At 38.7% G+C, this 68,780-nt stretch overlaps 8 protein-coding genes and 1 non-coding gene across 12 annotated transcripts in view; 4 read left to right on the top strand and 5 right to left on the bottom strand.

The window, feature by feature from the left end:
- LOC135937898 (piRNA biogenesis protein EXD1-like) overlaps positions 1-2,937 on the bottom strand; it is a 4,093-nt gene extending 1,156 nt beyond the window's left edge. Inside the window, exons 1-5 of one of the 2 annotated variants that reach the window (XM_065481237.1) lie at positions 2,825-2,937; positions 835-1,038; positions 630-764; positions 480-577; positions 1-42 (exon numbers count right to left, since the gene is read on the bottom strand). The exon at positions 1-42 is cut by the window's left edge and continues 222 nt beyond it. In XM_065481237.1, coding sequence (XP_065337309.1) covers positions 1-42; positions 480-577; positions 630-764; positions 835-1,030 — 471 coding nt within the window. In that variant the 5' untranslated portion in view covers positions 1,031-1,038; positions 2,825-2,937. Of the gene's footprint in view, positions 43-479; positions 578-629; positions 765-834; positions 1,039-1,094; positions 1,220-2,824 lie in introns of those variants that run through there. The other variant, XM_065481235.1, reaches the window with a different exon arrangement.
- On the bottom strand, positions 1,207-1,799 carry LOC135937899 (vacuolar ATPase assembly integral membrane protein VMA21 homolog). The gene is made up of 2 exons (XM_065481238.1): positions 1,662-1,799; positions 1,207-1,606 (listed from the first exon to the last, which is right to left on the bottom strand). Exons 1-2 carry the CDS (start codon positions 1,674-1,676, stop codon positions 1,355-1,357), a joined length of 267 nt encoding a protein of 88 aa, XP_065337310.1. The 5' UTR covers positions 1,677-1,799; the 3' UTR covers positions 1,207-1,354.
- Positions 2,938-2,997: 60 nt separating the features above from the next.
- On the top strand, positions 2,998-3,069 carry TRNAE-UUC (transfer RNA glutamic acid (anticodon UUC)). The gene has a single exon. It is a non-coding gene; the product is annotated as a tRNA-Glu (tRNA).
- Positions 3,070-5,805: 2,736 nt separating this feature from the next.
- On the top strand, positions 5,806-18,452 carry Nrt (Neurotactin). Its single transcript, XM_065478015.1, has 12 exons — positions 5,806-6,029; positions 10,811-11,110; positions 11,421-11,645; positions 11,718-11,933; positions 12,784-12,894; positions 13,037-13,130; positions 13,193-13,331; positions 13,987-14,349; positions 14,746-14,896; positions 14,960-15,365; positions 15,693-15,944; positions 16,824-18,452. Exons 2-12 carry the CDS (start codon positions 10,811-10,813, stop codon positions 17,180-17,182), a joined length of 2,616 nt encoding a protein of 871 aa, XP_065334087.1. The 5' UTR covers positions 5,806-6,029; the 3' UTR covers positions 17,183-18,452.
- Positions 18,453-18,542: 90 nt separating this feature from the next.
- Positions 18,543-22,138, bottom strand: PolI (DNA polymerase iota). The gene is made up of 4 exons (XM_065478016.1): positions 21,746-22,138; positions 21,217-21,672; positions 19,738-20,247; positions 18,543-18,872 (listed from the first exon to the last, which is right to left on the bottom strand). The coding sequence occupies exons 1-4, from the start codon at positions 21,966-21,968 to the stop codon at positions 18,565-18,567; spliced, it is 1,497 nt and encodes a 498-aa protein (XP_065334088.1). The 5' UTR covers positions 21,969-22,138; the 3' UTR covers positions 18,543-18,564.
- A 1,070-nt stretch (positions 22,139-23,208) lies between these two features.
- On the top strand, positions 23,209-25,878 carry LOC135935531 (poly(ADP-ribose) glycohydrolase-like). Its single transcript, XM_065477941.1, has 8 exons — positions 23,209-23,338; positions 23,446-23,581; positions 23,676-23,875; positions 23,933-24,036; positions 24,098-24,242; positions 24,448-24,817; positions 25,005-25,146; positions 25,202-25,878. The coding sequence occupies exons 2-8, from the start codon at positions 23,468-23,470 to the stop codon at positions 25,309-25,311; spliced, it is 1,185 nt and encodes a 394-aa protein (XP_065334013.1). The 5' UTR covers positions 23,209-23,338; positions 23,446-23,467; the 3' UTR covers positions 25,312-25,878.
- IntS3 (integrator complex subunit 3) lies at positions 25,454-34,450 on the bottom strand. Of its 2 annotated transcripts, XM_065477940.1 has the most exons (16): positions 34,253-34,272; positions 34,119-34,182; positions 33,895-34,062; positions 33,447-33,712; positions 33,020-33,300; positions 32,293-32,438; positions 31,272-31,583; positions 29,862-30,054; positions 29,694-29,804; positions 29,521-29,641; positions 29,320-29,463; positions 29,086-29,256; positions 28,607-28,712; positions 28,394-28,552; positions 27,289-28,008; positions 25,454-26,412 (listed from the first exon to the last, which is right to left on the bottom strand). In XM_065477940.1, the coding sequence occupies exons 1-16, from the start codon at positions 34,255-34,257 to the stop codon at positions 26,347-26,349; spliced, it is 3,033 nt and encodes a 1,010-aa protein (XP_065334012.1). In that variant the 5' UTR covers positions 34,258-34,272; the 3' UTR covers positions 25,454-26,346. The 2 variants fall into 2 exon arrangements, with proteins under 2 accessions (XP_065334012.1, XP_065334011.1); XM_065477939.1 differs by lacking the exon at positions 34,119-34,182 and having other exon boundaries at positions 34,235-34,450.
- Positions 34,451-34,587: 137 nt separating this feature from the next.
- LOC135935532 (rhomboid-related protein 4-like) lies at positions 34,588-37,346 on the bottom strand. 2 transcript variants are annotated; one of them, XM_065477943.1, is made up of 5 exons: positions 37,007-37,346; positions 36,757-36,925; positions 36,369-36,527; positions 36,155-36,295; positions 34,588-35,543 (listed from the first exon to the last, which is right to left on the bottom strand). In XM_065477943.1, the coding sequence occupies exons 1-5, from the start codon at positions 37,124-37,126 to the stop codon at positions 35,368-35,370; spliced, it is 765 nt and encodes a 254-aa protein (XP_065334015.1). In that variant the 5' UTR covers positions 37,127-37,346; the 3' UTR covers positions 34,588-35,367. The 2 variants fall into 2 exon arrangements, with proteins under 2 accessions (XP_065334015.1, XP_065334014.1); XM_065477942.1 differs by having other exon boundaries at positions 36,092-36,295; positions 37,007-37,343.
- Positions 37,347-61,577: 24,231 nt separating this feature from the next.
- LOC135937529 (putative ankyrin repeat protein RF_0381) lies at positions 61,578-66,244 on the top strand. The gene is made up of 2 exons (XM_065480682.1): positions 61,578-63,026; positions 66,203-66,244. The coding sequence occupies exons 1-2, from the start codon at positions 61,578-61,580 to the stop codon at positions 66,242-66,244; spliced, it is 1,491 nt and encodes a 496-aa protein (XP_065336754.1).
- The last annotated feature ends 2,536 nt before the right edge of the window (positions 66,245-68,780 follow it).

Genomic DNA, 68,780 nt, shown 5'->3' with positions numbered 1-68,780 from the left:
AAAGGCCACACCAACTTCCTGACATCCTTCAAGCGTCTTCATCTGCAATTGAGGGAAACAGAAAAATATTACAAAATGCATGTCTTGTCATGTAAATGGCCAGATGGGCCAGATCATTCCTAAGAGCAGCTTCAAATAGAACGGTTTGAAGTCTCAACCAGCAGCGCCAGACCGCTAATTTTGAGTTATGTGGGAAGCAGCCAGCCACCGTAAATTTGACAAAGCTGCGCTAGCCGCTAGACAAAAAGTTAAATATCGAAAAGTGCCGAAGGAAAAATCAAAATTCACTTTTAAAAATTTGTTAGCCGCCACCGGCCCAAAAGCTTTGACTGCAGCTGGTACATTTCCGGACTCACTTCTTTTCGGAACTCACTTATTCAGGGAAAGAGGAATTATAGCAATACTGACAAATTTGGAATTTAAAACCACCAATATAATATTAATGGCAACTAAGATTGACACTATATCAGTATACTCACAGCCTGCTCAAACTGCTCATCTTTCTCTGCAATGACCTGGAATGTCTCATATTTTTGACTAAACTTCTCATAGTCTGGTCGAAGCTTTCTGTCAGGATCTACATTAAGCGAGTATGAGCTTAATGATGTAATGATGGAATAATACTTTACGAGGCAGTCCACGCTCTGGCTGATTGTACATGTATGAAAGATGAGGATGACTAGGACCTTTGCAGAAGGCCAAGCTCCGCCCCACCTCAGGGTCGATGAAAGCTTTCATTCCGTTCTTTGGCTTCTCAGCAGTTACTACCAAAGTAAAATATCGATTATTCCAAAAATATATTAGTAAAATTTGAATGCTCTCATTAGACATTACTTGATTTTACTTCGCTGGAGAAGAAGTGCGACTGCTTAGGGTGACGCTCTCCAGAGGGGTAGTAGACAACGTCGGTCAGAGTGATCCTGGTCTTGTCTGTGTTGAATGAATGAAAGAAGCCGGTTTTGTGGTGCGTCAAAGGAGTGTTAAAACACGTAAGGGTTAACTTCTGGCCGATGGCAAAATTGTAGTTCATGCTTCACACTGTAAATTTTTTGTTTTAAAACTCTTGTAAAAAACATTGTGCAGTAGGCAATTACTTGTCTTCAATATTAGTTGCTCCACGCATTTGTTGTTGATAATATTGAAAAAATATTTAGAAAACAGGAAATTGGTCATAGGACTGAATTGCGTTCACAAAATAGGCAAAAATGTTACAAAATTTATAATTTATTCAACCACACGAATGAATGATTCACAGTGACAGAACATTAACACAATAGATAATAACATATAATTATAATACAGGGGTCAGAAGTGAAGGGACTAGTCTGCATTGCAAATGGAGGAATAGTCTCTTTTAGTCCTCTTTAGTGGTGGGTTTTGTTATCGTCGCCTCTGAGTACGCGCGGTATATGAAGAGGCCGAGTGCGACGTGAAGCACCACCACTGAACTGAGCGCCGACCAAACATTGCTGGGAACACCGTCACCAAACATCAGGTCAAAGAAGTAGTACTTTGCCAGGAAGAAGGTGAGCACAGGCGCCGCAATGATCAGCACACAATATGAAAACACCGTCTTGAACATCTGTCTCTCAGGCAGAATCGGCTCCTACGAGTAAAAGAAATTGTATCTATCGGGATTTCGAGCTGAGGTTGTTTCTTACCTGATCTTTCATCATTTTGTGCGAGATCTGTCAGTAAATTTGTCGAAAATGGCATGCAACGAGAGCGTACACGCCGAGTTAGCAGGTTTGTTATCGTCGGTCAGGTGGTCGACTGCGGCGCCGGTCTATCTTATTCGCTCACGTGACCACAACAGCGCCTTTTGATTGGCTACCGACCGACTTGTCACTTCAGCGCTCGTTTCAACACAATGGTTATTATTGCCAATGTGAAAGCCCACGTTGATACATAATTATGTATATGAATAATATGATAGTAATAATATGAATAATATTATTAATACATATCATTGACCATTATTTTATTTTCATGTGGGCGTGGGCAGGACTAAAATGAATAAAGGTATCAGACACTCAGACAGTTTTCCGTCTCGTTGTAGGATTGACGAGAATTATATATAATTATTGATGTTTATAGACTATAACATAATAATATTCATAATATTGAAATAAAATTTTTATACAGAAACGCACTCCCTTATTCTTAGGGCGGACCTAGAAATTTTAAAGTCAATGATATTTGTGATTTTAGCTTATTAATAAAAAACCCCCTATAAAATTGAAAATTAATGCATAACATATTATATACATACATACATTAAAATTGCTCTCAGTTCACCTTTCATATTAAAAATATGTACATACATGCACATTTTAGCCATGCATGTGTAAGTGCAAAGTGTACTAAACTACTTATTTTCCTGGGCAATGATGAAGATTCAAAATTACATGTAAATTTAATAAAAAAAATTAATAAAACATCTATGAGGGCCATTAATGCAGGTACATACAGCTTCGGTCGGGTGCATCAACAATGTGTGATTTGTATGTATACATATGTACATGTAATGCTTGATCATTTTATCATTTATTATGTATATCAACTTCCTCAAATCAATTCTTCTATATTTTATGAATCGTAAAAAACAAATGAACAATCTCTTCGGATAGAAATGTCCACATTTATGCATGTTTGTGTACGGCATGATCACTCACACTTCTCGCTCTGCTGGGAAGAATCAATGAATGTTAATGCCCTATCCTAGCGAGGAGTGTGAGTTGGGCGAAAATGGCGAGTCTGCCATAATATAATGATATACACACGTAAAAAAATTCAATATAGATACAAGCATAATATTATCTACCTTTTTTGCCTCTAATTGAAGTCAGCAGTGCAGCGTGGTGCCATGAAAGAATTAAAACTTCTCGCTTCTCGCTCCACGAATACACATAGCAAAGTGAGCGCTGATTTTCAGAATTAACTTGTATGAACATGTTTGGAAAACACTTGGTCACTAACATATTACACCCTCAACAGTCCCATATGGTCTAGCGGTTAGGATTCCTGGCTTTCACCCAGGCGGCCCGGGTTCGACTCCCGGTATGGGAACTTTTTTATTACATTATTTATATTCGAAAGTATTAGAATTGTTGTGCTCTTTTTATTATTCTGTTATCCTAACTTTTATGATTGCATTACTTGAATCCCAGAATACATACATAATATAATTGCGTATGTACAGAGCCGTATAAAATCTTGAACAGAGGCCACAAAAAATTGTATAAATCCGCGATTTTCTCGCTGAATATTAAACTAATTATGGGTCATGCGGTTTTATTCAATAGCGCAGCGCACTACTTGGCTTCCTTGCAATTAATTGGCGCACGTAGACCATTATTTTCCTGTTACTCAACGAAAAGCAGCTTTCCCAAAGCTTTCACTTTGAAACCCTTCAATTGCGCGTTTGGTCACCAATGTCACGCACACCCAACATTAGCGTGCCGGATTTGCTCTTTGATTGATTCAGCTTTTTTCTCCAGAACTCAAACTTCCGTGGAAAAACAAATTTTACAACAACTGCAGGGCTTGGATACACGCGATTTCCGTGTTCTCTTTTGTGCCTTCTGTTGCGTTTGAGATTCTTATCTCAAATCCATTTATACCCTATAATATATTATTTTTCGTGTAATGTCAACTGCCCCTGCGGCCCTTTTCATTCAGAATTCGAAACGAATTTACATCCACCTGGTGGAGTGGATTATTCTATTCACAATTGGAGTAGAAAATCAGCAGATAGTATTCAGTAGTTTCTTTGATTTACCACTCGTCAGCTCGTCAGCTCTGAATTGTGATTTCAAATATTCTATAAATCTCAGCTATATTATATTTATGATCATTTTTTTTGTCTTGTCAAATTTTTGACAGGCACATCCTTTCAGTTAACAGTTATTGTTTGCCCCTTTAATGTTATTTGCTATGATAAATTAATGACTTTCAAGTCATAATTTTCTAACAATATCAATACATCTACAGACTCCGATAATTTTGTTTGCAAATGCGTTGTTCAAAATTTGAATTAATGCTCTTATTCTTATGCTGTGTCTAAAGATTAATTAAATAGATTAATCCTCAACCAAAACGATTCAGTCATGCCAGCCCAATTTAAATTAAAAAATGTTTAAAATCTCTTAATTTCTTTTATTTCTGCTTCAATCCATTAAGATTTTATTTTCTACTCTAAAATTCACAAAAAAAATGTGGCACCTGATTTCGATTTTTATCTGCGAGTGGGTATAGCAGTTTCGTCAGTGTCATGGAGGTATGTAAACGTTCCTTTGCATGTTCGCCGACTTGGAAGCATGAATTTTTCAAAAGCGACTCATTAGCGAGAGAGCGACCGACAGCCGTCGTCGCGTTTTGTGTTCCCAGGAGGTGAAACTGGTAAAATTCAAAGTAAAGCCCCACACTCAGTTGGGTTCGTGGTTTCAAAACGTAGTAGTGAAGGCACCCAAAAGTTCCAAATTTTATTTTTGACGTTGGTGACACACAAAAACACGCTTCTTGCAGTTGATAGAAAAACATCAAATTTTAAGACTCATTTTCTTTATTGAGCTACGTGATCAGAATCAAATTTATTTTTGGGAGCTATAAATTTATCATAATGTGACTTTATAGATATTTACTTTTGATTACGACAAGAACAAATATCACAAATATTATTTAGCTTTCTAACTGATATTTTTAATATATTTTAATTGCTTCCATGGTTTCTAAATTTTTTGTATCTGCTTATCTAAAAAGGAATGAAATGCATATTGTGCTTGCTCTTCTTCCGTCTAGCTCCTGCTCAATAAAAATCATAAAAATTATCCTGTACGCGCCTTCCGGCCCGCGATCACAAACCGTGAAGTGATGAGAACACGAAACAAACGAAATCGGAATTGTAAATTATGGGGGAAAATCACAGTGGTGGCAAAAGGAAGTCTCGTAAAAGCAACGTGCACATCCACTACTTGACTCCGGGAGCAAATCGGAGAGTGCATTATTTCAAGTTTAAAGGGCTAATTGAGAATGCTGCGTTCCGATATCGCGGGAAGGAAAAGGATAAACCGGTCCACAGGAGAGGTACATTTGGCGGTAAAAGCAAACATTTGCTATCAGGAGCAGCGGGAGAGCAATAAAATTGCAGTAGCGGCCGAATTATGAGGAGCTAGTGGGACGCACACACACAAACACGTTTCGGGAGGGGTGGAAGAGCGGCAGCAACCCTCTGTTTCGCAGAAAGGGAGGCATAGGAGGGCTGCTGTTCCCTTTCGTACTGAAGGCGCGCAGGCGAGACAAACGGGCGGCTGCAATCGATGTTGATATCTCGATTCGCACAAAACACAGTAGCGAAGTATTATGGAAAAATTTCAAGTGTGTAAATATGGTTATCATGGCTCGAGGTCCTTGTTTAAATATGTTCAATATTTCAAGGTTTTTTTCCGATAATCCTTAAAAATTAAACGTCAAAAAATTTTCTTCGGCACAAAAAGGTTGAAATTTTGGCATGGGCTTGTAATTGCCTATTTTTTAGTTATCGGAATTTATTTTTAGCAGAAATATAATCTAAAAATCCTCTTCCTTGTGCTCGCAGAAACTTAAGTTTTGAATTTGAAAGTTAAAATCAACCTGATCAATGTTATTTATTTTATGTGCCAAAAGGAACTAACTGAAGTATTGTTAAGTATATTTGTAACGAATTTCAAGAGGTGCTCGATTAGTAAAATGTGTTTCATAATATTTTGCAGGCCACCGTGTCCACCCTTGCGTGCATCGATGTTCGATTGCAGAAGAACCCAGTGGCGGCGCAGTGCGAGCGAAGCCAGCGGAGCAGGGAGAGGAAAATAATCAGCGCGCGGCGTCCCTTGCTGGCTGGCTCTTTCGGCAGTGGAGAGCCGGTTTGTTGTTGCTGCAGTCGGCGTTTGCAGTCAGAAGCAGAGACACCCCGTGCGCGTCTAGCAGCTCGTCAAGTGGTGCGAATTTCGGCCCGCCAGCAGTGTCACCCAGGCTGAAGCAGGCCCAGCAAGGTACGACTCGACGCCCCTTTTGTCTCCAGGGTCGCTCACCCGGTCGGAAAAACGGCTGACGCTTTTCCGGAAAAGCCTGTCGGCGGCCGAAAGTGCCTGACCCCTGGTTTGGCGCGCTTTTCCACCCTTGAGGGCTGGGGGTGGGAGGGGTGGCGCAAACAAGTGCCCCGTTTGCCTCGTCAGCGCCCAATTGAGAGGGAAAAGTGAAATGTTAGCTCAGCGACAAGCGAATGTGCTAAAATTAGACCACCTTTATCACCAAAGGGGTAGTTTGGAGGTTGCACCAAGCGGATATCACAGTGATTTAGTCAGCGGAAATTTTAACGCAACCACCTTCAGGCCACGACATAATGCAATTTTCGAAAGGTTCAGATTCGGATTTTATCTCTTGAAAATATAAATATTCATTCATTACCTCATTGAAAAGATTTTAAAATATTTAATAATGCAAAAATATCGTAGTTTGGAATACTTTGTGTGTTTGGTTTCGTGAAAGTGTTAAAATATATATGATATTTATTTATTATTATCGCTTAAGAAACAAGTGGTTTGAATAAATATTTTTTTAATGCGACTTCATTCAACAACTGTCTATAGTTTGGCGCCTGTTGACTTTCTATGGCACTCTTTGTGCTTATCATCGGATTTTCTCTTAATGGGAATTTATTTTCCGCTCTCGTGGCACGCACTCCCCCGCACCTTGAACCTGATTATCACTTTCCTCGTTTTCCATATTTTTTGCGCTCTCTCGTCTCTCGCTGGCCGCTTCACGCGTATCGATCGCTTTCGCTCTCTCACGCGCCGCGCAAGAGAAAGAGACGACGACGCCCCTGTGCCTTTCGGAGGGGTGGATAGGGTGCGCACGCTCGTACCAGGCAAAACACGCGCCGGGTGCGACGAGACGCGCCTTTTCCACCCTTTGCGCTGCTTTTATTTATTCACGCGGACTCCATATGTGAAATGAATGCACGCGCGCCGCCAAAACTCTTTGCCAAATTGAAAGAAAGTTTGAGGCCCGGATATTATAATGGAAAATTTAGAATACGTGTGAATTTTGCTAAGTTCAAAATTTGTTGGAAATATTTTGCCATTTTGATGATGTTGATGAAACTGTTTTGTGAGCTCTTGAAACTGTGACATAATTGGTTGCTGTGCGGCGAGTTGCAGCACAAAACCATATCAGTTCAGTAAAGATATATTTATTAAAATTATCTCTTAACTATTAGTCCCACTAATAAAAAGCATTACTTTTTCAGCTGAAAGACATGGAATTCTAAATCATTTAAATATGTTTGACATTTTATGGCTGTGCTAGAGCATTTAATAAAAAACCTTTGCTCACAAGACAAACTCAGATAAAGCTTTTTGAAATAAAATCTTGCTGGATCTGATTGATTAAATATTATTTCCGCATGGGGATTTAAATGGAATATTTGAGGCATTTTTTAGGATATATCCGTAGCCTTTCTATAAATAAAAACATGCACTGTTTGCTAGCAAATAAAAATATAACTCATCGCTTGATTTCCCAGCCATACAATTGTTTCCATTTTTGTTTAAGTTTCCCAAGCCCCGGGAGTTTTATTTAGTCTAGCAACGAAAAGAGATCACGCGGCAGCCTGCATCTTCTTGGTGCACTCCCCTAGCTTTCGCTGGTGCATCATTCTCCACGCTATGTGCCTGCACTCTGCCACACCCAAGCATGTGTACTACAACGCGTGCCCCGGTGCGCTCGATGTTCAGAAACGAGAGTGAAAATAAATCCAGAACAATATTATTTCACCTGACTTGCAGATCTGCAAACAGTCGAAACCCGTCAATAACTTTTATGGGCTTCTGTTTATTTTCGACTCAAGGCGAAAGCAAAAGTTGCGCAGAAATTGATTTGTTTCTCTTGCTGTCTGCATGGTTTCTAATCGGATTGTGTCTATAAAGCGAATTTTAAATCGAGTTACTGCCATATTTATTCCCAATAGTGCCCCAGGCAAAGCGCAGAAGGAACTGCAGGAGGCTCCAGTCTCTATTTTTAATAGGCGAACACGTCATTGCTTTGAGAGGAGCACATTGTGCGTGCGACAGACCGCGACATTGCCAAGCAGACGCGTGCGGATCCAGTTTCTGATTCCCTAGCGACTCAATTATGTCATCAGCACAAAACGGGAACAATTCCGAAAACTAATCTTTTGAATTGATTACGCGAGCAAACACAGAGTTGCACAATAATATTTGAATAATTATAATGGTTCGGTATATAGCTTTCATATATATATATAATCGCATATTTGTAAAATTGTATAATATCAAATTTGTTTCTTATTTCTTAATTTTATACGTCTCACAATTATTATTTTCCAGTAAAATGATGAACCAAAATTTACATAGAAATCAACTTCCATTGCTCTCTGCTTGTGATTGAAACGTCAATAATTGGCAATGGAATGTCAGCCCTCATATGAACAAGCGCATGAGTTTCGAGTGGAATTTTAAGTGTCACATTTGTCACGGGGTGTATGACCTTTTGCTTGCTCAGCTGATTTGTATATTGAATCGGACTAATATATATCCCATGTGACGAGAGTTGAGCACGTCAAATTAATCCTACGGCGCGACTCCCTTTTTGTATTTCAAGAGTGAAAAGATGATGGCTTCTTGAGCGGGACCCCCTTCTTGCTCTCGCGTTTCTTTTTCAAAGTCACGATCCGTATAATAGTCTTGAAGCATGGCTCAATTGATACACGAATCAAGAACTCGATAAGACGCTCCTCCTTAATTAAGAAAACTGTTTTCGTGGAAAGCGAAGTATCGACCCTTTAATTTTCCGCGTGTAAGGTTTTGTAGTCCGCTCTGTTTATTGTTTTTTCTTTCGAATTTCTCGCAATATCAAACAAAGCTCATTATTAGTTTTCAAACCCGGTTTACGTCAAAAAAATTCCTCGTAACAAGTCGGAAGTGGTAAAATATGGAAGACTTCCTCGGCGTGAGCGTCCCAGGTGGATTGCCATAAAAAGATTGTCGCGCCTCTGCAAAGTAAAGCATGTATTTTCTCGGCTGCTTTGCGAGCAAGAAGAGCGGCCGTGAAAAAGCGAGGGCGTATCGCGTTCAGAGTAATTCAAGTCGAAATTTGAGCAGCAGCAAAAAGTTAGTACTCGTAAGCGTGACGAGAGCTGCAATCAAATGGGTATGAAAAGCTGGAGAAGCTTTAAAAGGGCGCGGTTTCAGCGCGCAAACACCTCGCACTACCCCGGCCAAAATTTCAGCCAGAGGCACGAGCGGAAAATCGGATCAGAGGTTATTTCCTGCGTAATACATGCGGCCCACCTGCATAAGACCTGAGATACCATTTAATCGTTCCTATATAGCTTTACGATCTATGCAATACATGCAATAGGATAGATTGAAATACTCGACCGTGAATTACTCAAAAGGAACAACCGTGGTTGAGGTAATTTGAAAGGAATTATTTAATAGTAATTTGTATGATATATCCTTTCTCAGGCACCTTTTTAATTTGTAGAAACTGGAACAAACGTGAAGCAAGAAGTTTTATTATTAATTTATCTTAATCCATTGTAATATATGTATTTTATTGATTTTCTTAATATATAATAGGTTATTTACATTTGAACCCTGATAATTGGGCTTACATTTTCTTTCTTCGAAATATTTTGATTCAAGCACAGTAGCAACATCAAATCTTCCTATTAATTTTGATTTGAGGTTGGAATTTCAACAGAAAATTGAAACAGTTCAAGTCCTTTTGAACAATATGCAAATTAAAAGCAGTGCCGACAAAGTTTTGTTGAATAGAATGGGCGTGTGTACCACCTGTGGCTCTTTTCGTTCTCATCCGGCCTGCCGACTTTGGCACACGCGAAATCGTTTTCTTTGCCAAAGGCACACGCACGTGCAACCGCTCGGCCCTTTGTGCGCCGTTTTCTTTGAGCAGACACAGTCCGGTTCACACTCGCGGCGATTGTGATCATTAAGAGCCAAAGCTGAAGAGGAGAGAACTGAAACATTGTTGCGGTCAAACGTCACTTCCAATGTTGCTAGAACCACTTAAAAAATTAAATTGTGCGGTTGCTTTAATTCGATGCGGCATTCGCTGAAGTCGGTTTGAACGAATATGTGATCACTGTTCCATCGGGCGTTTTTGCAGGCAGCGTAAATTATTATTCTGTTGTGCCGGCGCATTTGATGCCATTGTCGGCCGCAGCGGCAGCGTTGGCCTGCGGCCAGCGAGGCATGACCCTTACGCCGCTTGTATGTGCAACCATTTTTGCAATTTTGTTGCTTATTGCACTGCGCCACGAGCTCCTTTGTGCGGACCAAAATATGAAACATGCCCACAAAAAACAGATCTAATTATAAGAAGAGGAATTCCGTATGAGTATTGATTGTGACGAGGTCCAATCCAATTTTGGTCAAATTACGGGTAATTTTCTCTTTGTGAGGAGAGCGAGGAGTAAAAAATTATCAATTTTTTCCATTTTCTTTCTCATCGGATCAAATAGAAAGTTGCTCTGATCTGACCCTGAACCCGACGCTGGAATCTTGATTGTAATATAGTTATATTACGGTTACACAATTTAAGAGGGTACGTGTTGACTCAACGTTGAAAGCAAATGGGTATATGGCAGACAGAGACGATAATTGCCCTTTTACACGCAACGCAATCCATTCATGAACTCAATCATATCTTCCATACAACTTTTACATGGCTATAAATCCCCAGTAAAAAATATTTTAAAATAAAATTTGATTTTTTTACATTTCTGCAGATGAGCGAAATAGCGAAAAATGTGAGCAAGAGCCAGGACAAGCTGGACATCCAGGAGGAGGAAAAACAACGGCTAGCCGAGGACATGGACGTACCTCCAGCTGACCCACCAGATCCACCACCCTCTGATGAGGCGGCCGGTGAGGCAGCCAAGGATGCCGGCGAAGAGTCCAAGCAGGAGGACGAGGCCGCTGGTGAAACCAAGACCAAAGAGAAGGGAGGCAGCCTTAAGAAGGGGCTCTCCAACATTAAAAGCAAAATACCACCTCTTTTCAGTAGGAGCAAATCAAAGGATAGAAAAGTAAGTACAAAAATTATTTGAAGCATTTATTTCTAAAATTTCACCAAGTGAATTAATAAAACAATTTAAAGAAAATACTATTACCTACTAGAAAAATGTACTTTTTGCAATATTCTGGCGATTGAGGTAGAAAATTAAAATCTAATGGGTTTCACAGAAGAGAATTTTTAGTTCGGTTAAGAGTTTTTGCTTTAAAATAAGAATGAAACAATTTTCTGTTTCTTTTAAAAAAAATGTAGCTAAGATCTGAAGCCAAATGTTTTGACAGTGTAGTAGCTTATCCTTTATATATTTGCTCCCTTCAAAAAAGGATAAGAAAACCGACGAAGGTGGTGAAAATGAGGAGGACAAGAAGCTCCTCCAGGGTGAAGAGGTGCCACCAATGTCTCCCACAAAGACTGAGGAGGGAGAACCCGAGGGCGAGGATGGCGAAGAGAAGGGCGAAAAGCCCACCGCCATTTCCTGGTCCAAAGAGGTGCTCTCAAAGATTCCAAAGGTCAAGATGCCCAGTATGCCATTCAAAAAGTCCAATAAGGTTAGTTAATGTCTTGCGCAAAAGCCATCGTCGCTCCTGCTAACATAAACTCTCTGCTCTCCTGGTCAAAAGGGCTGCGAGCCGGTGGAGCTGAAAGAGACTGGTGACCACGATGTTGAGGGCGGCGTGGAGACTGCCGACGAGGAGAAGAAAGAGGGAGACGGGGTTGAAGGAGTAGAGGAGAACAAGGAAGAGCAGGAGCCAAAGCCGGCTCCTATTTCCAAGACTACCCAGCTGCTCAAGGCTATCAGGGCGCCCCTGGAAGCCGTCTGGCCAAAGAGAAGCAAGGTAAACCTTTAAGGAATAATTTTCGTGCCGCCCTCGGCATTTTGACAATGCTGAGCCATTTGGTTGAATTTTAAAAAAAAGCATTCGTATCCCTCTGTCCATTCAATCGCACTTGAGACAGCTGAGTTCAAAATTTTTTGCCACTGGGGTGACAAAACAAAAGCGCCTCTCCTCTCACTCACTCAAATTTGCTGATGTAAACAGGGGCGCCCGCATGAATATTTTCGCGCTCCAAGTTTGAGGGCGTGGAAAATCGATTTTACACGCCGGTGTGCAGCAGACTTTGCCAAACGATGGATTACCGTGCAGTCATGCACTCTGCCGAGCAATCCAATTAGCATTGTGGCAACTCGCAGGCGATGCTTCATCTTTTGCCCTTTTTTACTCGATTTATTATTCAATTTTTTATACCGATCATAGGTACTACAATGATGTTTCGATTTATCTGTCCCATACCATTAAGATATAGGTTCAAATGTCAAGAAAATTAATATTTATGACCTTCCGTGCTGAAATATGACAGTTTTATCCAGAATAAATTGTTTTCCTTTAACATCGACTAGTTGCACCAAATCATTCCGTTTGAAGAGCCTAAATTACTAGCCCATTGAATACAAGACGCCCTTTTTGAGTTGACAGAGAGGTGAGTCAAATACTAATGTCAAAAGCGTCAACCTTCAGCGTGCATGCGAGAGTGAGATCGCGCGCTCAGATGCTTTGTTGTGAAGTCGGTGGCGCGCGCTCGCCCGATCGATAAAAATGCTACATTGAGTCAGTCAGTCAGTTGAGGGCCGAGAGTGCTCAGATTCGGTCAAAAGGAAAATTTTCAATGGTGATCGGACGTTCGCAGGACAAGGACACGGAGGCTGGAGAAACAGACCCAGAGAAGCAGAAGCTGGGGGAAGAAGACGTTGAAGATGGTCTTGAAAAGGTTGAGCTCAACGACGTCGAAGAAGAGCAGGTCAGCTCTATTTCATTATTTTTCTAAATTTAAATTGCCTCGAATTGATCTGAATTCATGATTCTCCGTAAATAAATTCATTTTTTTTAAATTATCAGGAACACGTGTCCAATTACGCTCACTATATCTATGGCTTTTGTAGAAAAATGAAAAAGCTATTGAAGAGGGCAAAGGCGATGAAGAATCTTTGGTAGGCAACCTGAGGGACACCTTTCAGCAGCACCGCTTCCTCATCAGTGAGTCAAACCGGAATCCTCAATCCGTCCAGATTTTACTCGAACGTTCGGTTTTGTTGCAGTTGGTTTGATCGTGTTCCTATCACTGCTGCTGTTGCTGATCATCCTGGCCATTACCGGACCTCGTCGGCCGCGCTTCAACGGCATGCTGGTCAGCGGCACCTACGTCACCACCATCACCTCTTGTGGTCCTGTGCAAGGGCAAGTGCCTTCTTTCACCATATTCTATTCTCTCGCTAATTGGCTCCAGCCCAAGGCGTTCTTGCTCCTTTGCCTCTCTATTCAGACCTCAATTAAAACCTAAGCATACGGCTCTTTGCTTGGCGCACTCAATTTGGAATCGTGTTCTGAATTCAAATTCCTCTGCACGTATTAACAATGCTCAATGCTGCCACACTGATTTATAAATAATAATTAATTTCAATTTCAATTCGTTTTTAATAAGTTACGGAATAACCTATTCAATCATAGTCAGGTCTTAGCTGGATTTATTTTAATAAGTGTCCAAACGGGGTTAATCATTCAGTTTTCGTTAAGTTGCACTAACGAAGTTCTAATAATTATTGAGCTATTGTCTTCTCGCGTTACTATTATCAAAAAAACAAACAATAAAGTCAGTTAAGCAAGTTATTAACGAAGCGATTCAAATGTTCATCTCGATAATTCTTCATGAAAATCAATCTCATATGCGCCTGTTTTTAAGAAAGAACTTCGTCAAAAATAGCTTAGTGAGTTTTTTAGCGTAACGCAAAAGTTTAAAAACGTTAACATTGCATTTTAACTATATTTTCAATTTAGTGTATTTATTTCAACGCAGAAACAGTTTAAATGATTTTTCTTTTTCTTTGGAATGCAGAAAGCTGGACGAAGGCGAGTACACGTTCAAGGGCATCCCATATGCGGCGCCTCCAGTGGGTGAGCTGCGTTTCGCACCAGCCAAGTCGCTGCGAAGTCTGGAGCTGTGCTGGAACGACACATTCAGGGCTTGGCAGAACGAGTCTGAGTCACCGCCAAACCAGTGCTGGCAGCTGCATCGAAACGGCTCGCGCTTTGGCTCTGAAGACTGCCTCACCCTGGACGTGTACACGCGCAGGGCCAGTCATGACGCGCCACTACCCGTCGTCGTCCTCGTGTCCTCAGAGACGCTGGTCGGAGGAAACTCATGGCGACCGGCCAGAGGAATGGCTCGGCAGCGGGACGTCGTCTTTGTTCAGCCAAGGTTTGTCATCTATATTTTGTCTAATAAGGTCTTGCTGAAGTGTATTTTTCTGGTATAAATTATAAATTACATTGAACCTCAGCTTTCATTTTTAAAAAATTAAAATAGGATTTTAGATCAACAATATCTGCAGTGATGAGATAAATATCTGTTGTATTCTTTGTTGGCACAATTTTTAAGTTTTAATGGTTTCAGTAGCTGAACCATGCAATAATTGGAGATACATATTTGATTGCATATAATATTCATTATATTTTTCTGTTAATTATTTATTTTGGGTGGAAAAAAGTTTTGAAATGACAAATAAATTATTTCCTATATTTAACATGAAAACAACCTCGAGTGGTCGCATTTTTCAAATATTTCCTATACTTCAATTTGCTTTCTCGTTCTCAGGTTCCGATTTGGCCCATTTGGTTTCCTGGCTTCCAACTTGATCTCCAGTACGACCTACCCACACCACTCAGGCAACTATGCCCTCTCTGACTTGATCGCCGCCCTGGAGTGGGTACAAATCAACATTGAGCACTTTGGCGGGAACCCTGATGTAACTATTCGCCACCCTCAAACAAAACCCTTTCATTAAAACTGATGTTTTCTCTCTTTCCAGACTGTTACGGTTGTGGGACACAGGGCGGGTGCCTCATTGGTCATCGCTCTGACCGCTCTGAGCAAGCGGCGCGAGGCTCCAGTGCAGCGACTGTTCAACCAGGTGTGGCTGAGTAGCGGCTCAGGTGTGCTGCCCAACCAGACCTTGAAGGACGCTGAGGTGTCCGGCCGCGAGTTCTTTGAGAAAACTGGCTGCACCACGGCTGCCTGCATCCGTCGGCTTGACCCTGAAGGAATCCTTGGCGCTGTGCCTGATGACTGGGTCAAGAACATTTGGAAGTCAGAACTTCCGCTCGGCCCACCACCCATTGATCAGCACCACTGGATCATCCAGGATGGCGTCATCGTCAGGCAGAACTTGATGAACGCCTGGAGGGAGAATGGACTACCCTACCGGGTCGTCATTGGTCAGTTATCATCTTTATTTTCCACTTACAGTTTGATTTGAAAAGCCTTTCAATATTATCATTTAAAACAATGCAATATAATTGCACTCAAATTCAAGATTTTCTTGATGTTTTGTTTAGAGTGGGAAACAATATTATGTTCATTTTGCGAATTTATTTATAAAAGTTTTGATTGAAATATATTTATACAAATCTGAAAAATAATAGGTTTCATAGGAATATTGATTTTTGCTCAATTTATTGTTTGAACGCACTATAAAGGTAAAAGATGTGCAGCCTTTTCTCAATTATGGAACTTTTAAAAATGAAAATTTTCACTGTTATCAGGTACAACCGCACACGTGGAGGCGAGCAATGAGCTGCGATTCAAGAAGGACTGGAGCCAAAGAGTCAACTTTGAGAACTACCTGCGCGGCTCAGTGCTTGGCTCAAACAACGTGCCCGTCGGCATCCTGGACGAAGTGCTGAAGCGCTACCAGCCCCCGTCTTGGGTGCAGCTCGCCGCCATGATCAGCGACCTCAGGACCATCTGCCCCCTTTATCAGACCGCCAAGGAACTTGCGACCGTCAAAGCAACAAGTAAGAAATCTATTAACATTTGTATTAATTTGATAGTTGTCTCGTCAAAGAAATTGTCCACTTGATCTTATTTTAATTGGATAGGTGTGAGCAAAATTTTTAAAAAATGTGGCACCCTTCCATGAAAATAATTTTTAGAGCTTTTATCCGTATTTGATAAATTCTTTGGAGATTAGTTGGAAAATGGTCTACTTAATTAGCTGTCGACAAATTTAAAATTGAAATAATTTAACAATTTTTTGTAATATTTTTAAATTTAATAATTTTACTGTGGATCAGCAGATGAGTAACTATGCTCCATACATCCCCACATTTCAAACAACAACAAATATCATCTTATATCAAATTATCTTATTTTATTGGATTTTTTTAAGCCAAAACAAGGACAGTTTTTGCAATATGAATTTTACTTTGTCCACTCTGGTCGGCTGTTAATTCAAATATCTGCTGGTATCAAACAGAGAACAGTAAAATAACAATCACGTGACATAAATGGGACTCCTAAAGCTGCCAAAAGACAATAATTGAGTTGAAAATTATTTTGTTTCCTGGCCAGGGGCTATAGGGATGAACTAAAACATTTCTTGATGTGTGATCATTTTGAAGTATTTTAGCTCTATATCTAACGTTATATTCAGCGTTTTATGGTCACAAATAAAGAAAATATCGCCTCTATTTTATTGTAATTATTTTTTCAATTGTTTCTTGGATGTAGTCTGGCAACAACTAATTAATTTTTTCATGATTGTCAGCTTTCAAATTCTTTGTTCGAGTTTAAAAATATTTGTATTTAGATTATTGCTCTTTAAAACATACTTTTCTCCTTTCGTTTTCCCCCCTCAAAATTAATTGATTGAACCATTTTTTTGCGTCTGTCAGGTTTGAAGTCGGGCAACCGATACCCCTCGTCGGTGCACTTCTATGTGGTGACGCAGCCACGCAACACGAGCTACTTCGGCGGAGTGGCTGACGTGGGCACCGATATGGACGCCATCCTGGGCCTGTATGAGGCGCACAGCCCCGAGGAGAAACGCTACCTCTCCGCCATGCAGAACACGTTCTACCGATTTGTGTGGCACCAGGAGCTGCCGCCAGGCGCCTCGGGCACCGACCGCTCCTCCGCCCTACCGCACAACATCATGCTGGTGGACCAGGACGTGGCTATCAAGAGCTCGTACGACAACTGCAACTTCTGGATCCAGCGGCAGCTCGCTAGCAAGTACGCGCGCCACGAGTAAACCTTTGCTTATCATCATGTGCCAAAATTTGGGTGGAAAGATGCCTTTACTTCGTTAACTGATTTCGTGAAGAACAAAGAGGGATCTACCACAGATCAGATCTTCCTAAACTCATTAGCTTTCCGTTTTAGAGTAGTGTATTTCCTGCCGTAAAACGTGCTGGAAATAATTCAAGAGTTGGTAGATCTAGATTTGACCTTTTCTGAAACCTTTTTGGTTGGTTCTACCATTTTGGTTTTCAGCACGGAAATGATGAATTTAAAAATCCCGTGAAGTAATAGTTTTTTAGTCGTTTCGTGGCCATTAATTTCAGCCTTGATGAGCTCCACCCACGCAATTCAGTTAATCAGTGAAATTGATTCGCACAACGGTATGTACTAGATGTAAATTAATTGAATCAATTAAAAATTGTTGTAAGGACCATAAACACAATTAAGAAAAAACCTGAATGTTGCCAAAAGAAAACGTGAAATGCTCTCATTTTGAAGGGATTTTTCCGAGCATTTTCCAAACAAACTACAAAACGCGTGTTCTCATTCAAGAAGGAGGCCAAATTGAATTTTTGTAAATAAATAAAGCTAAGCCAAAATTCCAACTGATATGTATAAAAAACCAAACCATTGTTTGTGTTAGAATTACAATTAATTATTGTGCACATGCTGAGTGAGAGAAGTGCAGTGTTTTACCAGTCGTTTTTCCTGTGTTTTTTAACGTTTGCGGAGACCAGTTAAGGTAACATGTGATTGCTTTTCAGATCACCATTTATGAATGAGACTGACCCGAAAGTAAAAGTCACAATTGTAGAGCAGTTATAGTTTCATAGAGCGCTAACGAGTCCTTTTAACGCTGCTTTATCACTCACACACATTACTCGCCTTTATTCACAGTGTAATCAAACGCGGGGCGATTTTTATCCTTGTCCAAGCCTTGGCACTCAGCCTGATTGTCTCACACTTTGACGGACGATGCACCTCGCAAACTAATTGTTCTCTACTCTTCAAAAAAGCATTCGCTGCACATTTAACTGCATCAACAGAATTTTTCATTGTGTACTATTTATTTTGCAACTTTTAAATGTGCGGAAAAGAGTCAAATGCTTTTCACGTTGTACTCTCTGTACATATATAGCTAAACTGACCACATCACAAACGGTAGCGTAAAAAGAAACAAGATGTATCACAGGTTTAAATTTGTATATCAAACAAGCTAGGTAAGTGTAATGCAGTGTGTATGTATCAAGTGCTCTCTAATAAAACTCAATTTAAATTAACTACACTCGTTTGAAATATAATATCCTATTTTGCAAAGTAAAATCAATTGTCAAACACCTGGTTATGGGGGTTTTGAAACAAAAGATGAATTTAAAGAACAAAAAAATCAGTCTATTTCTTCTTACCGAAATAATCATTAATAGTACATTTCTTTTTGGCCTTGGTTGGACTAGGCAAAGTCTGCTGTCTGTTTTTCCAGTCAGCTAGTATTTCCTCCTGCATTTCAGCAGGAAGCGCATTGAAGACGTCACGGTCCACCTCGGGAGGGAGCAAAACATGACTGGTTGACGCCTCAACTCCAGTCGCATCCAACCTAGCCTTCTTCGCCACGGGCTGCAGAAAAGAGCTGATGGATCCTTTCCCCGACTTTCGGTCGCAGAAGTTGGTGAAGGCGACGCCAAGAAGAGTCAGGTGGAATTCTAAAATACACACATATTCAAGAGTGAAATTAAGAATTGCTTTTTCAAATGTGTGAGTCGAAACCTTGAAACTGGTTGGTTAGGATAGGAACACAAGGGCTAGAGGAGGTAAATTGCTGTAAATTTTATGAGGGTAGTGGGACGTTAGAATTTTAATATTAATAAAAATGAATCAAGCCATTGGCTCGCATATTTGACGGCATGCTTTGCGTGCACTTGCTATGTGAGAATCCAAGCGATGTTTGGGGTCGAATGTGGGCTGATTTGCGCTCTTGAATTGAATCCTCCCATTTGGCTTTGGGAGGTTTGCTTTCGGCAGTCCAACTCGCTACCTTTACAGCATGCGTGAAATGATAATTTCAAGTGACGAATGTCTAGCTTTTCAATAAAAAAAGACCCCGTTGCGTGGGCAGTAACACGAGCTGATCCTTTTTTGGACTGGGCTTCCTCCAATGAGAGAGGCCAATACGCCCATGCGATTCGTTTGTGATGTTGTTCGGACACAGAGTTTTCGCGCTATCAGGAGGTTGCCCATATCAAAAGAGGGGAACAAATTTAACAAAAACTTGAGCTTTCCTACGTTTTATTGTCCAATTTTAATTTCTAGACTGGTTTCAGCAACCATATTACCAGTTCAGAAATTAATATTTTTGCTTCAAAGTTGATACAAAAATCTCCAGTGATGCTTTATTATTTAAATAATTACTTTTTTCGTATTAAGAAGAATAATCACCTTTATAATCATGCTAGTGATTAATTTGTTGCATTTTAACAAAAGCTTAGAGCTTTTGTTAGCATAATTAATAATGCAATTATAAAATTGATATTCACGCTGATGCACAATATTTTAAAATTTCTTACTTACCATTCTTGTCTGGCACCATCTTGGCAAATAGCTCTTTCAGCAAGGGCATCATCTTCGCCAGGGAACTCGCTCTGAAGGTCTCGCTGTGGAGTGGAGGCAGAGCAGGCATGGCAGCTTGTCTGCTCTCACGTCTGGCCTCCTTGGTCGCTTTGTCCCACTTGCGCACGGTCAGACGCACCGTGCCGGGCAGCCGGCCGTCTTGCTGTGCTGTCAGCAGGTCTAGAAGCCGTCCGGACAGGGCCTCTATCTTTGCCTCCGCGTCCTGAGCGCAGTTCACACCCTTGACTGCGTCCTCGATGCCCAGGCTTTTCGGCCGTCCACTCGGCTTCACGGGTGTGTCATCCACGCCAAAGGCCAGCTTCTGTACCACTGAGGCGCGATCGCGGTTGCCAAAGATGGTCGTCAGGGTGTCCAGACCAGCCTGCTGAAGGTCGCAGAGAGACGAGATTCCCCCAGACTTTAACAAGTCTGACATTTGCCTGCCGATGCCTGGAATCGCCCTCACTCCGCCTAACAACATTAATGCACATGTTATGATTTTTTTTCAGTCTGTTAGGAACGTTTGCAATACATTTAATTATTTTCATTCTAAATTGTAATTGATGAACCACTATGCATTTATGTATTTAATATTTTTATTCTTCAATATAAAACAATCTGCAAATATTAATTTGGCGATTCATCTTATTGCATTAAATTGATTTAACCTACAAATTAAGAGACAAAAATAGCGATCCTTCATATTATATTATATTTAAAAATATACGTTAGAAAGTTATGTGTGAATTGCTATTTTCAATTTGAAAAATCAAATCATACACTTTTAGTCTAGTTGAAATCTCGCTAACTGGCAACAAACATGAATTTGAAATTTGAAAATAATTTTATTGAAAAAAATATTCCTGCGAATTTATTAATTTTAAATTAAAATAATCAAACGATAGTTTAGGAAAATATCACTTCACTGGCATTTGTTAAAATATACATTTTTCAGATTTCTACATTACTCAAATTTGTTAGGGTATCTTTTAAATGCCTTTCCTATTTCTTAGCAAGTGCGAGTAACTTCAGTGTAATTTATTCACTTTATTTTCTTTAATTTAAAATACTACGAATTGAGCTATATAATTTTTTAGAACAAATATTTGATTTCATATATATGTAATTTCATTGCAAGAAATTAATAGCATACAAATTTTGTGATAATATTAAAAAATCATAACTGCATAATATCGAGATCCAAGAATATCGCGTTCTTCATGTTTCAAGTTTGCTATAATAAGTAAATTAATGCTTTTTATAGAAATTAACTAATAAACATAAAGAAAAAATGTCAATCGTCTAAATGATTATGTTTTGGTCCTATTGTACAAAAAATGGCAAAATGAAAACAAAAATACTAAACTTTTTTTTCATATTATTAGATAATGACTGAAAGAACATGAGGTATATATTTGTGTTTTTACTCAATAAACTAGCCTGGAAGACTACTGAGAAGCTTCTGGGCTTGCCAGCTGAATAGGGTGGTTTGCTGGTTTGGCTTGTGCTGACTGCCGACCAGCTTGGCCAACATCTTGTTGAAGGAGACGCCTGCGCAGGTGGTAAGCCCAACTTCTTCGCGGATGGCCTCTCTCATCACCTGGGCGACCTGAGAGCCGATCTTTACCCTCTGGTCGCAGCCACAGTGGCACTCGAGGCCCTGCTCCTCCTCTTCTCGAACTAAGTCGCCGTAGACGTGACCTGCGACCTGGGCGGTGGGTGTTCTGGCCTTGACCATCTCGCTAACGTCGACAAAGTTTTCGTCCAGGCCAAGGCGCTCCACCAGCGAGCTAAACCTGGACTGCAAGAGGTCGGTCACCCTGTCGGACACGACGCGGTACCGAGCTAAGTCCTCGCCGTTCACCAGCACCAGGCCAGGACAAAGTTTACGCGCCTCTGAAAGCAATATACAAAATCTTGATTTATAAGTAGGTCGAGTAGAATGAAATGTGTGTGTATATATACATACCTGCAACAAGCATCAGCTTCGAAACACCCTTTTCCCTAGCAACGTAGTTGCAAGTTACTACAATGTTTTTTTGCTGCACTCCTAAGGGTTTGCCCCTGAGCTCAGGGTTTTCGAGCATCTCAACCTGTGCGTAGAAGCAGTCGGCGTCGATGTGGACTATCGTCCTTGAGTGTCCAAGGGAAGACACACAATCCGGCGGGATCATAACCTGATCCTCGTCCATAATGTAGATAATTTTGCGGAGTTTTAAATAAAAGTCATAAAAATAACTATACACATATACATAATATTAGAATGAAAACTACTAAGGAAATGGATTTATATAATATAATGCAAATCAGATCATTTTTCGCTATCTACAATCCGATTACAGCTGAGAGGGTTAAAAGTAAACAAACACTGCCAAAATACATAGTCCTCTGATCTGCGCCCGCGCAAGACATGACCTTCGTTTTAGTCAAGCGCGGGAAGAGGACCGATTTCTCCTTTTATTTCTTGCTTATTTTGTTAATATATTACAGCCTTTTGAACGCAAACAGAGAAGCTGTCAAAAATTAAAACACAAAAAAATACGAGAAACTAGAACTGAAATTGTCCGAGAAGAGCTATAGCGTGTGTAATTAACACCATTACAGTAATAACAAATTTACGAAATTTGCAGATGATTTTTTTAAAGGCATAAAATAAATCTAATTTAATCAAACTCTTTTTGGCATGAAATAAGTGTTATATCCCAAGTTTTCACTCAGGTATTTAATGTATGTTGTGCATGCACGCATAGAGGAGTGCGAATAAGTGTGAAATAAAGTAGTCAGTCTCTATTGCAGCCAAACTGAGCAGTTTATTCCTTTTTCCCTTTTTTCCTACCCGGCTACCCCGCAACACCTACATTTCAATAAGTGCTGGTCCATTTATTTTCACAAATTAATTTCCATTACGCGCAGCTTTGAAAATAATTAACGGATTACACCGAATTAACCTACCTTAACCTTTTATAGCAAAAGAGTGTTTGAGCTGTTTAATTATTGCGATGAACTTGGAAGAACACGTGCAGAATAAGCTGGTTAGAAAAACAAAATTCAATATTAATTTATGGTGTTTGTTCAGTTTTTAGTGTTTCTAGGACAATAAAACCGTTTAGATTTAAAATTTTCAAAATAATTAAACTGGAAATAATAATTATGGTGTTAACAATATTACGCGTAAAATTAGGTAAAATTAAGGATACGCGCGCATAATAGTTAATATTATATTTGCCAGGAATAAAATAAATTCTGGTATTTGTCCTGATGATGCTTATCATGTGTATATATATAATATAATATATTATATCAACATTTAAATGACCAAAAATCGTAAAAGACTGGAGGACATCGATAGCAAAATTCGCTGATAAGAATTTAATCGAATAACGAATAATGTTTTAGTAGACTTTTTTAAGTCTCAGTAGTTCGTGTTGCCTACTGCGATGTAATATGAGTTGCATAAAGTCTATGAACTCTTAGAAGCTTAACGCATATTTAAGGGCAGATACGAACATTAAGGAAGATATAACAAGAGAGGGAGGCACAACAGAAAGAGCGCTTAAATAGGGTAAGAAGTGCAACATATTATATAATAATTCTAATGTACATATTATAATTTTCAAAGCAGATTCAAGTGCTAATTTTATTTAACAATTTCATATACTGCTTTTCAAGATCTCTTGCGAGCAACTAAACCATGTCGAAATATAAAACTCCAAAGAGCGTGGAGTCGTATATCCGAGAAAAAAGCACTTCAGATTTGAAAAATTACAACTTCAATAACTTCCACACTGCATACGAGGAGTTAATGGTATATAGTATAGTTTTGATTCTCTCTTGGTATTCAACAAATTTAATAAATTGTATTACATAAAATTATATTTTCTCTAATGCGGTTCCCGCAGGGTCTTGATGAGGAAAAGCAGGCGTTTCTTGCTCAATTAGTGTCGCATGTTGAGCAGCGGGCCCAAAATTACACCGCCATCCAGGGGAAACTAACCGCTGGTGCTACATACAGCTTGACCCTGACAAAGGAGACCATTTCGCAGATTCTGGCCAAAGGATTTCTTTGCTCTTTTGGCAACAGCTCGATTGATTTCAAGGAGTAACAAAAATGATTAGAACTCTTAATTCGCCAATTAATTAATTAACTATATACAAGGCTTTACCATTCAAATCGCGACGCGACCTCTGACAGGATCAAAGTTGAAAAGCTGAAATGCCTGTTTGAATACTGGCGAAAGTCCCTGAACGTTACATCTCAAGGTACGACTTTTCATTAATGTATAGGATAATAATTGCACCTACTAAAAATGCTTCCATGCAGAAAGGGTCACATTTGATAGAGTGTGCGTAGAAGAGTCTCCCAAATGGGAGGAAAGCTTTAATCGCATGACAACCCTGCAGAAGGTCTGTAAAGACTCCATGTTCGACAGCCCGCAGGAATGGGCTCAGGTCGTCTTTGCTAACCCGTAAGAAATTTCAAACTGAAACATTTCATTAGTAGTGTTATTTAATTGTAGGCTTTTTCAAGCATCATAAAAATAATCCATCCTCTATATCAAACAAAAGTGACATTAATTATATTGGTTATTCAATAAATTTAGGCCCACTTTCCATAATATCCCTTGAATTCAAGATTCAAACATAAAACATGATTATTCGATTTTTTTTAAGATCCGTCGGTACTGCAGTCTTGGAGGGAATAGCTGCCCAAGAGCACTGCAAGTTCATCAGCACTCCTGAGCTGCTTGCCTGCAGCATCATCAGCGATCAATTGCGCGACAACGAAGCCCTGGTTATCTCTGGGGCACACCCATACGCCAGGGTCAAAGGTTACGCCGGAACATTCGCTTATGTTGATGCTTCGCCCAAGAACTGCTGCGACACGGTTATTGCCATCGACGCGCAGAATTTCTCCAGCAACAAGAGTGAGCAGTATACAAAGAAAAGCATTGACAAGGAACTGCTCAAGGCCTATGCTGGCTTCAAAAACTGTCCTCGGGACACCATCGTCACTGGCAACTGGGGTGGGGGACGATTTGAGGTATAAAATCTTATCAACGTGGAATAATTATTAGATATAGCCAGCAAAATATTTAACCATCTTAAATCGTGACTACTTGTATCCCATCGTTGTTTCCGAGTATAGTTTCTTTTTAAAGTTTTGCTGCCCAGCATGACAATCCAACTCCCCCGTCTGGAACTGGGTTTATTGAATGTATTGTTTACAGGGAGACCCCGAGTTGAAATTGGAGATCCAATGGCTGGCCGCCTCGCTTGCAGGCAAAAATCTGGTTTATTATGCTTTTGACGATACAAAATTGGATAAAATATTCCACGATGTGCTAGAGAAGCATTCTGGAAACGCCGTTGGTTTGTTCACTTGCTTCGTATTATTTAAGTAACTGATTTACCATTGATAATGCAGGCGTAGTCTACCAGAACGTCATGCTACAACGAAACGGCTACAGGGTTCCGCAGAGCCAAAATGCCTTGGCAAGTGTGACTCGAAATACGGCAATGGTTGCTGTTAATTAAATATCTGACATGTGTTTGGCAATTTTTGTTCCTATTATAAAGTTAGCGTCAGAGTTTCTGCATTGCAGTATGTGAATTTACTGGATTGTGTGTAGTTTATTTTATAAATTTTGTGAGGTTGTTAAGAATGAATACAAAACAATAATTACAAAATCTGCATATATTAAACAAATGTACACGATTTAATTTAAACCACAAAACTGCTCGATTGCAAGTGTTACAAGTTGCATCCTCTAGGCATCTAAAACGTTCAATTCCCTCATTTGGTTAAAAATTATCGGTGTTTTCATCATGTGGCTTCAAACAGTAAGAGTCGGTGGAAAAATGCAATTCGGTATCATCACATGAATGGACACGAGAGTTTGTGTGGTCTTCGTGAGCCTTTCTGAGTCTTTAAAGATATATTTCAAGAAGGTTCAGCACAGGTAAGGCAGCATCACAGTTCGCGCAAGCAATGGTTGACACCATTGTTTCGTCACGCAATTAAGAATCAGCTGTTGCATTGCTACTGGCCAGAGCATTTAAAATGCGGGCGGTGATGATGGTGGAACAACCGAATGTGGATGTTTCTCTCCTCCAAAAATTGAAATTTTTCCCAGAATTGATTATCAATTTTAGCCCCATTTTTAAGTCAAAACAGAAACAACAAAGTGCAAAATCTACCTTTTTCCCTTAAATTTCATTTTTTTTAAATTTCATGTACTTTTCCCGACAACAGTTCCAGTAACTGACAAAAAAGAAAAATGTAAAAACATGATAAGAAATTGAAACGACTTTAAAAGTGAATTGTATAGAAAGGAAAAATGTATTTAGAATTCCAGCTCTCTCTCTCTCTCTCTCTCTCTCTCTCTCTCTCTCTCTCTGCCTGCTGCTGGATCTTCAAATAAAATTAAGCACAGTATAGTATCCCCGCTTCCCTCGATGTTTAGGCCAGTATGAGCAACAGCTCTCATCTACGACTCCTGGGCGACGTCAAACTACCCGACACTGCGCTACGAAACAGATATTGTAATCGCCTTTACTAACATGTGCTTGTTAGTCGCTCTCCACAACGTTCGCCTTTTTGCGCTTCTTGGCTGGCTTAGGCTTGACCTCCTCTTCCTAAAAACACATTTAGGAAGAAAAGTCAAATTTAAATTTAAAATCAAAATTAAAAATGGAATAATTTACTAAAGGGCATTATATATACACTACTTGTTTCTAAATGCCATTAAAAATCAGTTTCAAAAATTTTATGAGACATAAAACTCGCTAATACTAGTTACTGGTAATGCTCTATTTTAGCGAGTTGTAAATTATATGAGAATGGAAATAAATAAAGTAAATAATATCATTATAAAGGTTTTGCTTTTCCTTTAATACCAGGTAGGCAAAGAAAGGTTAAAAAATCATAGGAAAAATTGGACAATTTTTAACAATGATGTGGTTCAAATAATTTATTATGAGCTAAAATTTTTAATTAGTATGAAGCATTTTAGCGCAAAGATTGTTGAACCAACAATAAAAATGAAAATATTGAACTTGGATTAAATAGTATACGGCATTCACTAAACCCAAATATGATAAAAATGGGAGGAAAATGTGGAATGGGATAAGTTAATTTGAAGTGAGAATGGAAAGAAGACAAAAACATTTTAAGTGAAGCGTTAAAGTGGCAGTTCTGCACATAGACAAATTAAAGTAAATCAGTCCTGAATGTTGAGTACTGCCATACCAATTTGTTGCCAGTTAAGCCTAATTATTTTTTTTTGTAGATCAGCTACAGACCTATATTTCGGCTAACTTTAAGCATCGCTTCATCCTTACAATGTGTATTTTGTCTCCCGTTGCTTTATTCTAGGCTTAATTTTTTCAAATATCCCCTTATAGAAAAATTTCAATGAAAAAATTCAGCCTTCACATAACTTAAAACAATTTCTTTAGGAATTTCCCTCATCAATCAATCGCGAAGTAGAGAATAAACTGAATTTTACAAACCTCGCTGGTGTTGTCTGCAGAGTCAGAAACAACAGGAACAGCACGAGAGGTCCTGGAGTTCTGGCTCTTGGCCGTCGAGGCGGCCTTTCTAGTCCCACGGCCGCCGGTGCCGGAACCACGCGGCTGCAGTTCCTCAGCCAGCGCAAGCAGGTCGTGATACTTCTTCTTCAGAGGGTCTAAGTTTGAGCCTAGCACGAGCTGCAAAGCTCGCTGCATGTTATCCAGAAGGAAGAACTTGGGGTTGTGCTTGCTGACGATACGCAATTGGTCAAGGTGCGCCAAGACGTGCTCAATCGATGGTGGAGTAGGACCCTTGGCGGAAACAGCGGCCTGGCTGCCACGCTTTCGCTTGGTGGGTGAGTTTGGAACCAACTTAGTCAGCAGGTTGGCCACAATATCGGCCAGTTTATCCTCGTATTCCAGAACCCAATACTGTAAAATGGACACAACAAACAGGTCCGATGGCTTGGCCGTGCGTAACATGATATTCTTCAGCAGCTCAGCTGAGGGACGCTCCTGCTTCATAAACAGCATCAAACTAGACAGCGCCTCGTGGTGCTTGCTGAAGTCCAATTCGGGCAGGATCGCAATCAGGTCGTCCAATGGGATATTGTGTGCCTCAATCAGATGCCAGAAGCAGCACTGTTCGAACGTCTCCCAGTTAAGTGACTCTTGCAGCACGGGCAACAGTGTTGCATTGTCAAATATCACAAGTTTACTCTGCAAAGCATTGAGTTCATAAAATCTGGTCATAAATAATCAAGTTTAAGAGTTATGCTATTTTCACAGGAGACGCATTACTCAACACCCAAGGAATGCAAATTTTAGCTTGATTCTGGAATCAAGTAAGAAATGAAGTCTTTCTTTTGATTGCAATTTGCTGGATATGATTGTGACAGATAATTATTTATTTGATTAAATATTTTGCACAATTATGTTTTTGCCAATTATTCAAATAAACAATTCATTATCACATGAAAATCCCAATATTCCCGCAATATGCGCTACTCGAAGTGGTTTTGAACAGGAAAATGATGCACATATCTAGTTGACTTATAAAATAACCCTTATCTCCAATGGTTCGAGAATTGAGAAAAATACTCACTTGCAGAACTAAGCATATAAGTAGTTGCATTTGATTTGCGTCAACAACTTCGAGAAGGAGATGCAGCAGTTGCGTGTTGTTCTGAGTCAAATCTGGGAAGAGCTGATATACCTCAGGTACAAGCCACACAAACATAAATCTGTCATCATCTTGGCAAAGCTAAGAGGAGGGAACGATTAACATATTGTTTCCCATTGTGGATTGTGTTCCTACCGTCATATCTCTTAACAGGTTGTCGATAATCGACGTTTCAGACTCTTTGTAGAATTTTTTGTACACTGCAGCGACAGATGACATAGGCTTGTAACCATCCAAGTTGCTGTGAAGGAAAAAACAAATTGAGTTACCAATTACAAGGTTGGAAACATTGATAATCTACTAAAAATTATCTTTTGTGGTATGTGCTAATCTCTCCTACCAGTGAAACTATTAATTGGTATTTAATACACTATCTTTTATAAGTTATCAAATGTATACTGTTCCCAACATTTTAACAGGAACAACAAAATTTAAGAAGCAAAACATCCATTTTTGACTATTAAATATATCAGATATGTGTTGGGACTTTTATAATAGAACAGTAGAAATATTAAGATTAGCCAATAAATACTCATTTTATTTCATCTGAGCTTCTTTCACTTACCTATGAAGATGAGAATATTTATTGCTCTATTAAAAAAAAGGTCACTCACTTAGCCTTGAGATAGTAGAGTAGGAGATAGCCCATCTTTTGCTCCTTCTCTCGCATCTTGTGAAGTAAACTTATCAGGGTGTTGGTGCCGGTGTTTTCACTACTGTCCAAGGCGTTTGTCAGAGCCCGAAACATAGCAAACAGAGGTTTCTCGATGCTTGCCTTGATCAGACTGTAAAAGACAACAAAATTAGCAATTTCATGATTAAATTTTTTCAGCAGTTTCCACTCTTACTCATCAGTTAAGTCTTCAGGAATAAGTTGGCCTTTGAAGTGATCCTTTAAAATGGACAGGATGTATGTGGCAACAGCGTGAGTGTCTTCTTGGTCTGCTCCCTTATTGACAATTTCATTCATCAACTTCTCCATTGTCTCACGTCTAGTATACAAATCAGTATTGATATTATAAAGGAACCACAAGTATGGATACACATACTGTTTATCCAAGTCATCCATTTTTAGTTTTTCCAGATGGGCTCGCAAAGTATCATCAACGTTAGAGAGAACATCTTCAATATTCTCCTTCTTGTTGTCCTTCAGAAAATTAACCTTTGAAGCTACAAATGAGACAAAATGAAATTCTGACAGCGAAAAAAATTAATAACAAACCAAGAGGAACTTCTTCTTCGTCATCGCTGAATGTGGGTTCATCACCCACATGATTGTTGATGGGCAGTGGCGCCAGGTCTATCATGACTAAGTCCTCGACTCTTGCAGAGCCTGCAAAACCCTTTTCGTGAACAACCATAGCTGGTTTGCGTTGCGGTAATGACTTGCCGTCAGTGCCTGGATGAGTACAGAAGTCTCTGAACTTTTCACGCACAGCAACTCGCAAATCTTTGTCTAGCTTGTGGTTGTCGAATATTGGGTCTAATGATTGCAGCACTCTTTTATCAAGGATAGTCTTCAGAGACGCAAAGACGCCCGCCTGCACTTTGTCAACTAATGCCGGGTAGAAGTTTGGTATGATCTGCAAACACAATTTTATATCTAGCATGTAACAAAGATTTATAAAAATTCGTAAGTCTTTTTAATGGAAATATGAAAACATAATTAAGCTATTTACCCTGTTAAGGATATATCACTTCAATAGAACTAAATCCGCAGAAAATGTCACGATTTTCACAGATTTTAACCAGAAATATCAAAAGGATCAAATGTGGGGGATAATTAGGGAGTAAGCGTCCTGGATTCAGGGAGTTTAGTGAGTACCAACCTCAGCGCGAAATTTGAATTAGAGTTATTATCATGCAAAATGAATTTAAGTGCCTTTTTTAACCTTCAAGAAGTAGCAGAGTAAACTAATTTTTGCGATTTTACGAAAAAATTGATATTATGAAAATGTCTCAAATGTTTAAGTTGTTAAGTTGGTGAAACATGAAAAGATAAAATGCCAGTTTCGCGCGTCACTCAAGTATGGCGTTGGCATGAAAATTTGTACCTGGTATATGAGTTGAAGAAGAGAGTTTCTCACAGAATCGTGATATAATTTGCATTACGTGAACTTTTTAAAAATTCGTAATAACACACTTGCACAGAAAGTATTATGAATGCACAAAGTTTTGCACATAATAATGCTATCATGAATATGACCGGTGTTAACCAACTTTCAATAGTTGATTTGATGATCTTGTTTCTTGATCATACTTGCTTGATATTGTTTTATATTTTAGCTCTCCTGTAACCTCCTCAGGCATTGAATCAATTTGATATCATCTTTAAATAAATAAAAGTGATCGCCTATTTCAATATTTGATTTAAATATACTGTCTTAAAACTGCTAAAATAAGATTTATTGAAAAAGCTTGGGAGTTTAGATAACACAATAAAATCAAGATTAATCTTCGAGTTAGTTGATATTCTCTTCCTGAAAATCCTGTGTCCAGAACATATCACGTTCATGTCAAGCAGAAACAGACTTCGATTTGAGCAAATCGATGCTTTTTCTTATATGAATTCATCAGCCATTTAAGCAATTTGTTCATCTAATGCGATTATTTCACTAAAACGTCATGAAATTTACGTCAATGGGTGTTGAAAGTTCGATGTATTTTTATAGCACCTACATCGACATTGGGCTCACTTTCAATAAAAAATGATAAAAATTCTGAAGGGGATATAATTATAATTTCTTGCCTGTCCCAATTCGGCAAGAGGGTACTCAAGGTGGCAACATTGTAAGTTTACCTTAACTAGGAAATCAAGCAGGGTTGAGGTGACTGCGCTGTGTGAGCGCAATGAGTGGTGCATGACCAGGATGGCAGGCTCTATGTTCATAATGCTGTCCTTCTCAGGGTCAAAGAATAGCCAGTCGTAAAATAGCGCCAGTTTGGCATTGGCGGCCGCCACGGTGGAACTGCAGGAGGTCAGCAGCCAGCCAATGACTGCCCACCTGGGAATGATGTCCGAGCCAAGCACCTCATTGGTAGGATGTATCACGCCAACTATGAATCTGATCAGATCGCATCGCAGCGACTGAGACTCTCCTGTATTCAGATACTAGACAAAAGATTTTTAAATAGTTAGTTAGACTCTGATCTCTGTTTGAAAAAGCTCAGAAAAACACTTTGACAGTCTAACATTTTGCTAAATCGCATTGAGTTCAATGGAAAACCATTTAAGACTGTAGAGGGATGATCCCAAATTAGGAATGGTAGATAACCGTAGCTAAAAAGCGGAATAAGCCCATGTTAAATATTGGGACCAGAGATCCCTATACCTCCCCTATTAAATTTTCAAAAAACAGACCGGGCCACTCCAGTTCAAGTAGTCCAAAACCCGGAGGAATCCGAAGGTTGGCAGCCCTATCACAAATATTACCTTTTTATGTGCACTTTGTGAGTATTGGCCTTCAACTGTGGCATTTTCATTAGGTACAAATGTTTGGTAGTTTTTTAAAAACCATTAAATAATAGTTACATAATAAATATATGATTGAACATTAAATATTCCATAGAATGTTTGATCTTAAACAAATCTTTTGACTCTGAGTGACATTGTTACTAGTGCTGATGTCTCTATTAAGTTAGCTAGTGTTTTGAACAAGGGCGATGAAATTTAATTTAATTGCACTGAATTAAGAAGGTAATTGCCAACATAACTTGTTCTTTCACATAAATGTACTAATACTCTATTACTTCAAATTCAGTCATATGTTTAATATTGCATTAAAACTTTCTTGAGCTATTAAACACGCAGAAAATGTTACCTGTTTATGGAACCAGTCTTGGTATCTTTTGTGGTTTCCAAAGCGCACATGTGAGGTGAGGAAAATAATCTTTTTCTCCATGTCTGGAGTTACTCTGCTCGTCAAACACCTTCTTGAGGTTCTCATTTGCAGCAGCTGTTGTATGCCTGAGAAAATTTTGGTTCGGGCAAAAATTGATTGAAATGAGAAATCTCAACATTTACAAAAACAAATTGGAAATGACCAACTGACAATGAATAGTAACAAAAGAGAACAAAAACCAACACAGGAACTGCTTAGCACAAAGTATTTAAGTTATCCTGGCAAAATAAATAACGCTGTAGAATTTTTTTACTCAGCAGTTGTTCCCGTTTCCACTCAGATCAAGCTTCCCCAAACCATTCCCTTTCAAAGTTTGCGAGAAACCATCAATTACTAGTTACGAAAGCAATTATTGACCCAGTTTTATTGATATCTGAATGTAAAATAAATAAATCTGAGATTTTTTAGACGCGAATCACCCTTATTCAATAACTTGAAACATAGCATTATAAAGTGTCGAAGAAAATGAAACGCAATCACAGGTCAGTGTAAGTGCTATCACGTGCTTTCAAAGCATAGGAGTGCACTTAACATAACATTTACTAGTTGCATTATCATTACTTCATTAATATTATAACTACACTTATTGCGATACTAAAACAAATATTTAAAATAGCTTAAAAATGAATCCTTTCAACGTGTATACCTGTGAAGGTTGGGCTGAACACGCTTGGATTATCAAACAAGTCTCTCCACAAACGTTCAAACTCAGGAATTCGAGCAACATGTTGAAGTAAGCGTACAAGGTCCCTTCCTATCGTTATGCAGTCATTGAACCTCTCTCTCAAAAGTTTTACGCAGAGTGCAACTTCTTTTTGCCGCAAATGAGTTAAATTTTGTGAGTGAATTCCACCATGGTCATCAATCAGCCTTAAGTATGTGTAGACAACAGATGCGATCAAAAAAGGAATTGTATCTAGCCAGTTTCTGCAAACAAAATTATTAGAATTGCATTAATCTAAAGCATACAGGCAATAGTTAATATTAAAAGTTGTAACTTTGCAAATTAATTTATATTAAGCAACAAATTCAAGAGTTGTCCGGATTATTTTGAGGACACCCAAAATAATTACCTATTCTGGTTGAATACATCAATCATGAAATCTGCAACTTGCAGATTGCGTGGAGAAATATCACCTCCAGGAATACATCTCAAAATAATCAAGCACAGATGTTCCACCCCTGTCACAGTGTTTTTAATCAACTCTTTTGTAAGCCATAGTAACTGTTGTAAGGCAGATTCGGATAACTTTGTGAATTTCTCTGCCGCAATATGAATTAAGCAATTGACAACACCCTGCATTCCATCTCTTGAAATTAAGGTCAGGTCTCTGTAATGCTGGAGACAACAGAAACCATTATTTTATTAGGGATTAAAAGGTGCTAAAGCTACAAATTGTGAAGACATTAAGGTTTTGATTGATAGTCACTATCCTGGACAGACTTTATTGCAAGGTCAGCGTCCATCATCAAATCCTAGTCTCCTTCGTTTGCACTTAAAACATTATGAATGAAATTTACCTTGTCAGCCAACTGTGGTTCAAGAAGTGTGGCCACCATAAGGCCAAGACAAATATCGTCGTGACAACGGGGATCTCTACTGATGCTGGAGGCTAACGCTTCATGTGCATCATTCTCCGACAAATTGCGTGTTGTTTGGTTCACCAATGAATAACTTCTTTCGAGTTTCTGCAATATACGATCAGAAATTAAAGTCAATTGAGTTAAAGACTCAATTTTCGAACATTCAAATGTGGCGCCAAAGAGGCCATCTGGTGGTGAACTCTCGGCTCCACGGGTATACCATCTATTATGGCCGACAAACAAAAGCAAACTTCAATTGAAGATTTAGGGCAAATACCTCATAGAACTCATCCCTGGCATCCACGCAAGTCGTAATAAAAAGCCTCGGGGCGGGTATATTAGCAACTTCCATGCCTTTAAGAGTCCTCTATCTGCTCGAAATAACGCGACAAATTAACTGCCTACGACATCGTGGGTCTCATTTCTGCAATGATGGCGCTCGGTCTGCTTGGCTTCGGCTACGCCGACCGCGCCGTGTTGAAGAGGGAAAAGGAGAGGTTTGGTTGAAGTGGGGGGTAAAGATTAACGGGGAGAAGCGGATGGATACGACACGACACTGCGTAATCGAGCTACTGCTGGAATTCTACTCAAATTGTTTTCATTCTAATTATTTCGATAGGCTAGTTGTGATCAGTTGTGATTGAATTTTATTATGGGTGCAATAATACGAGTTTTATGGTAACAAGCATTTCGTATCCAATGGTTAGACGTTCACTTAAATTAGGTAATCCCGATAGTAAAATAAATATCGAATTAATTTTGGATCTACTTTTACGACTTTTTACTTTTTATATATCAGAGCAGCAGAAAACTGATCAATTTCACTTGTGAATTAAAAAGTAAATTGCAACATTTCCCCCAGTTAAAGCACATCTATTCCATGAGCTCAACATTTTCTTATGATTTAACAAATTTGTTTTAATTTTCGTTTTTTCAAATTGTGAAACATACAAAAAGAAATGCAAATTGTGGCGTAGTTAACAAAACGCCACACTGGTCCAAAACAGATAGAGGTGAGGTTAAAGGGGAAACTACACACCTTGTGTTAGTCAACACATCTCAAATTTACTTTTTCTTATCCCGGCAGAAGTTACAATTTTATTTAGTGATCAAAAAATGATTTTTTTATGCATCCACCTATCAATTTGATTGGCGTGATTGAATAGTTACGCAAAAAAAAACGAATCATTGATTTGAACAGCAGGATGCGTTCATAATCAGATAGCAGGGAAATCCACACCATATTATTTTGAACAAAAGAAAAATGTTAAATTTTACGACAAATAACTGAAATTTCAAAATTATCAAAAGGTAGGGAACTATTTATTTTAGTGAAGTAATAAGACGACTATGCGCTTTTGCACGGCATTTGTCTTATGATCACAGGCTTTAAAGGTGTATGTCAGTCATTTAAAAATTCCATCCATAAGGTACATTTTGAGGATTTCTGTATCCATAAGCTGGCGGTGCTCTTCTGTAGCCAAAGCCCCCAAACGGATTGTTGAAAAAGTTTGCTTGTGCATTGAATTCATGGTTCTGCTGTTGCTGTTGACTCTGGTAATAGTTGTTACCATCATATCTATCACCTAAAAACAAACAATTATAAATTAGGCTATCTTTGTTTAACATCGGACACTTCTTACAATTAGAATCACACCAAAATTTACTTCTTCAAAATTATTATATTTTAACTTATTCAAAAGCCCCAAATACTATCCTTAATGAAGTATATTTCAAGGAAGGACATTCTGTTCCATACATTTCTCAACAAGTCCCAAAGGAAAATTTCCGAGTACTTGAAATCCCCATCAAAAGAATTTGTGGCTGTCTTCTGAATTTTTTCCATTCGAGTGCTAAAATATATATGCTAATTTCTTTGGAATTCAAAACATTATTTTTTTATTTTTTTTAAACTGGTTCTGAGAATCTAAGACACAGTCACTGTGGGAAATTGTACCGAGGAACATTTTTACCAAAGTTTATTTTTGTAAGTCTTAAATTATAATTGAAAATTCCCGGGTTTTAATTGCAAGGTTGGAAGCGTTATATACTTATAACAAGTATTTTTATTGCCTTTATATTTCAAGATTTTGAATTTACAACAGCAGTTTTTATTTGACATATTTTATCCTACCTGTGACTCCTTCTATAATCTTCTTGAGGAACTTTCCTATCCTAGTTCTGGAAAAAGTTAAACCTGCTAAAATGCCAGCCAGGTGGCCCATGAAGGAGGAGCCTGGAACCAGCAGGTAGATCAGGATCAGCTCTGACCAGACAGCGTATCTCATGCTTGTGTCCTGCTGTTCTGAAGTCATCACTTTCAGTGCGAAAATAACTCCTGCAAGTAGTAATCTCAAAATTATCTCTGCCTCTCCTGTGATCTGTGATCAGCTGCGGCGATATTAGCCTACCTGAGAAACCCACTGCGCACACCTTGGAATAGTACACGTCATTTGTTAAGTGCGTCAGGGCCCAACCCAGTCCAACATAGTAGCAACTGGTCAGCACTGTTAGCACAGCTAGGGTGAGAAGGAAATTCTTGGAGCCCATGCGCCTCTCAAGGGAGCGACCTTTAACATTAATTGCATGCTCACCATCACGTCTTAACAAAAATTCAGTCGCAGTGGCACTCCAATTTTAAAATATGATTATTTAAATTCCCTTTAGAAATTTTTAGCCAAAATTAGCAAAAGATCAATCTGGGCAACTATTACATAAAGTTAAGAGTGTTGAACAAGCAGAAATATCTGAATCTCAATTGAAAAACACTAGTTTGATTACTGATATATGAAACCAGACCTTTGATGATGAAGGACAGCATGTTGTAGTAGAGATGCATGTCATCTCCATGCTCCACGGCCGATAAGAACAAACGGCGATATTCCTTATTCCGAATGATGTCACGAGCGTTCAAGCACACGTCCCATTTGTCCCATGGCACGTCCAAGAAACCTGCATACAGGGCGAGCTGAAAATTTTTCCATGAGAATAAGGTTTCAGGAGTTTGCAATACATAATTATCTATTTTGTAATTCAGAAAGGTACTAACCTGCCCAACTATGGATATGAATGTGACAGGAGGAATGTTGGTGATCCCGATGTTAAAAAGTTCCATTATCAAAAGAATAACTCCATATTCGAGACCGCGGTTTCTTCTTTGTCTCTGCATTGATCCTGAATCTGAATCTCGAACAGGCGAAAAAACATATACATAAGTTGTATCTAGTGAATGAGGCTCTCAAACACGTCTTAAGTTGACGAAATTACACAGAACTTTTAATTGTCCGTAAAATTGAAAACACCGTCGGTGAAATTACAATCCAGAAGCAAGTAGAACATTTAATCAAATAATGTTATTCACAACGATGCAAGAAAAACAACTTGTTTCACGAGGACCAGAAGCAACTACTTGTTTACTATTTGTCGTGACGCAATTGGCTAACGTCAGCTACGTTGAACCAATCCTTGCTCGCTATTTTGTTAGAGGAAGGGCGCTCAGCTCGGCCCGTTCAAGTTGCGGGAAAGATCGATAGATGGGGAACTTAGTTACGCGTGACGTGGAGGAGTGCTATGATTGTTGTTCGTTATATTTTTTTCATGTTCAATGCGCCTGATTAAAATTTACAATGTTATATCGAGTTATATAATAACTGTATATTATGTATCAGGAAAATATTATTGTATTTTTGAATAGCTCAGCATCAGCACCAAAGCGAAACACGATTTAAAGTTGAAAAAGAAATTTTAAGATTTTTTTCTATTCCCCAACAAACTGTAGATAGAAGGGGAATCATATCAGGCGTGAGTAAAAGGGCCAAATTGAATGAAAAGCTGAAGAATTTTAATTTTACCAGATCTCATCTAGCTACGTTTTGCAAGAAAATAAATATTCATAACTGATCCCCTGACCGGGTTGAAATAAATGCTAAATAATTTACAAAAATCTTTGTTCTATTGCAAATATCTAGACTTTTTCTACTAGCTACGCCCTTTCTGCCATATATATATATATATGTTTTGATATCAACTTATGACGCAATAATTTATTTGTGAAAAATTGTTTGGGTTAATATTCGCATTTAGAAAACCATAGTGACGGTAATTTGTCTTATGGGCACTTTGTGAAAATAGTGAGAATATTAAAAAATATTTTGTCGCAGCACCCTTAACAGGAAAAATCGATAAATTTCAACAGCTGTTGGAAAAAATTACTGAAAATACCACAGTGCTGTTTCCTTCACAAAATTATCTGCGTGTTAGACGCACTAGATAGGCGTTTTGCGAGTGTATGTGCGGTTTAAATCTCCGCTGATGTGTACGCTCTGCTATACTGCTCCAATTATCGTGAGTGCTTGGCTATGACGTGCATAAAATGTTACTTCAGTACTCGTAGGCCGCGAATGTGGAGACAAATATTTAATTGAGCCACAAGCTTGCTGGCAAAATTCGAGTCTCTGGCGGCAAAAGAGATTTGTTACTCACGTACTTAATGCATATATTATGCGGATGACACAGTGGCGTCGCATCAAGAGGACTGCAAATTGATGCAGATAATGATATGGCAGGCGTCGTCAAGCCATGCATGTGCACCTGCTATATGGTCTGCTGTCGCCGTGAAACCAATTTGCAGACAGTGTGTGCACTGCTGATTGCATAATTCATCAGGCTGAATAACCAGCGCTCCTTTGATCTACTAGGCTACACAAAGCGGGCGCACAAATACACATATATGTGCCCCCGGATGTACATGCACTCTTATTTACAGACACTGAGTATAGAGCAGTCGTCTTCGGCTGCTGCTTTCTGTGTGTGAGCACATGTCTTTTCACATTAGAAAAACGAGTCCTTTCCTGGGAAAACACATTATTCACAGTGGATATGTTGCAACATGGTGGCTTAAAAGGAAAACCGTATAAATACGAATAAGAGGTGGCTGCTTTGCTGATCAAATATCAAGAGGAGAGAAAGGTCATAGCAGCCTGGACATTAAATCACCAAAAAAGTTATTTGAAAAAGTGATTCGTCCTTATTACTGTGATAGAAATTCTTATGTTTCCAAAAGCTGGGGGACAGGGAAAAGAGAGAATATTGGAATATAAAATTCTTCTCTTATTGGTGACAGTGGCAGAACAAAGCTCTGTTTTCCTTTTGCATCTTTTTGTCCTCCATTCACCATGCACCCATGAGAATTTTTGTTTCTTTCTCCTTGAATTCCTAAATTTAAATTACACTTAATTTTTTATTTTCCTTGATGTAAAAGAAACTGTCTCTCAATTAGATAATTTCTAATAAAAATAATATGCGTATTCATTTTAAGTTAGAATCTCGAGATATTAAAAACCAGAACAGTTCATTTTGACAACATATATGAGGTAGGGCGCTATGGGGACTCTAAAATTGGTCGAAATAGAACAAAGGGCGAAGACCAGCATTCAATATTAAGTGAATAGTGAATCTATGCGATTCACTTTTTTATATATTGAAACTTGTTATCAATAATTTCCTTTTAAACACTTCGAACCTTCTTGCTGTGGTGCAAAGAGTACAAAGTGTTTCTTCCGCATCTGGAAGAGTATCTGTGGCGAATCCCTTGGGGTGATTATATAATCTTCTTCCCAGCGGTAGCACGGAGTAAAATACTTTAAGCTTGAAGCGTTTATCTTTTCCATTCAACTGCGGAAAAATAAATTATGGTATGGCGATGCGAGTAGTGCGATTGCAAGTTGGTAAACACAGTAATATAGCTATAGTTTCATTGTTTCTTTTCTCTTTGTCTATATCAACTTTCATGTAAGCAAGCAATGAACTATGCGGGCATGTAATACACATATATCCGCACAAAAGAAGCAAAACAATTTTTTCTCTTCATCTTTAAATACCAACGATATATTTTGTGTCATAGTGAATTCCGATTTTTTAGTATCTATATGGTCATTTTAGAAACCGTAGATGATGGTTAAAGTAAATTTCCTCTTTTATTCTGTTTTCGTCAAAATATTGACAAAAGAATTAAATGCCGCTTCCTCAGTGTGACTATTCGCACTGAGGTAGCTGCATTTAATTCTTCTGAGAATTATGACAACCTCTCATTCAGTGGCATCTATCAAAACATAGATGTTTAAAATAATCCATTTGAATAGAAATAAAAGTGCGCATTTCGTGATAGCTATTCCAACGTTTCTGTGAAACAAATTCCGCTTTGGAGGCACAGCCATGCAGCCGTAAATTTCAAATCGGGTCCGACCTCTCGCAGCGAGTTGCATGTATACGCGGAAAACGAGGCCGTAAAAAGAGCAGATAGGACTGAGAAATGTGTACATACGGTGGGCAGTTTAAGTGAAGGCACAAAGGTCACCCGCAGGGAGGGTGAATACTATTTGCATTTTCTGCTGTGCTAACTTCTGTGTCCGCCTGATTTGCATACCATCTGCATAGATATTAGCCATAAGGGCTGCTCTGCAGCCGCCGCAATTGGCATCCATTTCTGGTCTGAAGTCGCAAAGTCTAGTCTTGCTGCTGCATTCTCCATTCGTAAGCAATGACCCCGCAATTCAACGCAAGTGCGAGATGATTATATGGCAGCTAAAGGTGCCGCGCTCATCAAGACCATTTATAGGTGAAGGCGAATTGGAAATGCACTTGTCCAGAGGCGATTTGCTATATTTAAAGATAGGGGAAAATTAAAAAAGAATACTTTTTTCGGTGCTAAACTTTTGTAAATAATTTTTGCTTGCATTGCTTCGTAACCCCTTTTATTTTAATCAGCTAGTTTGAACTAACATGCATTTTCTCAAAGATTCGTTTGCTTTTTTAAATGTTGGTCACATAATTAATAAATAATGACGGTTTTATCAAAAATAAATATACGGGAGTAGTTTTTTAATAATATTTTAAATAACTAATAGTCGATTTGGCTTTTGTTGTTGATCGCATTTACTGCATGAAATTGCTATGATAGAATTGGAGTCATGTTGGGGTTGATTGCGGACTGCTGCTTACGATTGAAATACTTTTATTGCCAATAACAATTCTCTCTGGATTTATGAGAGGAATATCACACCCAGATACTGCGGTTTGCACCTTTAATTAAATTCAGCATGCGTAAATTAATTTTAAGGTGTAGCGAGTATTTGGAGTTTTGTTGGTTCATATTCTGTCAACTGCAGTATTTCGCCAACTGAATGTGTGTACGAGAAATATTTGTGATTTGTCTTCGTGAAATTCAGAATTTATGTGGGTCCGCAGGAGCTTGTGCTCAGCCAGGGGAGAAGTAATGAAGCTTGTCGAGTGCGGGCGCGTCTCATGAAAGTGGCTTTTGGCCACAATTTGCCAAGACCCGAAAGCCGCTTCGCATTGTTTGCGGATTTAAATGACAGTTAATCAATTTTTGGAATCTGGCAGTACGGCTGTAAATAGATTGGTCCCGAGCTTCTACTGCAATTATGTCGCATTACGAGACTTCGAATTTGAGAATGTGGGTGTCTGAAGCTGATTGATCTGAACGCGACGCTGAAGACACCAATTTGCAAAATTGTCGTCTAGATGAAAACTTAAATGTAGTTTGGTTGATAAGTATGAATGCTGCAATTGACTTTTAACGTTTTATTACTTCTATCACAATAATTATTATTTTTTCAAGACGTACTGGCGGCATCATTTCAAAATTTCCCTGAGTTTCCGCGTCTATGGGCATATTGCTGTGTTACGTCGGGGTCATCCAGGATCATCGCGTTAAGAGCTTATCAAACAGGAATAGCGACATCTATAGGTTGAGATTAATACAAACTTAGTTAGCGCCAGTATGTGCGGGAACCGCTACAACGTTATTGCAAAATAAAAATTGATGATTTTAATCATTCTTTAAAACTTAAATCGATGCCATTTTTATTTTCTTTACCTAACCCAACAAGTGAAAGATCCAAGTAGTCCGACCCCAGAACTAATGAACAATAAATTAATGACATAATAAATGGATGAACGTCCAGCATTTCAATAACTGCTACGGAGGCCAAAAAAACCATGTGTCACAGTCTAATTTTTCCAACAAAACGAGCAAAAGAAATATTTACTTTGCATCACGACACATTTTTTGAATTTGGCTGTGTGCAAGAGTGTGTGTGCCTGTCAATTTAGGGAAACAATGCGTACAATGCTGACGTGGCAAGAATGATATACTTTTTGACGAAGGCACACGTCGGCCCTTTGTGTATCCCAGAGTGTGACACTCAAGGACACTGGAAATTGGAGTGTGGGTGTCCGTGGCAGGCAAATGCGACTGCTGACGAGTAATTACTTAGCCAATTCCTATGCAAAAAGCGAGGCAGGACGGATGAAAAGCGGCGTGTCCAGCAGAAAAAGTTGTCATAATCACCAGCAGTCTGGCTTGCTCGGGCCTCGTTAGTGCGCGCGCCGGCAAAAGAAGTTAATGCAATTTTCCTTTACACTTCCTGGCCCGCGTCCACCACGTCACGTTTCATGTCCTTTCATAATTCCACCGAACGAGCAATCAGACGCGACCGGATTTCACCCAAGACGACTTTTTGCAATCATCTGATCTGCTTTATGCGCTTTTAATGTTCATAAATTCCGCTCTAAAAAGCCAATTAGAATTATTGCCCAATCTAAAGGTACCAACTCACATTTTTACTGCAAAAGCTTGGTGTTGTTGATATCATAGAGCTACAGAAAAAACCGCATGTACAGAATGGAAACGGCCCCACGCACGCTTAGCAATGAGTCCGCTGCAAGCATATGCGCGATTTAAAATGCAAATTCAGTTCATGTTTCGCGTTATTTCTTAGCTCAGACATGGCTGGTAAGACAGATGCAAATTTATTCCACGCATAAAGAGGGGGATTAATCCGAAACTTAGTCAGCGCGTGGCTTAATGCAGAATTCCATGCAGCCAATAACAAGTTTTGCTTGAGAAAAGAAGAAAAATATTGCTTAACGACAAAAGTTGAAATAAAAAACGTCAGAGAAATTTGGATCAACATTATTATACATCTAAGGGTTGCTCTCAACGTGATTTCTATTAATCAAGTTCCTTTCCAACTCTGAACGAAAAAACTTTGAGAGACTCAAGTTTACATTTCGCTGAGTTCTACTGGGGTTTCATTTAATTTTGTGGACCAAAAGGGACCCTCTTAAGCAAATGTTTGAAAATCAGAGACACAAATGTTGGGCAGGGGGAACTCGTGTTTGACTTAGGTGCATTTTACCTCGCTTCCCTTTTGTGCATGTTAGTTCAGCCTCTCGTGGGACAAAATGGACCTTTTCTACACTCTTGGTGATATGGATCGGAAAAGGAGCATCTGGGAAAACAAAAAGAACGATGAAAAGGCAGAGAAAGAGAACAATCACTCTCCACATTCTCGAGAGATGGTTTTGCACATGATTTTTTTTGTATGAAACGTATAATGTACCGAATTGAAAGCGGAAACTGTATAAATAGCTTCTCTCGGCAGTCAGAGGGTGCGTACACCTTCTTTCTTCAGCCTTTTTTTTTATAAAAATTCATTCAACGGCATTTAAAATGGCGTTCTTTTCCAGCAGGAAAGGTTATTGAAGTTGGAAGGCGCATTCATTTCTTAGCTCTATAAGAAGCTCTCCGGCGTAAAATTTATTCCGAAGAGAGAATTTTTTACGTTTTTTATATATATATAGGCAGCCATCGACGTAACTAAAGTCAAGTGAGGAAATATTAGAGCGAAACTCGGGCTAGATCTCTAATTGCTGAGCATGTTAGTACGTGAGGGAAAGCATAAATTGATTACACTTCTCGTCGGCACGGACTAATTGGATGAGCCGAGCGAACAATGCGGCCGAGTTTTTTGATTGGCCTCCGCAATCAATAATGAGCCAACGCGACGGCAAGATAGAGAGAGGAAAGGCTTGATTGAGTCAATCAATCAATTATTCCTTCGACGCGGACAAGTCGGAATTACAACGAGAATTTCAAGATTTCATTAAACGCGCAACTCTTAACACACTCGACACTCTTCCGAATGCCAATTTTCCTCTGTCGGCGCCCTTCATTATTACGTCACTCTGAGTTTAAAATATTCCACATCGGAGGCACACACTTTTCCAAAGTGTCATTATAGAGTGGCGTTGTAAAACTAACAAGCGCTTCCAAGGCATTTTTTTAAAGATGGAGTTTAAGAACTCCGTGTGACACGTTCTTGATCGTTGCATAGCAATCCTATATGAATCAGAAAATGCAGGTAAACATTTTTACTGACTAGCTTTTCAACAATCAATGTAAACGAGTGAGGACTTTGTAAGATTAAAAATATATGATTTGATTTTTTTACACAGCCTCAATCTGCCAGCTTCGAAACTCATCAATGGCCAATCTCTGAGGTGACATATAGGCTGCGACTTATTCTTAATTAAAAAATATTCAAAATCCCAGAAGTACACAACAATTTGGAATTAATTATTTATATTTTACTTTTTAATTCATAATTTGGAATTTCTAGATTTGATGCACCTTTGGCCTATAGCTGCCATACCCATTATGCAGCTGGAAACCGCCAGTTTTTGATCTTGGGGCGGCGCAGAGCTTTGGAAGCGAGTGAGAGAGTAACTACATAATAACGCGGCGAGTGGGGCTGCTGAATAATGCATGCTCTGGAGACATGGAGCCGTTAATGGAAACACCCCTCATACCTTTTTTATAATGCACGCAGCAGCCGCAAACCAAAAACCCGGACGGCGCACCATATTTTCTTCTTTGCCTGAAAATTCAGCCACGTCGGGCCAAAGCGCCGCTTCGATATATCTCTCTTGGGGGTGTACAAAATAGTCTTAATATAATGCAATTATTACTCGATTCCAACAGCTCCAAAGGGAATTCCATTTAAAAACTGAAGCATTAAAAATGATATAAAAATATCAAATGATAAATATTCAATTACTTCCCAGCTAGTATGCTGAAAGAATCTCTTTATTTAGTAGAACATTTCAATTTGAAAAATCGTTAGCCAAAAATTGATGTTAAGTGAAGTGTAATTTTAATTAGAGATGATGCTAGAAAGCTGTAGTGATACATAAAAATTAGACTTAATCATAAAAATTGACAGAAATTTAGATCTTCTATATCCATTGACGAAATTTTGACGTAACAATGGGTACTGAGCGATATCGAATAAATTTGCTTAACCAGAAATTTCGTGCCGGTGATTTACAAGTTGGTCTGTTTTTCACAACCCTTATCTGTCGGCCTCCCTCGATGCTGCTTTAGCTCCCCCGTCTTTGTATGTATGGCATCTCGGCGTTTAAAGGGAAATGATAATGCAGTTAAGATGGAAAGGGGCATTGAATAATGATGTCGACTCGCGGCGAGCAGAGTGGAGTTTCTCTCTCGCTCTCTCACTTGGCGGAAAGCAAAAAGCGCAGTGGATTACCAACCGAGCTCTTCCGCGAGGTGATCAATAATCGCGTGCATATCTGGAGGATAATTGCCCAGCATCAGATTGCCATCTCGGCGCGCGCAAGAGCTGTTGCCAACTTATTGAGAGCTCAATGGAACAAGTTTATTTTCCCGAGTGTCTGGAAGAAGGATCGATAAAATTTACATTGAGTACGTTGTTGATGAAAAATGTGGGAAATGAAAGATCGCATATTTCATTGATAGCAATATCAACATAACAAATACCAATCACTAGTTTCCATCTTAAAATGTAGAAAACAAAAATAAGATATCTGCTAATATATATATATATATATATATATATATATATATATATATATATATATATATATATATATATATTGTACTATTTATTTAAACTATGTGAAGTACCGTCAAAGTTTTATTTAAAATGTCTATTTTTAGGTGCAAAAATGGGGAAATATTTTGCAAACAGCAATAATCATGATCCAACTAATAATTTAAAGTTAAGCATCATTTCATCGGCAAAACAAGTGTTAAATGGGAAAAACAGCATGAACACTTTTAAACATTTTATTTAGAAATAATTAAGTCTGTTTTTTTCTGCAATTAATGTGAGCATATGGTGAGCAAACACAAGTAAAATCAATTTATTGTAAATCACTCTAACTGTTCTTTAATCGACTCTAGCGTGAAAATGTTTTTTTGGTGGTACAAATGCCGCAACGAATCCACGCGAATTGCCAGACGTTCTAGACAAAAGCGTAATGAATTGATCGCCGATTTCACGCACCGTCTCGCGCCTTTCCTTTTATCGGCTCGGACTGAACGATTGATCGCGAACTGCCCTCATTCGGAATTTAATTACTGTAATTGATTCCAATCTGCGGCGCGAGAACAAAGCGCCCCAGCAGCTTTTGCTCTCAAAACAGCGGCCTGCATCCCGTTCATTCAATTGAACATTTACCGCTCTCGGGCAGAAAGAATAGCATAGCAGCGTTAATTTAAAACTGTTTTCGTCCTATACAGACTGCCCTGAAATTGCATGTAACCACTAAATTTATTTCTATCTGGCTATCACTGGAAAGCAAAGATTTGTAAACAATAGAGTTAATCAAATCTAATTGGCAATATTTGTATATCATTTAAAGCGTCTCGTTCGAATGAACTAAATGAGAGATGAAAGCAATTTTATTAACCAATAAAAATTTCAACCTTAAAGGGTTTGGCTGATGTACTGTGAAAATATTTAGCATTGTCTTTTGGTGTTTTGTTAGTGATGATCGCGTCCAGTGATAAGCAACCGACTCGCCACCCTGACCGCAGAACTAATTTAGATTGACTTTGAAATAGTAGAGGCGAGATAAAATCCACTCTGGGGCAAAAAAGCAGAGACACGAAGAGAGAGCGGATTAAAACTCGATAACAAATGGTTCGGCTCGTGCGTAAATGCCGGATGATTGGAAAATAATTAAAAGGGCAAATCAATGAATCAACATGCATGCTAGAGTGCTTGCTGTCAGACACACGCGGTGGGGCACACGCGGTTAAATTTTAATCAGCCTCTGTCAATTTTTCACTTCGTGCCCTTTCGCCGAAACACCTCGCTTTTATAACCGAGAGGCTGAAAATTTGCTGCGGATCATTAACAACTCAAATAATCTTCTATTATTCTTAAAAATATTTAATTTATTTATTGAATAGATGGTTGACTCGTCAACTATATAACAGTGAGTGTTAACCTATCATTAATTCCATAAAACACCAATCTCTAGAAATAATGGCAATCTTCCTCATTTTTTAAACGCATGAATGAATTTTTTTATCTACAAGAGCTTATCGATTATTCTCTACAACAGAAAATGACGTAGTTTAGTTATCAATTTTCAGCGTCAAAGTTATTTAGGGGATTTTTCCAGGAAATGTTTACTCTCTAAATTGAAACGTAATCTGAAAATCATTCCTTTAGATTAGCAGCAGTGAGTTTATGTATGTGAAATTATTGCTATTAGGGTTTGTGCCAATACTGTAACTAATGAAGAACTAAATATTTAGGAAAATTAGGACAGAAAGAGCTGCTATGTTGCCATTTAATTCGCAAATATTTAACTTTCATCGATTTGTTTGCCCAATTGTAAAATGCTCCCTGAGAGTTGTGTAAACTAAAAAGCATTTACGTTTGACAAGCAGTTCTATGTGACGCAAATAAAAAGCTGGAAAATATTCGGATCATGGACATTTCAAAATAAAAAGTGCGTAATGGCGTTCCCGTGGATATTTCCATAATTTTGTTTGCGGGATTAACCAAATTGAGGAATTCGCAATTCTGGCTGTACGCGCACGTGACGACTTTGCATAAAAGTAATTAAAGTGCGGAGAGTGTGCGCCTTTTCTCTCTTTTCTACGTTTCGCAGATTCCTTTCGTACGCTCGCTTTTTTAATTAAATCAAATCGAATTTCCGCCCTTTGTCAATAAAAGGATTCCGCAAAGAGGAGGGATCGACAGCGGCGGTGGCAGCAAAAGTGTCTGCAGCTACTTTGGCATTCAGATTCGGGCGCCTTGTTTCCAATAAAGGTCTCGAGCCGGATTTCTGCTCGCTCTCTCGCCACCCACCGACGTGTCTAACTAAACAATTCGTGCCTGGCGGAGGAAAAAGTGCGAGTCTGCTCAGATCAAAGAAGTGTAGTCATGGCAAACTGGGCCGCTTTCTTTATTCAAATTATACACGTGACTGCAAGCAAATATTGGAGGGAAAAAACGGTTTGTTTGCAGGACGAATAAATTTTGCAAAAAGATCCGTTCTATTAAAGCATGGCTTCGAATCACATTTGTTCCAGCTAATATATCAAATAATATGGTTTCCAGAAAAAAAGATCTTTGAGCAGTGAACTTTAACATGGATATGTCCGGTATAAATGAGGCCTTGGAATGTACGAATCATTAGAAGTTTAAGCAGATATACCCAATAAAAATCCTCTCTGAAACAATATTTGGTAGCGTGTTTTTATTCTAGCACACATGCCATAATTTGCATAATTTTTCGCCTCGCAGGAGTGTAAGAGTCGGAAGATTTCCTTTTAGACGAGAAAGCCGGCGGAAGGGTTGAAGAGAGCACAGGAATCTAGCAATAAAACAATCGGCATTAAGTGTCAAAAGCCTGCTGGCATCTGCGTCTCGTCTTGCATTGTGTGTTTGGCAGAAGGAGCTGAGCGGAGGACGGAGGACACACGCGCTAGGCGGCGGCGGCGGCGGAATCCAATAAACGGCGTCAAAAGCAGCTAACAAAGAAAGCAAAGGCTGCAAAGCAATTTAATCGCGCAAAACAAAAAGCCAGCGAGGATCGCGCTCTGCACACTAGCACACATATACACAAAAGAGATCTCTCAACTTGCTGTCGCGCCACTTTTGCTCCCCCGAACACATAAAACAATTAAACGATTGAAACTTGCCTTTTGCAGCGCAGGGTGCCAACTCTGCTCCTTTTTTTACTGTTTTCTCCGCACACGCAGCAAGCGGATCCGAGGCGGTGGTCGAACAAGCAACTTTTCTGCGGGCGTCTTGCTTTGCGGGATAAAAGCCGAGTCCTGCGTGCGTTTCACGTACGCTGGATAAAGTTGATCGCAACACCTGCCGCTATAAAAGCTTTCTTGCACACTTGCATAATTCAACCCTTGTCATCAGAGATGGCAAGTGAAAATCGCACAAGAAAATGTATCAAAAATATTTCAAATTAACTGAAAAATAAATATTTATGAAATTAATCCAGCGCGAACAAGGGACCTCAGGACATAATGATTATTTTTCAGTTCCCTGTGGCATCGGTTTGTACAACATAATGCTTTATGTGACGTACGAATTTTATGTGAAAATCAATTTTTCTATTCTCATAAAAAGAATATAAATGTGTTTAAATTTAATTAAGATTTGCAAACGAATAGTCACTGTAAAAAGGAACCTCATTTGCATTAAGTTTAATTTTTGTAATTTTTTGGATATCAAAGATTTTTTTATCGCATTATAGTATTGAATTTGGAGTTTTTAGATTTAGGTCACAGTAACAGAGTTTTGTTAAAAATAAATTTGTTTAATATTCATACTATCGACAAATTTTTGGTAAGCAGCAGTAGAAAAAAGTGAGTATTTGGACTTTAACAAAAATAAATAGATCCATTGACCCCAAATTTAATGAATCCCATGAAATGCCAAAATTTGATTGGACAATTACAAACTATAAAGATTTAGGGATATGTTAACAAAAGATATTAATGGCTATAATTTCCTCATATGTTCCTATCCTATAAATTTGTTCATCTTGAAGTCTCTGATAGATGTATATGTATTTTTTACTCTGATTCTTCGCTTACTAGCATGTCATGTATCATTTACTCAACTGTATCAAAAACCTTTATATTATGTAATTGTCTCAAATCACGTTTTAAGAAACACAATTTTTATAAGTCGTACGCCTTTGGATTCCATTTAAAATCAGTAATAATAATAAAATAGAATAAAAAAGAACATGCTCCTTCATAAAGTGTCATATATTTTGGTTCTAATCGTTAAAAGATTAATTCCCACCAAGTAGTGCACCTGGTGACAAACATAAATTAAAGCCGCGTCTACTCCGAGAGTAATTTATTAAGTATGAGAGTCTTAAGTGGATTCAAAGAAAAGTTTTTGTGCGCTTGCGATATTTTAGGACGTTTCTCGTCTAGACGTCAAGCAGCAGATTTAGCAGCGGATGCTGCACGCTGCGCTTGAGAGTGAAGCCTTGCGTCGCGTCAACTCTTTGCAAGTCGCATAACGCGGCTACGCGCACAAGCGTAAATGCGCGACAATCTTTATAAATTGTGAATGGCAATTTAATAAGTTGCGAAGCTGGAAGATGGAGGAGAAGCAGTAAAATTTATAAAAATTAATCCCACTCTGAGCTAAACCATATTATTCGACGGACAAATCCACTGCTATCTCACCATCGACATTCCTTTTCTTTCTTTTTTCTTACCGGAAATGATAAAATGGACTAACAGGATATCCTCAGGCAGAAAAACAAAATACGCAAAATACATATATTCATAGCGAAAATTAAATATTATATTTAGAATAAAATAAATGTATCTCCGTGCAATTTGTCAACAGTTAAATTGAAATCCAAATAATCAATTCTTATAGATTTTCCTGGCCTTTGTGAAAAAATTATGTACTGCCAAGTCATGGTATCGAATTTTTTATTTATAATCGATGAGTTGCTTTGATTGGTGTAGCATATAAGATCAAATAAGATTTATTAAAGAAATAAGGGTTTGAGACAAAGTTTAGAACGAAAAATAAAGACTCGCAAGCTACATTTCCAAAATTACTTGTTTTTATCGCTAAACTATGATCTGCAGAGTAACAATAAATGAATACATACAAATTATTCTTTCAATTTATTATTTATTTAAGTTGAGTCATTGCAGTTCCATGTTATTTGGGCTGTGGCGCCTTCTCGCCACTATACTGTCCTACTATTTTGCATTTAACCTGTATCGCCAGGTGTCAGTACAAAGGTGTGCGACAATCAGTGCACCCTTACTGCACAATCAGGCTCGCACCGAAGCAATCACAGCAATAAGTTCTCTCTCCAGCTAGGATGAGATTTGGTGCGAGAAAATTCCATAAAAAACATTTCATTTAAGACCCGCACTACGGGTTAAGTTGTCATAATTTTTTGTATTTCGAATGTGATATTCTCATTGTTATAATTGTTTATTGAATTATGATTTTTGATTATTTATGTAAGTTCACAGTCTTGATTACTAATACTTCAACCACGAGACTTGAATAAAGACGAATAATTGCACTACCAAAAGACGCATTTCTGTCACGGTTATACGTACCCACAGGGCCTTTTGCTACTTTCCGACCGTTTCCTACCGTCACTGAGCAAAATATATCTCAATTTAACTAAATCGATAATTTCTCAGGAAAAACCCCTTGGTAGTTAAAAAACGAAAATCGTCTCTCTACTTTTAACTCCTTTATCGATCAAAAGCCTTTACAAAAAATCAAAGCTCTGGAAGTGTTTGAACTCATCTTTTGGGCGGATGATATCAATAAGTGCAATTTTTATCTGCTGCTTTTGCCACCCTAGAACTAGTGCATTTACCTGTGTGAGCGAGCTGCTTCCACTCTACCCTCGGAACGGAAAACGTAATGGCTTTTGGGAATGAAAAGGCAAAGCAAAGCTCACGCAGGAGAAACTGAGTGAGTGAAAATTCTCACCATGTTTGCACACCACTTGAAACGTGGAATTGCAGGATACACACATAAAACCTCAACTTTCGCAGCTTAAAGGGCAAAAACAGATTAAAAGCTTGAAGGAGTTTTTCAGGCGAAATTTTCTCTTGGATAGCCATCTGGAAGTAACAACTCTAGTTTAAATATATGCGGCAGCTAGGCAGAGGGCTTTGACTGCTGCCACGCGTACTTTACTTTGTAATCATATACTAACCCACTTCAACAAACACTGTAGTTTCCTAAGTAAGTGGTTGATTTGGGTTAGATCAAGACTGTAGTTTAAGCTGTGTGAAGTGACGGGTTCTACGGTAACTTGTAAATATTCAGCCATAAGAGAGTAAAGATTATTTTAATTTAGAATTGGCTGAGTTTTACATTTTAAATAATTCTAGGAAATTTGGAATTAAAACCTATTTTGCACTGATTTATTTCAAATTATAAAAACCTGAATCTGCAATTCACAGGAACGGACGAGTAAATGTATCCAATATTGGCGGATAATCCATCGAAAATATCAATCTGCAAGTCGGCAATTTCACGAGCGGCTGCGCCAGTTTAAAGCTGGATCTCGTCAAATGGATCGGTCGGAGGAATAAATACGGATCGGGTGGTATAATAATTTTCGAGACGGCGGGCCAATTTATCCGCGTGGCGGCGAGCGTAATTGGCTCCAGCAGATAGCTAGATTTGCAGCTCTCGTAAAGTAGGAAAAGTGCTAAGTCTGCTTTAAACGCTGCATTGTGGGGCAAATCCAGCAGCAAACGGCCCCGTGAAGCAAATGAGGCACGAAAACGTTCCCTGCAGATGAAATACTGTGTCAGGCAGTTTCCGCTCTCTAAGACAGACACACTCCTGAGGCATCTTCAAGCAGATTGAGTTTCTTTTTCGTTCAAGACAATGATAGGAAAGTGCACTCGTGGGGGTTTTACACTGCAGACTACATCTTGACTGGAATTTCCAATCAAATTAAGTACAATACCCTTGACTAGTTCGTTTAATGCTTTATGAAATTAGTTTTTTTTTAGAAACATATCCAAGTTATTCAAATAAAATGCTATTCTCATACGTTGGGAAATGTTGTTTAAATTTATTTTTATGATATTTTATTTGCTTTCGAATTGCAACTGGTTGTTGGTTGAGGTTGACATGTTTCGATTTTGGTTCACTGTTATATTGTAACGATAAAAGATGGAAATTTTTTTCCTTGTTGCCCATAAGAGCGTCAATGTGTATTTCTCTTAACTATTTTCGGCCTTACAACTGAACCACTATTTCTTGGTAAAAAAAAATGTAAAATTTGTGCATAATATAATATTTACACTTGTTTTACGTTTTACTTTCATCAAAACCTCTTTCAAAGGGTCATTCGGGGAAATCACTGCTCGCATATTTGCTATAGATTGAATGATTTCTTATTTTTTTTTTCAGAGAATGATCTAACATTGTCTAATTAATTAATCAAACTGTTTGCTTTTCTAATGAGAAATTCACTTTCACAATGAACTGCTAATTGAAATGGAAATGTAGTCGTGCAATGAAATTGTTAATTTTTTTAATTTAATTATTCCCAGCTCCACTTGAAAGGTCTGAGAAGGATGTTGCTTCGCTCGGATTAGGTACTATTTATTTTCATTTTAGAAACTCTCCTATTCAGAAATCTGCAAACGAAAGCAAACAAAGGAAATTGCTTTTATTTCCCATGCGTTGGGTGCAAAATGCAATTAGTATTTCAAAGACGAGCAATGTGCAGCTGTGCAGCGAATATGGCGTGTTATTAGTGCATCGCACGCCTGTGTTAACGGCGCCACTTTTGCATCGAGCAAGCAGCCTCGCCTAGGGCGGCGCGTCTCTTTAACGACACCAAAGAGATCATTACACGGCGCAAAACACGGCGCAATAATATTCCAACCAATTACATACGAGCACTCTCGCACACAAATATGCTCACTTGCATACGTGGTTTATACATCCTCGCAAATTAAATTCGGCCTCTTGTTTGCAATTTTCCCTCTTATTGCGCCATAATCTGAGAACGGAACCGCTTTATGGGGGCGCGAGCCAGCGTGTTTCCTGCTGTTAATGACCGAAATGCAGATCGCACATCGTGTTTGCATTACATAATTTCATCGCCGGAGCACTATAAACAACGCTGCCATGCCACAGCCAAATATTTGACAGCAATTTCGCATGCTCGTGTTCATGTCCGAGTTGTAAATTTGCAGGTGCGGGGGGCCAACGTTAATTTTTCAGCTTTATGGACGGCCGCGTTTGCAGGCCTTGCCAGCAGTAAAGATGATATTTATGCAAATTTTGTGTGCAGCGGAAATTCAGTCTACATCTGCATTATAAACAAAATTCCCTACAAGTTGAGCATGTTTTTCAGGGAATAAGGAAAAAAGACACATCCGAGGACATTTTTACTAAAAATATAACAAATTAATGACTATCAACTCTAAATTTGTAACCTTGCAGTATGGATTTTCAGGTTAAGCACTGCTACAAACAATACGGTCTGATAGTCTGTAATAGCTGCCGCCCTGTTAGAATAGGAGTAACTTATTAAGTTTTTCTTCAATATTTAGCTTTTGCAGCTCATCCCTAATGAAAAAACATGGTTAATAATCATTTCAAAATTTATAGTTTATACTACGTGTTCTTGTGTTGAAACTATTATTATTTTGAAACAGGATATTCAACTTTTCAGTTGTGGGTTTTAAAACATTTTAAGGTTGCTCTCATGAAATTATCAAACCACTTACCTGTTGGGGTTTGAGAAAAAAACCGAATTAAAATTGTCTTAAAGCATGAATATTTTTTTCATTCAGAATTCACACAAAGTAGTCATGGAATTAAAATATTTTCTTATAAACACGTCATTTTGCTTTTGCTCTATTCTAAATATTATTAATCTGAAACAGATTTTTTGTCAAGTTTCATCAACTAGTAAAGATAAAAAATATATAAAATATTGTTTGGATAAAGTTAAAGATTCTATTGTTCTGCAAGCTAAGAAATAAATAATTTTAATTCGCGTGGCATAGTTTCAGAAGAGATGGAGATTAATTTTTTTCTAATCAAAACGCTAGAAGATACCAAGAGGATCATTTTTGGACATAGAGATATGGAAAAATTTGATGGAGTGTACAATTTTGCTGGCGACAAGTTACCCCATTCATTCACTTAACACAGTGTTCGCAGCGTGGTGGCGGGATTTCGTTCTGCGCGATGAATTTAGGGTTTGTTGCCGGGCGTGGGAGGTGCGGTCATCATTTAATTAAGCGCACCGCTTCCGAGTTAATTGCGAAGGGCGCTCAATTCACATTAGGAGGCTGCCGCTGCGGAGGGCGATATTTCTCGCAGTCTTTTAACTTGTCTTGAGGCAGCGTGACACCGTTTAAACGGTCTCTCTCTCTCTCTCTCTCTCTCTCTCTCGCGAATAATCAGACCTTTAGAGTGCCAGGTCACGTCGCGCGATATGCGCCCGACACCCAGAGAAACGTCTCTTTTTGCGGTTCACTCGCCCGCGGGGCCAACCGGGTGAAATATAAAAATGACCAGAAATCTATCGTAATGGCTGCAGATATAGTGAGGAAGAGAATAAAATCGGCCCGGGGCAGATGTAATGTTTGTTATCTCGTCGGAAGAGAGATATTCTGCGAAGAAGCCGCTTTTTGCGTGAACCACCCAACATCAATATTTCTTCAGCTTTTCTTTCCTCGTGTGAACCTTTGCTCAATGTAAACCCATATCCCATTGCTCTTCCAAAATTCATTTTGAATATCCCGACAAGAAAATTTTGTTAGCAATTTGGAAGCACGATTATTTTAGCGCAGAAAAAAAGGACAAAACATAACAAGAAGGGAGAGAGTTCATAAGTGATGAGCTCGTCTCCTAATATTGTAGTATTGACTTGAATTGTCCCTAAAACCTAAAAGATTTGTGCACAAATTTAAGCTGACTAGTGCTCTCTCTCACACTAATAAAATACAAAGGCATTCCTAAAATTAATCCTGAAAATATGTTGTAGTTGCAGAATTTTAAAGAAGTTGCACGGTAAGCGAAACAAAAAGCTAAATGAGTTTATTTTTTACCCTATTTTCCCCAAATTTTTAACTCAGACGATTCAGCTTTTGAACTTAATAATCTAGACAGTTGCTCATCTTATTACATAAAAAACAACCATCAAATTTTCACTAATTTGGCTCTCTATTCTTAGTTTTTAGAGTTAATTTTACGGTCGTAACATTCCTCAAAATTTTCATATTTTAGGATGCTCCATCATTCTGGACACTTTCAGTCTTTTTTCCCTTTATACCCAAAGTACTCAAAACATTACTTAGGTCACAATGCGATTGCGTATAAAACAACTCAATCCAGACTTGTTTGAAGTTGGCACTAAAATTAGATTTAGCCTCACATTCGCAAGGAGGAATCGTGAACATGCCTTCCACTCTAATTCAATCTGTGTTCAACCATTGATATATCAGAACCTGTTGTGCCCGAGGGTGTGAAATCGCAAAATTATCCGAGCCGGCTGCAGCTAGACTGCGAGCCAGCGAAGCGTGACGTGCGGCGGCGTTAATCCAGATGCCGTGTAAACGCCAGAAATCAGTCAAGTGGGATTCAATTTGACTCGGCACCCCCTGACCCCCGCCAACCCTGTCTGTGCGACCGGCCAAACAAGCTCACCCGACATGTTCCCACGACACACACGCGCGCGTGACATGCTACGCGAGTTCATTTGCGAAAATAATTCAAATTACATGTAATGCTGTTAGGATTTCTGCTCATTTCACTAAAGCAAAAATAAAATTAGGTAAAAAAATGCACAGAAACGTGGAAGATTACCTATTTTTTTCATAATAGAAGAAAAACCATTATCAATGACAGGTTTAGTTTTAAAATTTGTCGAAAGAAAATCACAATACCGTGTGATGTCTTTGTCCTGATCAAAAGATTTTCAGTCCAGACTAATTAAGCATTTCTCAGTGAAACAGAACGTTGGTTAAAGTGTTTTCACTCCCCCTCGGAAACAAGTGAGGGATGATTTTCACATAAGCGGCTTACAAACTTAAGGACATCATACCAATTGAAATCTATATTTTACAACCTTCTGCCAAAGCCAAAATCGATTCTTCTTTGTTCTTTTTCTCCTCCCCTACCCTTTCTGAAAGGAGCTATCACTGTAATATGTGTCCCATTCGCAGTTTTTGAACATATCAAATTCAAACAACAGAGAACTAAATGAGCTATGGTAGGATAAAATTGCGTAATATGTATTTGAAAAATTTTCGTCAAGCGCAATAGCTTGTTTTTTTAGATTACACAAATTGTGTGTGAAATAGAGGCAGTTATTGGCGATTTTCATAAGAAGCAGGGAGGAGCAGCAGTCATTTTGTCGCAGATTTGTTTTGAAATTATATTCCAGGATTCCAGTTTGAATTTTGTGTCTTCTAATTTGGAGAAAAACGTTTCTACACCATCATCAGGACTTCACCTAAATGACTCCCGAATTTTGATTGTCTTGTGAAAACAACATAAATGCGTGTTTCTAAAGATAAATATGAGAATGTTTGAAGATTCAGTCTGTCAGAAAATTAGCATTGATAGGTCTTACGCTCAATGGTGGCTCAAATTAATCATTTGCACAGCATTATTCAAGCGAGTAATCAATTCGCTTCCTCGCAGCTTCCGCAGGGGTGACACTTTGGATCGAACACAAATGAAGCGTGCATGTGTGTGCGTGCGTCGAAAGAAGACAAGGCTTGCTCTAGTCGGCTAGTCGGTTGTGCGTGATTCCAGAGAGGACGGAATGTAATTAACTGGAGCTGGGCTATCTTTGCAGGCGCGGTTGTCACAAAGTAAACCAGCGGGCATGACACTCGTGGGACTGTTTGTCCGCCAGCTGCACTCCTGCGCTGTAAAACTGTTTATTGCACAAGCACGCCCGGATGATGCTGTGTGTGTATATATCCTCAGTATGTGAAACTTCTGTTTTTATTTGCTGCCGGATCCGACTGTTGTGTGCGCAAAGCTACTTTATTCCAATTACAATTACGCTCCAACTCTTTCTGGAATTCACTAATAATATCCAGACGAGACGACTGATGGACAAAGGCATGTAATTATATTGGATATGGTATATGTGTTTAGTACTTCAAATTAGCAACCTACAAATGTGGTAGCTATTGAATGGGTTTAATTAAAAAATAATTAATTGCTAGCATCACTGCCGTAATTAAGAGCCTGTCATGAAAACTAAAACGCAATAACAGAGTGGTTGTGAGCAGCAGGTATGGGGGAGCTTGAATAAAATACTAAAATGTGCCGATAAACATATTTTGTGGTTCCTCACTACGCTACTGAGTCTCAAAGTACCTCTGAAAGTGTGATAATTTCAAATTTTTGGTTTTACTGCAGGTTATTTCAATTCATGCGCAGCTCTTTCATTATTATATATATCAATAAGAAATATTAGTTGATTTCTTATGATGATAGAAATCGATCTTCAGATAAAACGAATCGATTCAAAGAAGGAGAGTTAATCTATTCTTTGTACGCGTCTATCCATGTCTTTTGAACTTGGCAAAATTCACTTGTTTTGTGAGTTGATTTCAGCGTTTGGTCGTAAAGAAGTCTAATTATGCCTCTCTTGAACGCCGGAGGACGCGTCGGCGGCGCTGTTATAATTAAACTTTTCGCGCAGAACACAAGTTCCATGGCTGGCAGTGAAAATAGTTGTGCTGTTTGTGTCCTCTTATTTTGAACAGAGCAGAAATTCGATTTGCATGTCAAAGGAAAATAAATTCATTCGGATTAGGCTTTCGGGGGGTGCATCAAATAGATTCCTTCCGACGCCTTACTTTCTCGTCTCGCTGCAAGTAATAACGTCGCCACTCTTCATCCAGTTAATTCGGCCCCAGGCTTCTGGAATGCCAGCGAAAAGAGCGATATAAGTTGCGAAAGAAGAGGATGAAATGAAAGAAAGGACCTTTTTCCCATTCCTTTGACAATCTCAAAGTGTGCTGTGTGTGTGAGAAGCTATGTTTTGGCTAAAGAGGAAATTGCGACAGCTTAAAAGATAAGAAAGCCAGGAAATTATTTGTCTGTGAAAATGCTGGCTGAGCACCATTTTGCAGCTGTTTGTCAAACTTAAACTTTTAAAAGCAACTGATTTTGTTGAACATGTAGCATACATGGCTTCACGTTCATCAAGTTGAAACTAATTAGCAAAAGCTATTTTTTAAAATTGAAATTTTTTAATAAAATAACACCTGGTGACGCGCAAAGGTCTACATTTATTATTGAAAGTATTCTAATTTTTATTTTTTGTCTACATGTATTTTTGCAATGTGATTTTAAAAATACTATTCAGCGATGAAATTATAAACAAGTAAATAATAAATTGTATTTTCTCTTATATTTTTAAGTTTGCCATTTTCTTGTTTGAAATAACTTGATTATATTTTAATAGTTCACGTTGGTCTTTTGTCCTATAGTTCAGCTTCCGTTGGAGCTCAAGAATAAACGATGAATTTATTTTCCTTCAGCAGAGAGCTTATCAATATTTGAATTTTCCACTGCTATTCTGGGAAGCAAACACATTTCCAAAGGAAGCATAACAAACATAATATAAGCTGCTTACTTTTTGCAGTTTCACGTGTTTCTTTGATATTCCTTCGTTTCTTGCGAGCACAATTCGCAATCACTGATCAAATCTAATAGTGAGCGAGGCTGCTCCGCAATTCAATCATTTCTCCATCAAAGAAAAGTGCTTTTTCTTTTTTTCTCTCTCTCTCTCTCGTGTCAACTTGTGTCCGCCGCTTTTTTTGCAGCGGCTTGGAATATTTGCAGTAATGACTCTATCCGCCTACACGAATTGAAAACGGCCTTTTCTACATGGCAGCACCTTTACCAGCTCGCTGTTTTCATTTCCCTGCTCCATTTTCCAACTTTTCCAGCGCTACTGATTTGCAAATAATAAAAAATCAATCACACATCTCGGCAGCTCGGCGACTGCACCGTGTGTTTCTGAGTGATCTCAATAATAGACGTGAGCGCGGCTGCGAGGAAAGGAAGGTTTTTTTCTGTGCTGAAATTCAGTTTCCCAACCATCACGCAGGAGAAGGAGAGAGGAAGAAAAATAGCAGCACACTGAATAAATTTATTATGCAGAGAGGCTCCTCTGCGTGCGCGTAAACAAGCGAGATGTAAAAAAGCGGAGCGCCGAGAGAAACTGCAAATCGACAATAAATTCAAGTGGTGAATGTGAAAATCTTTATTAAAACGTCGTCCGCCACGATGAAATGCGGACCTCTTTTCTTTTAGCCAAATTGCCAGCCTTTTAATCATATTCTACACTACGCCAAGCGGCTGCTTTTTCATTAAAACATGGCCGCATTTATAGCATGAATGCAAAAATTCAACTTGTTCTCTCTCCTGCGCTTCGCAATTTTCGACGGAAAATATTAAAAATGAGCACAAACAGAGTTTTTCCCTCATACCAATTAATTAAAATGGCGAAGTGCTCTTTTATTTCAAGTCAAACTCAACCATTTTGCAGAGAAATTGTAACGTCTGTGACATCCAGTAAAAATATGTTTAATTATTCGAGATTTAATTTTAAAGTATATTGACTTATCAGCAAGAATTTATTGATTTTTTACTCAATTTTTTATGCAACTTAACTCGTATCACTTGAGTGACCACGTGGCTCAAGCCTCGCGACTCCATCCCGCATCCCGCCTATAATCCATGATTCTCCCTTCAAAGCTGATACCAACCTGGCACATTTTCTACCCCCTTACATTTTCTTCGATGCTTCAGTTATTATTTTTATTGTAAGAGTTGTTAATCAATTTTCCAATGACTTACATTCATTCTTTTCAGCCAGAACAAGTGTATTTCATTCAATAAACTGATCGAATAAGTTTATTTATCGAATGTTTTTAAACTGCTGTTTTGTTGGTGTAATGTAATACGTCCTGAGAAACCAGATGATTTATTTTCACACGCGCAACCTGAATCGAGCACATGCTTCTTTTTGTGTTTTGATCATCCAGCACGATTTAGAAACCAGTTACACCGGTAAAATCCAATTAACCAAGGTGAATATTTATTCATTTTACAAAAAAAGAAATGCATGCATGTTTTTATAAAATAATAATGACGTATAAAACCAAGTTTGTGGTCTAATTGAAAGGAATTTTGCGTATTCTCGTTTGAAAAGCTCCCAGCGTTGAGAAGATTTTGTTGTTGTTATATTGATGATAAAATTCCTTCTTCATACTTTTAAGGAACGTATGAAATCAAGAAAAGTCTGTGGTGGCATAGTTTTTAAGGAGCTAACTGGAAATTATTTTTTTAATGATACCCAACCTCACGCTACGGGGTGTTCAGTTCTTTTTGAACGTTCAATTATGCCCCTCCCTGTATCTCCCTCCTATATATTTTTGTATTATATTAAACACACTGAATATTATATGCCTCTAGATAAATTCAGCTTATTTTTCTAAAACAACTCATCGCCCACAATAAATTATAAATATAGTGGTAACTATTATAAACTTGCTTTCATCTGGAGTTAAACACAGTGTTACAATAGATTGTTTAAAAATCATCATTTTATAAAAAACTTAAATCATCTTACTTGATATCCTTGCCAGTTCAGCCAATACAAAAAAATATATCGGTCATATATGGAGCGTCTTAGTTTGAACAGGCGTCAGCTCTTCTTAGAACTACACAGAACAAACTAAAACCATAACCGTTAAAGTTTGATTTAGAGCGTAACAAAGATGATCTGTTCAATTTTTGTTTTACAAAAAATTGATTTTTTCATATTTACCATCACAATTATTAGTTTATACTTAGAAGAGATTTTATTTTTCAGGATACTCGACGAAGATTCAAATTATCCTCAGCAGTTTTATACACTGTAAAATGGCTTCTAAAGAGGAAAAAATTGAGAAGCAGGAGAGAATTGAGATGATCAGTTCTCAATCCACCATGTTTAACCAACTCCAAAATAGGTTTTTTGATAAGAACAAGGGTGGCGCCACTCGATTGCAGTTCGCGGCGTCGATCGCTGATTTGGAAACGTGTCAACGCCTGATTGGTGAGGGCGCCGCCGTCGACGCTAAGAGCGAGGATCTCGGCGCCACGGCGCTGCATTACGCTGCCTTAAATAAAAACCATGGAAAAGAGCTCGTCACGCTTTTCGTTTCCCTTGGCCTGCAAGTGACGGAAATGGACTCCGAAGGTGAAGAACCAATTCATTATGCGATCAGAATGCAAAACTTCAAGATCGCCGAGCACTTGCTGCAACTCCGAGACGGCGGTGGGAACCTCTTGCAGCTTTGCGTGAAGCAAAACCGGCTGCTGTTGGCCAAGCTGGTGCATCAGTACAATGAACATTTGCTTGAATCCATTGGAGATTTCGGTGAATCTATCCTTTTCTTGGCCGTGCGGAATGCTGACAAGGACATGTGCAGTTGGCTGGTGGAGGAGGGCGCTGACATCAACGCTCTATCCGGAGACTCGCAAGCCAGCGTTTTCCACTACGTGGGTTGCAACACCTCTCACGGGAGCGAAATCGCTTGTTACCTCGTGTCTTTGGGACTGGACCTGAGTGCGCAGGATAGACTCCAGTTTACGCCACTCCACTACTCCCTCTTCAACGAAAATATCAAGGTTGCGGTAAAGTTGTTTGACCTTGGCGCCAGTTTGAAGGAAAAAATTGGTGATCACAACCTACTTAACTTCGCTGTGGTGCAAAGCAAACTCTTGAGTGCAAAGTTCGTGCACGAGATGGACAAGGCACAGATCAAAGAACGCAGCACGAATGGAAAGAGCATCCGTGAAATTGCCGCTGAGTTCGCCAACCTGAAGACGTGCGAGTGGCTGTTCGGAGAAGGCGTTGACGTCCTCGCCGAGACCGAGCAGGGAAAGAACGTCCTTCACTATGCAGCGCGCAACAAGAAACATGGAGTAGAGCTGATCCGAGCATTTATTGCCCTGGGAGTGGACATGAACAAAGTGGGCGAGTCTATGAACACACCGCTTTTCGAAGCCATCGACAACAATAACAGGGCCGTCGCTGAGGTTTTGCTGAGCCTCGGGGCGGACGTGCGTATAAAGCGGCGCGAATGCAACCTGCTGCAATCCTGCATCATAAGAAACAATCTGGCGGTGGCAGAAATAGTGCACCATTTGGACGCGGAACAGGTAAAACAGCTCAGACCAAATGGCCAAACGGCGTTGCACATAGCAGCTTTTTGGGCCGATCTCAAGTTTTGCGAGTGGATTGTTGCGGAAGGAGTTGACATCAATGTGCTGACCAATCGAGGAGAATCGGCTCTGGACTTCGCCTTGCGCCCCGAAAGTCGAGATGTGAGGCGCTATCTTCGTTCCCTTGGGCTGAGAAAAAAGCAAAACAGTCCGAGAAAAAACACACACAACAAGAGCTCTTTTAAGAGATTCTGTTTTTCCTTGCGTCGTACTGTTTGTACGAAATTCGGAACAGTGAATCCACCATTATATATGCTTGGTTACTTACTAAACACAAGGAGACAGGTAATGTATCTTCTTTAAACGTTAAAATGTTTATCAAACATCTGTGATAAAGTGGCAAATATGATAAGATAAAATCATAATGAAATAATGCACTCAGTTATTATTATTCGCAACCAAAGTGCATGAAAAACTACAAACAATTTTTTTAAAGTTCATTTGTGCATATTGAAATCACTTTTTGATTGTTTAAGTTGCTCAGAACATTTTTCTAAATTTCCAATAAAATTTTAGTCTAACAAAAATTATTGTCTTTTATTCCTGTTTTCAAAACATCACATTAAAATTATGATTGAAAATTAATAGCTCCGTTGGCTCGCATTGTTAAGGCATTCTCGCAGGAGTGTCAAAGCAATGGGAGGTATTTGCGCTGTTCGAGGATCACAATGTCAGAAATGGCAAAAGGTGCTTAATTTAGAGATTCGAAATGCTCTAATAGCTCACCGGGCTGGGACTCGCCACTTGCTGATTTTCGCCCCTTTCCAGCGGCCTTATGGACAAATATCTGGTGTTTCAATCAAAGACCTCTGTGCGGGGAGGGGAAAATAGGGTCACATTGGGATTGGGACATTGGGCCACTCGGGCCCCATGTTATCCGCTCAGCGGTGTTATTGGGACCCGGTGAGCTCATAGCCCACGGGATATGCAGAGCAGAGGCTAAAAAATAATATATGAATAAATTAATGAACAAAGGAAATAAATGAAAAGCAGTAAGAGGCGTATAAAAAAATTGAGACGACGTTGTCATGTGCCCTACATACTTTTTAATTATGTATCACAAAATTACTTAACCAAAATAGGTTTCAATTCACATTAGATTAGAATAATTATATAATTATGTTGTGAAGCAGCAGATTCATTAATTCATCCTCATATAGAAGTATTTTTAAACTACAAGAATCAGAAAAAATAGTTCACGATAATAGATCTTTAACCGTATAATATATATGAATTGCAAGTTAATATTTATGATGTTGAAAATGGATTACCACGAACCAAGCCCAGTCTGCGTCTGCAAGCAGAAATTAATTTCCCCAGAATCAATTTAATATCAGATCACCTTCTTTACCGAGCATGAAAAATGGTAGAGCGTTGAAACGAAAAATCTCGTTTGCCTGGTTTCGGTGCTAGCTGGCATTCTTTATTATTCAAGGCGAGCACACAATACGGCGCGGCGCGTGATTAAGGTTCAATGATTGATGCGAGAGGCGGCCAAGATAGCCTCGCTTGCCACATCAGATGGTAAACATACATAACCCGTCGCCAGGTTCCTTTTTACCCTTTCTGGATTGAATAGATCGCGCTTGGCGCGCGCGTTCTCGTTTCTGCTTTTTAATATGGCGTGTTTCGGGGTCCAATCTGATTTCCCTTTTTCCAGACCGCAATTCGCGCCCGTCCGTCTTTCATGCTTTCTGGCAGAGAGCGAGCGTAGCGTAAAAAATGTGATCGACATTACTCAATCACTGATGTATGGCGAGCAGTGTACTAAACTCATTCCGCCCGCGCAGATGAAGAGGGCGGCGATGAGAGAGGAAAAAACTCGACGTTGAATTCCGAATCACTTTCGCGCCGCTCTTTTTGCTCGAGTGTCGTCAGCAGCAAAAAATAAAACTCGGAAGGGAGTCGAAGTGGGAAATAGGCTAGCAGACGCTTTAATTTGTGGAATGCATCTCTTTTCAGTCTGCTTGATATTTAATTGGATCCAATCATCAGATAAAGGTAAGAAAGGTGGTACCCTGCTTAGTAAAAAACATTTTCATCCAGATTGATGCACAAATAAATAGGAGGGGGTGAATAGCAATGATTTAAATGGCAACTTCAACGATCAGAATCGCGGTTTTGAATCCCGGAAATATATTTGTACTTTTTAACAGGTTCGATGATTTTTTAAAACACATTTAAATAGTCCCTGAAGAATTAATTGCTGTGCTCTCTCAGCCTTGCATGTTGACCTCAAAGAGCGTATCGCATGAGAAATACTTTGATCATGGAGCTCTTTAGATTTCATTTAATTGGTATATTGCCAAGGAATTGCCTTGAGCTTTTCTGGGAAATAATTTTGTACGCCAGAATTACTGCAATGCATTAAAAAAAACAGCAATGCAATTCATGTGTAAACGCTGACGCAAGCAGGAAACCTAACTTTAATAAAAATGATGCTTGAAAGTGATATTATCGTCAAACCAGAATATTTACCTTAAGACGTCAACACTCGAGGTTAGTTGTTCCACATTATGATACAAATTGCTTAATGGGCTTTGCACTGTGATATTAAGTGTGGATTGTTGGACACTCCATTATGAGTTGGTTGTTCCCTTGCAGTGAGGAAATGAGCGTCGGGAACTTGACATTTCGTTGAAAATATTATTTAAGTACTTCATTGTAAATTTATCACATATGAGGATATAAAGACAGATTAATGGAAGGATATCACACATTTATTTTTAAATTGCTGCTTGTATATATTATGTTGCATTGAAAGAAAATTAGAAATCTTTCTTTCTACCTGCCTCATTAGTTAAAAGGATATTCTTTATGTGCTTTTGTAACTCTATGCAAGTGAGATGATCTTCCATCCTCCCAAAATAATAATATTTTGCTTTTGATGAATGCGTAGTACTCTGGTCTGAAAGCGTTGTAATGTCTCTTTTATCAAGGTGAATCTTACGGTGATTAATAAAATACCTGTAGAAATTTTAAGGTGAAGATTCCTGTTGATTGCTAGACTCTCAGGTGAAATTAATGTTTAATTAGCAATTCCTCTGGTTTCCTTGACTAATCAAGACAATTACCGACTAATAATTGAAGAATTAATTAAAGCAGATTTAGATGGTTAAGCAGGATCATGCAGTAAATAAAAGCTGAATGGATCGGTTTCAATACGTATATTGATCAATCAAGAATCTCAATACTTGTGCATATGATTTTACAAATTAATGTTCTTTTCCGAATTCGCGCGTTTAAACTTCGTGTGTCTTTCACTTTGTGTCCTTTAGGCACTTCTTCACGGCTTGGTTGTGTACTCACAGTTCAGATGACCTTTTTACGTGTGATGAGTTTGTTGGTCACTCACAGATGAGTTGGCTGTGCTCTCGCTGCCTGCTGATAGTGCTGGCCTTGCAAGCGCTGTCTTCTGCTGGTGCAGAAATGTTCTTACAGTGTCCTTGTGGCTATTTAGTTGAAGATCGTGGCGGTCTTACACCTTTCCTGTGTGGGAGCAGGAAAAGTAGTTCTGTCCATTTGGATTTGACGCAGACACAGGAAAACCCACTTGAAAACCTGTATCCAGAACTCAGTAACCACAGGTGCTGATCGGGCCTATTTGCTAAGTCCGTGGCCTCTGTTAGCACTTTCACTTCACTTGGACTGACTGAGAAGACAAGGATTTGACTTCTTAGTCAGGGGTGTCTCAAAAGACTGACGTTGCCTTCTTCGGACGAAGAGCTGCTCTCCTCACGTCCGAAAACATCTTAAATTTGGTTGGTGAAAGAAATAGCCAATAGTGAATCTTGTCCTTCTTCTCGATGCACTCATTGGTAGACTCGCTAATTATGTGTCCTACTCTCTACCACAAGCCCAGCGTCCTGTCACACGGGTCACACTCCCTCACATGGTCATAAATCTACATTGCTGTTATTGTTGTTTCTACAAACAACCAGATGTACGTGTCGAATTTGGGTTCCTTGCAATTTACATGTGGACAATGTCCTTTTTTATGATGGAACAATGTGTATGGATAAAATAAACCCTGCTGATCTTAATACAATAGACCTTTCTTAAGGGATGCTTCCGAGAAACTGTCGTTTTGGCCTTGTACCACGGTCTCACATTTACAAAAGAAATTATCTTCTTCCGGCTACATTGTTGTGTTATTTTATCGACATCTGGTCACCACGTTTGCTCATTAATCATTGCACAAGTATTGAGTTTGGTATCTAATTATTGCCTTCTTATCAATTTAATTACCTATCCATTCTATTATTAATTGCGAAAATTTATTTTATAATATGCTGAAATAGCATAGAGATATTACATGCCACCCAAAATTAGAATAGGATTGAAAAACAATTTTAATCTAATTTTCCTTTCATCATAGGATATATCTAATTTTCGCTTAGATCTAAAGTGTGGCATTTTTCAACTAACAATCCTAACTTTTAGCTGGTATCTGCTTTTAAATTAATAGATATAATCTCTTCTTATTTTACTGTTTCCTAGAGCGATTCAATTTCATCAATTTAATTTTACTATTAACATTTCTGATGTTAAATGGTAATCTGTATGTTCCCAACAAAATTAATATTAGTTCATCATTCATCGTGCAACACATTATAAAATGTTTTTTTTCGAACTGCGCCGATGCACAATTCACAAGTTGCAAAATTTCTTTTGCAAGCTATGCCGAAACATAACTCACAATTCCATTTTTTTTTCTTGTGTCTGCTAGAGACACAAACATTTAGATATCTTCGATGCATCAACAGAACGAATTCTGGAGCACTCATATTTGTTTATGTATATATTAGATGCATCATCAGAAAATTCCGGAGCACCTTTGTATGATTATAATTTTATTGTATGCAACATCAGAACAAATTCCGGAGCACACTATAGATTTATATATATATATTTTTTTTAAAGACACAAACATTTTGCTGTAGATATCTTCGATGCATCGACAGAACGAATTCTGGAGCACTCATGTGTTTGTTTATGTATATATTAGATGCATCATCAGAAAACTTCCGGAGCACCTTTGTATGATTATATTTTTTTTATTGTATGCAACATCAGAACGAATCCTGGAGCACATTATAGCTATATATTCTTTTCATATGCAACATCTCAGAACGAATTCTGGAGCACATTATAGCTATATATTTATTTCCGTATGCAATATCAGAACGAATTCTGGAGCACACCACAGATATATATTTTTTTCATAATATGCAACATCAGAACGAATTCTGGAGCACATTATAGCTATATATTTTTTTCATATGCAACATCTCAGAACGAATTCTGGAGCACATTATTATAGCTATATATTCTTTTCATATGCAACATCTCAGAACGAATTCTGGAGCACATTATAGCTATATATTTTTTCCGTATGCAACATCAGAACGAATTCTGGAGCACACCACAGATATATATTTTTTTCATATGCAACATCAGAACGAATTCTGGAGCACATTATAGCTATATATATTTTTCCGTATGCAACGTCAGAACGAATTCTGGAGCACACTATAGCTATATATATATCTTTTTCATATGCAACATCAGAACGAAGTCTGGAGCACACTATAGCTATCTATTATTTTTTTTCATATGCTACATCAGAACGAATTCTGAAGCACACTATAGCTATATATATCTTTTTCATATGCAACATCAGAACGAAGTCTGGAGCACACTATAGCTATCTATTATTTTTTTTTTCATATGCTACATCAGAACGAATTCTGAAGCACACTATAGCTATATATATCTTTTTCATATGCAACATCAGAACGAAGTCTGGAGCACACTATAGCTATCTATTATTTTTTTTTCATATGCTACATCAGA

This window comes from Cloeon dipterum, chromosome 2, assembly GCF_949628265.1.
Source record: "Cloeon dipterum chromosome 2, ieCloDipt1.1, whole genome shotgun sequence".
NCBI classification, from domain to species: domain Eukaryota; kingdom Metazoa; phylum Arthropoda; class Insecta; order Ephemeroptera; family Baetidae; genus Cloeon; species Cloeon dipterum.
This window is presented reverse-complemented; position numbering and strand designations above follow the sequence as displayed.

What these genes read in the sequence shown, in the direction of transcription:
- LOC135935531 (XM_065477941.1), top strand. Translation starts at nt 23,468, where the DNA reads ATGTCGAAATATAAAACTCCAAAGAGCGTGGAGTCGTATATCCGAGAA. An exon ending in CTGCATACGAGGAGTTAATG is followed by an intron (nt 23,582 to 23,675) that starts GTATATAGTATA and finishes CGGTTCCCGCAG; the next exon opens with GGTCTTGATGAGGAAAAGCA. An exon ending in CCTGAACGTTACATCTCAAG is followed by an intron (nt 24,037 to 24,097) that starts GTACGACTTTTC and finishes GCTTCCATGCAG; the next exon opens with AAAGGGTCACATTTGATAGA.
- LOC135935532 (XM_065477942.1), bottom strand. Translation starts at nt 37,126, where the DNA reads ATGCAGAGACAAAGAAGAAACCGCGGTCTCGAATATGGAGTTATTCTT. An exon ending in TCATATCCATAGTTGGGCAG is followed by an intron (nt 36,926 to 37,006) that starts GTTAGTACCTTT and finishes AAAAATTTTCAG; the next exon opens with CTCGCCCTGTATGCAGGTTT. An exon ending in GATTATAGAAGGAGTCACAG is followed by an intron (nt 35,544 to 36,091) that starts GTAGGATAAAAT and finishes GTTTGTTTTTAG; the next exon opens with GTGATAGATATGATGGTAAC.
- Nrt (XM_065478015.1), top strand. Translation starts at nt 10,811, where the DNA reads ATGAGCGAAATAGCGAAAAATGTGAGCAAGAGCCAGGACAAGCTGGAC. An exon ending in TCTTGTGGTCCTGTGCAAGG is followed by an intron (nt 13,332 to 13,986) that starts GCAAGTGCCTTC and finishes TTTGGAATGCAG; the next exon opens with AAAGCTGGACGAAGGCGAGT. An exon ending in TGCGACCGTCAAAGCAACAA is followed by an intron (nt 15,945 to 16,823) that starts GTAAGAAATCTA and finishes TGCGTCTGTCAG; the next exon opens with GTTTGAAGTCGGGCAACCGA.
- LOC135937529 (XM_065480682.1), top strand. Translation starts at nt 61,578, where the DNA reads ATGGCTTCTAAAGAGGAAAAAATTGAGAAGCAGGAGAGAATTGAGATG. An exon ending in TGCGCCCCGAAAGTCGAGAT is followed by an intron (nt 63,027 to 66,202) that starts GTGAGGCGCTAT and finishes TGTGTCCTTTAG; the next exon opens with GCACTTCTTCACGGCTTGGT.
- PolI (XM_065478016.1), bottom strand. Translation starts at nt 21,968, where the DNA reads ATGGACGAGGATCAGGTTATGATCCCGCCGGATTGTGTGTCTTCCCTT. An exon ending in GAAGCTGATGCTTGTTGCAG is followed by an intron (nt 21,673 to 21,745) that starts GTATGTATATAT and finishes TATTGCTTTCAG; the next exon opens with AGGCGCGTAAACTTTGTCCT. An exon ending in GATGGTGCCAGACAAGAATG is followed by an intron (nt 18,873 to 19,737) that starts GTAAGTAAGAAA and finishes TGTGTATTTTAG; the next exon opens with AATTCCACCTGACTCTTCTT.
- IntS3 (XM_065477939.1), bottom strand. Translation starts at nt 34,309, where the DNA reads ATGGAAGTTGCTAATATACCCGCCCCGAGGCTTTTTATTACGACTTGC. An exon ending in TACTCATCCAGGCACTGACG is followed by an intron (nt 29,805 to 29,861) that starts GCAAGTCATTAC and finishes AGGGTTTTGCAG; the next exon opens with GCTCTGCAAGAGTCGAGGAC. An exon ending in TTATATGCTTAGTTCTGCAA is followed by an intron (nt 28,009 to 28,393) that starts GTGAGTATTTTT and finishes AATGCTTTGCAG; the next exon opens with AGTAAACTTGTGATATTTGA.